This window comes from Bufo bufo, chromosome 9, assembly GCF_905171765.1.
Source record: "Bufo bufo chromosome 9, aBufBuf1.1, whole genome shotgun sequence".
NCBI classification, from domain to species: domain Eukaryota; kingdom Metazoa; phylum Chordata; class Amphibia; order Anura; family Bufonidae; genus Bufo; species Bufo bufo.
The window spans coordinates 33,796,637-33,858,869 of NC_053397.1; the positions used below are offsets into that span (position 1 = coordinate 33,796,637).

Here is a 62,233-nt window from a genome sequence, read left to right on the forward strand (position 1 = left end):
TGGCCATGCTGTAGCAAAAATATTTACCCTTAAGGTAGCCCCTCTAAGTTAAATCATGTTACGCTACCATGACCTGCGGAACTGCTTGTCATTTCTAGCCCAACATGAACAACTGTACACCTTGTAAGCCCCCCAGATCATGTCCACGTAAGCAACCAATGGAGGGGTGGCCTAATTCCAGGAAATGCTCACAGAGGGTGCTAGCAAAAATAGAGAAGCCTTGAGCCAATTCCCAAATGCATGTGGGATTAGCTTAGACTTGTCTACCTCCAAGTCACCTGGACGTTTAAATGAATTATCCACAGATTCTCTGTCCAGCAGGACTAAAGAATAAACATCTATATACTGTCAGGCCCAAATTTTTTCTTTTACTTCAGCAGCCAGCTGACAGGTCAGTGGCGACACTGAACAAGCGGGGGCCCCTGAAATAGCGGAAGACCGTCTCTCGCTGTCTGCCAACTGCTCTGGCACCTGGGTAGCAAAAGAGAAGTCGGAATTACCAGAAAGGGGAGGGAGGTGTGATACTGTACATTAGCTGTAGAGGCAGAAAACTTTTCTAAAATAAGTGTTTTTCTAATGTTCTGTGTACTATAGGTAACCCCCACTTCCACGCCGAGTCCCAGTTGCACTCACCTAGTGGATACTCTGGACTGTGACCTACTTTTGGCGAATACCAGCTAACTGGAGTCGCGATGTCTGTGATGCCCCTTGAGCCGCGGCAGCGAGATTCTGGGTAAGGCTCCCGGCGAATGAGCAGATAGCTGTCGTTAAGCGGAATGGTGAGCAAATGAAGCATTGCTGTGGAGGCTGGACACTGGTGAGTAAAGATGAGGGGATCTGGAGCGGTGCGGAGCAGAGGTGCAACAGCGGGAGCCATCTGCAGTTGAACCTCTTGCTGCGTGATACAGATGTAGGGATGGGGGTTCTGAAAGGTGTAACCGCAAAGCTGACAGACTCAGGGGACATACTGTAAACAGTGCTGAGAAGCACATGTGGTGGGCTAACATGGGGACAGTATACAGAGGGGGACTGGTGACATGCGTGGCAACTGTCAGCCCCACTTCTGTCCTTTGATGGGACTTACCTATAGAAGAGGCTCTGTAACGTGCTGCTGCCTCAGACCTATTGCTGGCAGCAGGGGCGTTGCTAGGTTAAAACATTTGGGGCATGGGACCCTGATATTTTATCCCAGGGCTTGAATATCCTGCCTGTCAGCTAGATACAACAGTTTTTCCGAACAATTGAATCTAATGTACTGGAAGAGCTGAAGGACCTGTGGTGACCAGTAAAACAGGCAGTGGTTGAGAAGGACCTGCGATGATGTCACCATCATGTGACCACTGCAGGAGAGGACGGCAGTGAAGAGGAGAAGTCCTGGGGGAAGAAGCTGTGGTGAGGTCTGTACATGAGGAGAGGTAAGTGAATGGAGAGGCAGAGCAATGCTGGGAGTTGTGGTTATTTAACTGGGACTGTATGTTAGGGATGAAGCGAGGGATGTTACTTAAATGGGACTGTATGTTGGAGGGGGCTGGGGGAGGAAGTGATGATATTTACATAGGACTGTATGTTGATGGAGGCTGTGGGAGGGAGTGATGCTATTTACATGGGACTGAATGTTGGAGGAGGCTGGGTGATGTTATTTACATGGGGCTGTATGTTGAAGGCAGCTATGGGAGGGGATTATGTTATTTACATGGGACTGTATGCTGAAGGCGGCTGTGGGAGGGAGTGATGTTATTTACATGGGACTGCATGTCAGAGAGGGCTGGGGGAGGCAGCGATGTTATTTACATGGGAATGTATGTTGATGGCGGCTGTGGAAGGGAGTGATGTTATTTACATGGTACTGAATGTTACAGTGGTCTGAAACAGGGAGTGATGTTATTTACATGGGACTGTATGTTGAAGGTGGCTGGTGGGGGGAATGATTTTATTTACATGGGACTGAATGTTGAGGGGGTGATGTTTACATGGGATTGCCTGTTGGAGGCGGCTGGGGAGGAGGTGATATTATTTACATGGGACTGTAATTTAGAGGGGGCTGTAGATAGAGAGGGATGTTATTTACATGGGGCTGTATTTTTGACTTATAGATCAGGCTTATTTATACTAAGAGTACTATGGAGGGGGCTTATTACTACTGAGGGGTCTGTAGATAGCTTTATTACAACTGGGGGAATAAGGGTCCTTATTTCTACTGGGGGCTCTGTGAGGGTATTATTAATACTGGAGGGCTCTTCTTGGGGAACGTTATCACGGTTGGGGGCACTGTAGGGGCAGTATTACTAATGAGGGCATTCTAGAGGGGAATTACTATTGGTGGGACTTGGAGGAGCACTATTACTATGGGGGCACTAATACTGTATTTCTTCAGGATAGTATTTGGGGGTATTGGGGAACACAGTGAGCAGCAGGATAACACTGGGGGATGATGATAGAAATGTGAGGAAGCTAAGAGAACGAGCTGCGGCTGAAAGAAGTTGCATGGACCAAATGGAGAAGATGATGACAGAGAAGATCTACATCAACGGAGACTTCACCTGGAGGCACTGGATGTGACAGGTATGTGCTGCTGTATAGCAAGTACAGCAAAATGCGGTGAGGGAGAGACCGCAAAGCAGGATTCAAGTACAGTACAGCGGACAAGGAGACTGAAGCAAAAGCCGGCTTTATTAAGGAGCAAAATGAAACTGCCGGAAAACCTGAGTAACAATACAGTACCACCGCACCAGAGACACAATGGGTCAAAGACAGGAATGGTATTAACAGGTGAACATAAATCAATAACAATGGCAGTGGAGTTTTGCATATACACAGAATGAGCTAAACAGTAAGCAGTCAGCTTGTAGGTAGGGGTGGGCGATATGGCCTAAAATCTATATTGCGATATAATTTTAAGCATGTGCGATATGCGATATATATTGCGATATATTGTTTTCTATATTTGGGGGGGGGGTGTTTAAACTTTTTTTTATTTTTTACTTTTTATTCAATAACTATTAGCCTCCTTAAGGGCTAGAACCCTTGTAATATTCACCCTAATAGAGCTCTATTAGGGTGAATAGGACTTTACACTCTCCCTGCTGCCCTGTGCTTTGTGCACACAACAGCAGGGAGGTGACCATGGCAGCCAGCCTCTCATGTGCACCCCAGCCTCTCATGTGCCCCCCCCAGCCTCTCATGTGCCCCCAGCCTCTCATGCGCCCCCCAGCCTCTGATCTGCCCCCCAGCCTCTGATATGCCCCCCAGCCTCTGATCTGCCCCCCCAGCCTCTGATCTGCCCCCCCAGCCTCTGATCTGCCCCCCCAGCCTCTGATCTGCTCCCTGAGCCTCTGATCTGCTCCCCCAGCCTCTGATCTGCCCGCCCAGCCTCTGATCTGCCCCCTCTGGTAACTCAAACCCACCTCCCTCCCTCCATCCCCAGTATTAATCATTGGTGGCAGTGGCCACAGGGTCCCCCTCCTCCCCCCCATCATTGGTGGCAGTGGGCAGTTCCGATCGGAGTCCCAGCAGTGTAATGCTGGGGCTCCGATCGGTTACCATGGCAGCCGGGACGCTACTGAAGTCCTGGCTGCGATGGTATGTTAGTGAGCAGCATTATACTCACGTGCGCCGTGGCCGCCAGTCGCTCCTTCTTCTCATAAGTCTGTGCGGCGCATTGCTAATGCTATAAGCATTAGCAATCTGCCGCACAGACTGAAGAAGGAGCGCCGGCGGCCACGGCGCACGTGAGTATAATGCTGCTCACTAACATACCATCGCAGCTAGGAATTCAGTAGCGTGACTCCTGGCTGCCATGGTAACTGATTGGAACCCCAGCATTACACTGCTGGGACTCCGATTGGAACTGCCCACTGCCACCAATGATGGGGGGAGGAGGGGGACCCTGTGGGATATGGCCGGCACATTCATTGGTGGCGCAGTGGCCACAGTCCCTCCCCTCCTCCTCCTACTCTGTCCTCATTGGTGTTCAGCGGCCACTGCGCACAGTGGGGGAGGGAGGGACTCCCTCCTTCTCCCTCCACTGTGGCGGCCGTCTCAGGAGAAAATGGTGCGCGCAGAGAGCGCGATCATATCGCGGTCCGGCGATATAGGCGATATGGCGAAAATCCATATCGTGGCCCAAATTTATATCGCATATCACCTATATCGCCTATACCGCCCACCCATACTTGCAGGCTACTCTCACTACCAATTTCCTATTTAGCATTGCTACCCAAGGGACGCTTCTACAGCGCACTGACTAAGTCCCTGACTCTATAACCTATCACAGGAAAGCACCGGTGCCACTCACAGTTCTGCAGATTCTCCTGGGTACAAAAAGATGCAGTCTGGATCCAGGTCTGGTCGCTTTCTTGGCTGTCTTTCTCTCTCTGGTCACAACAGATGCAGATCTCCACCTAGTTCCACCTCTGGCAGGAAGGATCCGGCTTGTACTAGTCTCTACACACGGTCCCACTTCTCTGGAACACACAGTGAAGTCCTCTGTGTGCAGCTCCACAGCTGTCAGGAAAAGCTCAGCTAATATAGCCTCCTGCTGCTCCAGTCTTTTATTGTTATCTCTCAGCAGTCCATCTCTCCCTGTTATCTCAGCAAGGCCCCCAGAAACTTCTAGAACAGCCCGGGAAAAACTTCTTAACTCTTTCTTAGTCTCTGGCCAGCACAACTCAGGTTCCTGTTTAGTCACAGTGGCCTCTGGTGACCGGAGGGAAACATGACAGTCTGCATAGATATAAGTGCTGGAAATGCTGCTGGTTGATTCAGGGCTGCCTCTTACATGCCTCCCCACTTAAAGATGGCCGTCCTCGGCCTCGCTATATAGTCCATGGAAAACAAAGGGGTTAATGGAACATTGTCCACAATACCTACAGGCAGACCAAATGAAATCATCAGCAGCGTACCTGTTTGGTGGAACCCCTGCAGTAGACCTACTGGATCTCCGGAGTTCTTGACTATCTGCTAGGACCTGACTTTCTCCACTGGGAGTTGTTAACCTGGGCTCTTCCATTACAGCAGGAGATCTGGTTGTGGTCGCGGGTTCCTCCTCACTGCGAGACGGTAGTAGTTCTGTAGCAGGAGCCTCATCACCTACGGCCTGGGGACCTTCCGCAGTGTCAGGAACGGTCCACCAGTCTTCACATTCGTTTCCATCTGAGATTACACATTCTGGGTATGGGGCAGGAGGAGAAGGTGTCCTCTGAATAGGTGCAGGATCTGCGGACCGGCATGGCCTTACCATATTCCTATGTAAAGTCTGTGAAGCAAACTCCTCATTTTCAACTTTAACTTCGTAAACCGGACCATTAGGGTACACTCTCTTGATCACTTTGTATGGCTGTACTTCCCAACGCTCACTCAATTTGCCTCTGGGGCGTTTCTCTCGTACCAGGACCCGGTCTCCAGGCTTCAGTGGCACCTCCTGGACTGGAGGACGGTCCGTATGAATTCTCTCCTGTAACCGCTGGCCTGCCAAACGGCGGATGGTCTGGAGTCGCTGACGGTGTTCTTTCACCCATGAGGTGGTTGATCGCTACATTAGGTCTTCTGGCTGTTCCAGGTTCAATTCAACGATTTCTCTACCAGCTCTCTCAAACAGTAACGTACAGTATACGGGATGTAACCGGTGGTGGTATGGACCCGATTATTGAAGGCCCAGACTAGTTCCGGCAGGTAATCAGGCCAGTGTACCCTTTTGTCTTCCTCTAGCGTTCTCAGCATTTGTAGCAGCGTCCGGTTGAAGCGCTCACAGGCCCCATTCCCTTGGGGATGATAGGGGGTCGTTCTGGATTTTTCAATACCGTACAGTCGGTGTAGCTCCTCCATTACTTTCCCTTGAAAGCACGCCCCTTGATCTGAGTGGTTCCACTTTGGACACCCGTAGACCGCGATGAAATCCTGACAGATAGCGCGTGCTGCGGACTAAGCCAATATGGGGGCCGATGTCAGAGCTTCTTTCAGGGCCTGGAAGGCCTCTTCCTGCTTCTGCCCCCAGGTAATATTTTGGCCCTTGGGTTGCCCAGCCGTTCCTCTCAACAACTCATTCAGAGGGCCCGCTATCTTAGCATAGTCTTTGATGAACCGCCGGTAGTACCCAGTCAGTCCAAGGAAAGCCTTCAACTCCCGCAGCATTCTGGGCACTAGCCATTGTCGTATTGCAGCGACTTTGTCTTGGGACGGCAACACTCCGTCTTGGGACACCCTATGGCCCAAGTACTCGATCTCCCTCTTGAAGAGATGACACTTCTTTGGCTTTACCTTCAGGCCATCGGATCGCAGTCGCTCGAGTACCTGCCCTAGCCGATTCAGGTGTTCTTGAAAAGTAGCAGAGTATATGATGATATCGTCCAGGTATATCAGAGTGGCTTCAAAATTCAGGTCTCCCAGGCATCTCTCCATCAGCCGCTGGAAGGTCCCCGGGGCATTAGTCAGCCCAAATGGCATCCTGTTGAATTCGAATATTCCCATGGGGAGTATGAACGCCGTCTTTGCCTTTTCTTGCTTGGCCACTGGTACCTGCCAGTACCCGCTCGCCAGTGTCGCGGCGGAGAGAGTGCGGGAAACCCCCCACCGTGCGGTGTCAAAGGGTAAAGGGGATCAGCCTGGCCAAAAGGACTAATAAGGGAGCAGGTCACCTCCTACCGCATTCCTAATCCTCTCCCTGACTCCTCACTGTATGAGCGGACCCCGATGGTAGGACGACTTATACTCAGGATTCCTGGAAACCCTAAGTCGCCCTGGTAATCCCTCACTTAGGAGCAGGGGAGAGACAACCTGTTCATCCCAGTCATGGAGGAACAGGAGTCTCTATCTGAGGCCAGGTTGCAAGGAGAGGGGAAAACATACAGCTATAGAGAGATGACAGGTAAGTGAAACCAGTAACACACTTACCTGCCACAGACACACTGACTGGAACCCGTGCACCAGTGCTGGTGTCCACACCAACATTAAAAGGACACAGCACACACCACAAACCACACAGGAACCCAGGACAGCCATAGCTGCAATAAACGTGAGACACCATAAGAACATCTAACATCTATGACCACAAGGGTGGCCCTCACTGGAAAGATGGAATATGAAGACCACCCACACACACATAAACCCAGTGTTAACAAAACACTAGGAAGGGAGTTAACCCTTCCAACACCAGACAAGGGAAGGAAGCCACTTAAAGGGGAAGTGCACACACAAGCATACCAATCCACATGTTACCACCGGCAACAGCATGCGTGGCAACCATGTACCGGCAATCACCCAGAAGGCCGAGACCCTGCCACCACATGCAAACACAGCAACACGTTGCCGCGGGCAACCGCAAGTGTAGCAACTGTGTTACAGCGCACCCCATAGGCCGTGACAGCCAGGTCCAAGGTAGAGAAGCATTTGGCTCGTCCTAGAGCAGTCAGAGACTCCTCGATACGTGGCAGAGGATATGAGTCTCGCGCGGTGCATGCAATCAACCGCCGGTAATCCACACAAAACCGAATAGTGCCATCCTTCTTCTTAACAAGCAACACTGGGGCCGCCCAAGAGCTCTGGCTACCCCGCACCACTCCGGAATCTATCATCTGTTTCAACAACGTTTTCACTTCCTGGTACAACTTGGGCGGAATCCGCCGATATCTTTCCCGAATTTGAGGAGTGTGCGCCGTCGGAATCTCATGTGTGATAGCATCCGTGCAGCCAAAGTCATCGGCGTGACGGGCGAATGCAGCCTGATTCTCCCCGTTGGTCTGAACTGAGAGCCTTCACATCTATTTCCATTTGATCCAAGATGGTTCTCCCATTCCATTCTGGGGTCGGCATCTCTTCTACACTGGCAGTAACTGCCAGGGTCCAAACAGCATCACCTACCGGAGCTAGAGTCACTTCTCTCCGACTCAATACTTCTCCCCGATGTAGGTACACACGAGCCAGTTCCACTCCTGGCGTCAAGGAAACTTCTAGATTTCCCATATTCACAGCTCTTATGGGTAGTCGTCCATTCTGGACCACTCCCAGTGTTCGGGCCACCAGGACATCCTGACCCAACTCTCCTAGGGCCGTCGGTTCGATGAACACCTCCATACCTTCAAGATTGCCAGCGGGGCTCAAGAGGCAGCTGCTGGAGGTGACAGAACCTCAATTTTGAGGCACACCCCGTGCACACGCCTATGGTGCCATTTATTAAGGAGCGGCACTTTACAACAGTCTTTTATACCCCTGAGCTGCTGGAGCAGCTTAAACCCTTTTGCTTTTCCACATCGCATGTCAATGTGACATCTTGCACAGTAATTCTTTCATTTCTTGATACAGCAGGGAATGTTATAGAATTGCTCTCGAACTGGAGCAGCATGCCCCATGCACATTGTACAGTCTGATTAAACTCGTCTGTGCAACATTACTCCTCATCATGTTGAGCGGACACGGTTGGATGCCAAGTTAACAACTGTCATACAGTCCGCTTGAGTTCTTGGCTGAATTCATGCTGTCCTAGGCCCAACTGTTCCCAAAGCCCTACCACCTCTGTTCAGTACATTGTCTTACTGGTAGATTGAAGAAAGCAGGAGCAATGTCCCCACTCTAGACTACACACACCTCTGCTAATAATAGCATCCAGGGAAGTATGGATAATTCCTGGCCATTCAAGTTCATCAGCTACAGTGCTGCCATCCTTTTTCAACTTTGGAAAACATACAATATGACCAATGGCCCATGCCGCCTGTTCTGTAGGAAGACCACAAAGCTTAAAGGGAGTCTGTCACCACATTTCAGCATATTAGACCGATCAAATAGCCTTGTATGATACACCCAGAACTTAAAAACGTTACCTTTGTTGTCGAAAACGGACCTTTCTTTTACCCGAAAATGAACTTATAACATTATGTTAATGAGCCTTCTCAAGTGCCCAGGGCGGTGTCTCAATCCTCGGAGCCCGAGGCAGCACCTCCTCAACGGCTCATAACCCCGCCCTCCGTGTCCCTCTGCCCGCCCGTTTACTCCCCTCCCCTGTCCTTTTCCACAGCGGCTGCGCGGTCAAAATCGTAGCGGGCGCATGCGCAATGCGATACCCGCTCCTGGCAGGGCATCGCAATACCTACTGCGCATGCGCCGGCTAAACGGCGCGAAATCGGCAGGAAGGAGGCGGCGCGCCAGACACAGTCAACACAGGAGAAGAAGAGGAGAGCCGAGCAGCCGAGCAGCCGTCTCAGCGATCTGCTGTCAGGAGGGTGCGCATTGTTGACAGGTAAGTTTCACAAGCTTCAGACCGGCAAACCTAACTCCCTGGGGGCTCCTTTCTTTGGCTACTTATGTTTTTGGATCTAACTCTGACTCTGTACTACAGGGTCTACATAAATGCCATGTTATTTTAGCAGCACTCTTGTTTTATTTGAGGGGGGGGGGGATCGGATAATGAAAACTAAGTCAGATATTTAGATCATTTTATCATGTGGGGGCACTCTTAATGGGTTTCTGGCTATTGGCTATAGAGAAGACAGATAGTTAGATCTATCATTGGGGGCTATTTTTTTTTATGTTTGTTCTTGGGGGGGGGGCTGCAGATGAAAAATAAGTGAGATATTTATATCTTTTGGGGCACTCTTTTATGGGGTTCCTGGCTATTGGCTATAGAGAAGACAGATATTTAGATCTATCTATCATTGGGGGCTATTTTTTTTATTTTGTTTGTTCATTGGTGGGGGCTGGAGATGAAAAATAAGTGAGATATTTATATCATTTGGGGCACTCTTTTATGGGGTTCCTGGCTATTGGCTATAGAGAAGACAGATATTTAGATCTAACTATCATTGTGGGCTATTCTTTTATTTTGTTTGTTCTTTGGGGGGGGGGGGGGGGGCTGGAGATGAAAAATAAGTGAGATATTTATATCTTTTATGGGGTTCCTGGCTATTGGCTATAGAGAAGACAGAGATAGATAGATCTATCTATCATTGGGGGCCGGTATTATTATTTTTTGTTTGGGGTTTTTATTGAAATGACAGAAATATATATATATATATATATATATATATACACCGTATTTTTCGCTTTATAAGACGCACCTGATGATAAGACGCACCTAGATTTTTGAGGAGGAAAATAAGAAAAAAATAATTTAACCAAAAGGTGTGCTTTTGCTGGGTTTTGAACTAATGGTGGTCTGTGGATGACGCACTGTTATGGAGGGACCTGTGGAGGACGCACTGTTATGGGGGACCTGTGGATGACACTGTTATGGGGGGACCTGTGGATGACACTGTTATGGGGGGACCTGTGGATGACACTGTTATGGGGGGACCTGTGGATGACACTGTTATGGGGGGGACCTGTGGATGACACTGTTATGGGGGGACCTGTGGATGACACTGTTATGGGGGGACTGTGGATGACACTGTTATGGGTGGACCTGTGGATGACACTGTTATGGGGGGGACCTGTGGATGACACTGTTATGGGGGGACCTGTGGATGACACTGTTATGGGGGGACCTGTGGATGACACTGTTATGGGGGGACCTGTGGATGACGCACTGTTATGGGGGGACCTGTGGATGACGCACTGTTATGAGGGGGATGTAGCATCATATATAGCATCTTATGTAATGGGGGTCACTATTCACACAGGGACAATATACTGTGATACATATGATACTGTGACCAGCATAAGATGATCTTATGCTGGTCTCAGTATCATATGTGTCACAATATATTGTCCCTGTGCGAATAGTGACCCCCATTACACAACAGGGCACATAGTAGATTTTATATGTAAAATCTTTTAATGGCTCTGCTTTCTTCTATACCAGTACTCACTATAAAAGCAGCAGTCCGGCCAGCACGTGACGTCACTCACTCAGTCAGTCACGCTCCTGCCAGCTTCATTAATGAAGTGGGAGGAGTATGACCGAGTGAGTGACGTCACGCGCCGGCTGGACCGCTGCTTTCATAATGAGTACTGTTATAGAAGAAAGCAGAGTGTAATTAAGCAGTTTTCATATGTAAAGTCTATTATCTTCAAGCAGTGTCTCTGCTTTTAACTAGGGCAATCCTCTGTAGTAGTACAACTCACTATGAAAGCGGCAGGCAGGGCGGCAGCGTAACCTCGCGATGCTCACTCATTCACGCTCCTCCCACTTCCTTCATGAATGAGTGAGCATCGCGAGGTTACGCTGCCGCCCTGCCTGCCGCTTTCATAGTGAGTTGTACTACTACAGAGGATTGCCCTAGTTAAAAGCAGAGACACTGCTTGAAGATAATTGACTTCACATGTGATAATTACCGTGAGCGGGGTCCGATGTATTACAGTACAGTGACTGCATCGGGCCCCGCCGCGAGTGTTGCCAGCCTCCGTCCCCTCCTCCCACCCCTCTGATACATCGCGGCTTGCGATGTATCAGCGTCAGCAAAGTAAACATGGCAGTGTTCGCTTTATAAGACGCACTGCCATTTTCCCCCCCAAAAGTGGGGGGAAAAAAGTGCGTCTTATAAAGCGAAAAATACGGTATATATATATAATTTTATTGGGGTGGTGAAATGAAAAGATATATAGATAGAAAGATCTATCATTGGGGGCCAATCTTTTTTTATTTTTATTCTTTTGGTGTGTGTGGGGGGTCATTTAAAAGACAGAGATATAGATATGTATAGATATGTGACCACTGTTAAAAGAAACCTTTCAACAGGATTTTGTGTATAGAGCTGAGGACATGGGTTGCTAGATGGCCGCTAGCACATCTGCAATACCCAGTCCCCATAGCTCTGTGTGCTTTTATTGTGTCATAAAAACGATTTGATACATATGTAAATTAAAAGAGATGAGTCCTGTCTCTGACTCATCTCACGTACAGGACTCCGTCTCAGGGTAATTTGCAAATATATCAATTTATTTTTTTTGACGCAATAAAAACACACAGAGCTATGGGGACTGGGTATTGCGGATGTGTTAGCGGCCATCTAGCACACCCATGTCCTCAGCTCTATACCCAAAATCCTGGTGACAGGTTCCCTTTAATGGGGTGGTGTGGTAATCTAAAAAAATTGTGATAGATAGATATTTATATATATTAATATATAGAAGGGGGCTGGGAGGGTTATTGAATAGAGACAGATATAATGAGACATATATATATATATATATATATATATATGGTGTCCACTCTGCTTTTATTGTGGGTGTGTTATTGAATAGACACAGATATAATGAGGTATATATCATCGCGGGCCACTCTTCTTTTATGGTGGAGGGTCTGGAGATTGAGTATATATATATATATATATATATATATATAAACTATAGACATCATATTTATCTGTGGGTGCAACTCTGTTGTCATAGGTGTTACTTGTTTGGGGCACATATATACTGTACTCGAACAATCTATGAGGACTTCTTTATTATAAGGGGTGGTGGAGGCACGGCAAGTAACCACACGGAAGCGCTCCCTAGTGCTTCCATGGTGTTCCGCTCCGTGTTAACTCACCGCATCTCCCGTATCAAGGATCCATTGAATAGAATCTTTCCTTGAAACGTGATCTGCCTGGCAAAAAGCCTCCGCCAGTGTATTGTGGCCCGTTGTCTGCGGGACGCAATACAACCACGTCAGGCACACATTTATGTGCAAGTGGCCTTATATAGTTTTAAAGAGTAATTTTGGAGACTTTCAGTTTATATTGAAGGGGGTTTCAGTATGTGAATTATGGGTCACACAGGCTTTGTACGGTTTGTCTTGCGTTAAATTACAGTTCAATTTTTCTAATTAAAAATTATTATCGTATATTTTTATACATTAATATTAATCTAGTTAAAAAAATTTTTATTGTAGTTTGACAATCATCAGCCTTCGACTTATAATCCAGTTTGTGATTTTTATAGGTGGGTGAACATACAATGAAAACTAGAATTCATAATATATTTTTGATATCACCTTATGTTTTTCTATAGCTCAGTGTTGATATTGATCAATTTTCGAAAGGCAGGCCTTGTGGGCCAGGTCGCTGTAGCTGCACATTATTAGGCTACGTTCACACGACGACATTATTTGCACCACAAATCGGGCACAACTTCTCTGAAACATTTGTTGCGTGACATTTTTTCGCACTATTGTCGCGCAACAATTTTTATAATGGCAGTCTATGGTGTCACATTGTGACATGCGTCGTCTGCGTAAGTTGCAGAAAACCCAGCTTAATGGATTTTTTGCGACTGTCTCAGTCGCAGCATGTTGCATGACAAGATGCAACACCATAGACTACAATTGTAAAAATTGTCGCGCTACAATAGTGCAAATAATGTCGTCGTGTGAACTTAGCCTTAGGCTAGGTCTACGCGACCACATTTGCCGCGCTACAATAATTTGCGTGACAGGGCACTACTACACTGCAACATTAGTTTTGCAACATTATGTTGCACCAATGATGCTCGACAATTGTTATAATGGCAGTTTATGGTTGCGCACTGCAACATGCGACATGCTGTGACTGCCACGCAACAGTCGCAGAAAAATACATCTCGAATGGATTTTCGGCGACTGTTGCGTCGCAGCATGTTGCAGTGCAACACCATAGACTGCCATTATAATAATTGTCACGCTACATTATTGAAACTAAATGTTGCGTGACAAATGTTGCAGTGTAGACCTAGCCTTGAAGTTAACAATGCCCATGAACTTCAGATATTTAGCAATGGCCCGAAAGTTTACTATAGAAGTTTGAGCTTTCACAAGGGCAATCCATAATTTCAAAAATTTAACTTTGCATAGTTTAGTTTTATGAAATTAGAAATATTTGTAAAATTGATAATCTATCACAAACCATAAGAGATTAATATCTTTAATCCAAAAAATGTGTTTTGATATATAATAAATTTATTTAATATTTTAATGCCGTAAAAAAAAGTTATCATGATTTATTCGATCTGAATTAACTTTTATTGTTATTTTTTTGTCCAAAATTTCTTAAGGTCAAAATCCCTCAATCAAACATGCCTTCGTGCATTGTTAACCAATGTCTCAGCAAGTCTGGCAGAAAGGGTCAAAGCGAGCATATAATTTTACATAGGTTCCCAAAAGACATAAATAAAATAAAAATTTGGTTACAGAATACCGGACAACAATTCAACGATATCGATTCTTTAGCAAATAAGATCATGGAAGGTGGGGAAAATAACAAATACAGACTTTGCTCTGCACACTTTAACTCGGATAGCTACAACATTGATCATAACGGAAAGTATTTGAAGAAGGATGCAGTTCCAACCATTTTCCCAATATTGCAGGAAGGAGAAAATATCATTGAGGAAACACTCAAGAAGGATCGAAGGCGATGTAGAAAAAGAGTATTTGAAACAACACAGCTATCATCCCCAAATGAAGGTGCTATTATGGTGGACGAATCAAGATATCACATGGAAGATGAGCCAACATCAACAATCCACAGTACAAATATAGTTGCTTACTGCAGTGTTGCAACGCAGACGGATTTTACACTAGAAAATTCAATTTTAATTCCCAAGACCGGAAGTGAAGATCAGTACACTGAATACAATGAAGATTTAACACCAGGTAAGTGTAATGAGTCAAGATGGATGTCTACACCCACCCACCAGATGCCAAGCAAACCACAGGAAAAGAAATCCAATTTATCATCACCGCAAAAGAAAAGAGCACACATTAGTATTGGTCTTTTTCAAGAAGAAACAGTAGATAACCTTGAAGGAATCCAACCTTTATCGCCAATATTTGAAGAAGCATCATTATCTCCAGATAATCCAAACATAACTATTGACGACGAAGTTGAGGAACCAGAAAATCAGTATGACAGTAGCTATGTTTTGGATAAGTCAAACCTAGACAGCACAGACAACTCAAACTTGAATTTACTTTTTACAGATTCTACAGAAATTAATCCGGCAACTGTAACATCATTGTCTGATAGAGAAATTGTAAAGGAAAGAAAATTATTGGTTTGGGAATCATGTTTCGATGTCTTACTCTACAAAGTCAAATGCCAGAAATATGCCAGCTGTAATTCCACCATCAAATCATTTTCTAAATTCTTCAAAGGATCATATTGTAAAGTTAAAGGTACATGCAACGCTGGACACAAGTATATTATTTTTGAGAGTCAACCAAAGGTTGGTAAGTATAGTTCAGGAAATGTACTCACAGCTGCGGCAATTTTGTTTAGTGGCCAAAATTTTCAAAAAGTTAAGGAACTATTTAACCTTCTTGGGATGGTAAGTATCTCTGAAAAAACATATTACAGATACCAAACCATGTTCCTTTTTCCAGCTATCGACATTGCTTGGAAAGCAGAGCAAATAAATATCAACGAGGACATCAAGACAAAGCCGCTATGGCCAATGTGACAGCCCCGGGCATAGTGCGAAGTACTGCATTTACTCTATGATGGATACAGTCACTACCAAAATTATTGATTTTGAAGTTGTTCAGCGCACTCAATGCACATCGTCGGTAGCCATGGAAAAACATGGCTTTACACTAGTAATGGATCGCCTGTTAAAAAAAGGACTAAACATAAAATTCTTTGCATCTGACCGGCATAGCAGTATCCGTAAAAAAGTACGTCTGGACTATTCACAAATTCAACACCAGTTTGATGTATGGCACTATGCCAAGTCATTGAAGAAAAAATTGACAAATGCTAGCCGTCTAAAATTGTGTAAGGAAATTACACCGTGGATCAATAAAATTATACTTAATTTCTGGTGGAGCATTCAAACATGCAATTCTAATTCTGAACAACTGCGTGAAAGATGGTTTTCCTTGCTCCACCATATCGCCAACAAACATCAATGGAATGGTAAACTGTATTGTAAATGCTCCCATGGACACATAGATGATAAAGAGAGCGAAATTTTTTGGCTAAATCCAGAAACACCACCATTCACCCAAATAGAAATAATTGTGACTGGAAAGGCGATCGAAAGGGATTTACCACATTTGACACGCAATTGTCATACGGGTCATCTTGAAAACTTTCACAGTCTTGCCTTAAAATATCGTACAAAACGAATACACTTTGGCATAGACGCAATGGAGGCCCGCACCAAACTGGCTGCACTAACTCATAATCATAATATCGGAAGAGAACAAGCAGTGGTTCGTAGTGCAAAGCGACACAGTGAATCAATTGGAACAAGAAGAACATGTTTGGTTGTTCCCAAGGGATCTTCACGCTGGATAGTTCGTGACGTTTTTGAGAAGGTATCTGTTGATTACCTAGAAGACATTTGTGTAGATGTACTCAAAATAGTAAAGGGAGAACTACAATCAGATTGGACCTCAAGAGCACCAACTCTTCCTCCAAACCTATTGAACCAAGAAAGGCCAAATAAAGAAGACATAAAACGACAACGTATTAGTCGTTTTAAAACACATTTCCCTTCAGAAACATTAATTTAAAAATTTAGTTCTTAATGATTTAGTATTGTTTTTTCTTCACAGATTTGCAGAATTCCTTATAATAATAATAAGTTGGTTTTCTTTTTTTTTGTATTTATTTTTGAATTTTAATTTTACAGAAAGTTTTATAAGAAATGTTGAAGACAAAAAACGAGAATTCAGTGACCTTTCGCATGTGCACCTTGCTACCGTGCTTGTTTTTGATCAAGGTAAATTTATATAAATTTAAATTTATTTAATGTAGATTAGTTATTTAAATATATTCAAATTTTTTATTTATTTTTTTCTAGGTAACTGGATGTGCTAGTGAACCTGTACTTTTTAATATTATGATTAATTTTATTTAATTGTGTTAATCTGGATACTGTTTAAGAAAAACGGTTTATTTAAATTTCAAAAAAATATAAAAAATTTATTATAGGTAGTAAAACATTAGTAGGACAGTTAAGTTGGAACTTACGTTAGAAAACTAGAAATCTCTTTATAAATCTAGATTTAATAGTAAATTGTCAAAAAAAAATTTAATACAAAAATATATAAAAAAAATTAAGTATATCACAAAAAAATACTTATATATGATTTGTTTGATAATATATAGGTAAACTACATTGTTCCCTACAGTTTAAAATAGCGATAAAATAATCTTTTAATTTTGATTACTACATTAGATTAATAATTAATAACTACAGTTTTATCAATTATGGTAGCGAGGGTACAAATAAAATGGTCTTCTGATATCAAATAAATATATTTTTAAAAAAATAACCGAAAAAATTAACGTCAAAATTGTCCATGTGGGAAATTTGTGTGATGCTAGTGGACTTATTGCATGTCTTCAAAAACCCCACTACCCCACTAACCAAATATCAACAAACACCTAACTTTCAATAAATTGTGCCTGAAAAAAACAACGCAATCATTGTTAGACAACCTTTGAACTCCAGCTGTGGTCAAACTTCGACTGCAAAGATGCCTCTCTTAGGCCACATGCACACGGCAGTGAAAAAAATCGTCCATTAAAAGCAGACACAGAGTTTTTCATGGTCATTTAGCATCAGTGTGTGCATCCATTTACCGTAAGTGTGTCTTCGTTCTTAATGTACATTTTGCATCCTTTTTAGATCATTTTTTCATGTCCGTGAAAAACGGACATGAAAAATGGATTAATTTGATTGCCATTTATTTCTAGACCCACCCATTTGACTCCGATGTTTTGTGGGCGAAACAGTAATGGTGGGATCTGTGGGCAACACTGTCATGGGGGGATCTGTGGGTGAAACATATCTAGCTTCTTATGCCATCTAAGTGTTACTCACAGATCCCCATAACAGGGTCCTCCACATATCCCTGATTAGTGTACTCAACAAATCCACCATTATGACATCCTCAGTGTCCACAAAGGTGTCGGGGAGAACTGCGGGTGCCGGTGGAGTGTGACCCTGCTGTCATACACTGTCCCCGCCGCCCCTAAAAATTATGTAGTTAAAAACTAGTAGCCCAAAATTACTTAGAGGACCTTTCACCAGAATAAAACATTGAAACTATACAGAGGCGCTCAGGGATCCCCCTGCACTTACTGTTATACCCGGGCGCTGCTCCGTTTGCCCAGTATAGCCTCCGGTATCTTCATAGTTAGGCTCCACCCAGTGGAACCTGGCGGCATCTCTTTCTCCTATGCTGTAGCGCAGGCCTTTCGCAGCGCTCATCTCATAGCCTGAGGTTTTTAGTTCTCTCAGGCTATGAGCTGAGCGCTGCAGCCTAGACGAAAGATACGCCGGCAGGTTCTCCTGGGTGGAACCTAACTATGAAGATACTGTAGGCTATACTGGGCGAACGGAGCGGCGCCCAGGTATAACAGCAAGTGCAGGGGGATCCCTGGGCGCCGCTCTACACGTCTGTATAGTTATTTTTGAGGTTTGATTCTGGTGAAAGGTCCTCTTTCAGTATTGAGCAACAGTCTCTATCAGAGCAAGTATTCAGTGCCTTCACGCACAAACCGCCCCACCTGCCTTGTTCATTAATAAAGTGGTTAGATCAGGCTGGCGGGAACTGAGGCGCTTGGAGGAACTGAGAGTGCACCTCAATTCCCGCCTGCCTGTTTGGCACACTTTATGAATGAACAAGGAACGCGAGTGTGTGGCGCATTAAGGCACCGAATACTTGTTCTGAGGGAGACTGTGCCGGGATATTGAAGTTTCGTGCTACTAGGTTCAACATATATACTCTATAGGGGCTGCGGGGCCGCCATTCATGGCCTGTCTACACGTTATTAACGTCTGTGAGACTGGTACCTTACTGTCATTCGGCCATTAAAAACCGTCCCATTGATTTCATTGGGTCTTCACGGCCGTGTAAACGGCCAGAAATAGGACAAGTCCTGTTTTTGGATGGACGCTAGACTTACATTGCTGCTAAAAATGGCATTTTGACGGCCGTTGCTGGGCCATCAGACGGCCATTTTTCACTGTCGTTTGCATAAGGCCATACTGGGCTTGCTGCAGAACTGTATTGACATGAATGGAGCATGCTTACAGTCAGAGTTTGAAAACAGCTGGAGTACTACTTTGTGGTCATGGATAGAATGGTATTTTGTCAATATCCTCCAATTGTAGTACATTATGTCCAATGGTCAACTATGTGAATAATTAATATAGTAGTTAGATTAGGCATAATTGTAGGGTCTTTGTTGCTTTAAGGGCCCATTCACACCACCGTATGTACGGATACGCACCCGTTCTGCAATTTTGTGTAACAGGTGCGGACCCATTCATTTCAATGGGGATGCAAAATATGCAGACATCACACCGAGTGCTGTCCGCAGCCGTAGTTCCGTGGCTCCACAAAAAATATTGAGCATGTCCTATTCTTGTCCGCAGTTGAGGACAAGAATAGGCATTTTCTATGATAGTTGCGGCCATATGCGTTCCTAAAATTGCGGAACGCACATGGGCCGGTATCAGTGTTTTGCGAATCTGCAATTTGCGGAACGTAAAACACATACGGTCGTCTGAATGAGGCCTAAGAAAGATAAAATTGCCCGCCCTCTGGGAAATGGATCACCCTCCGAAATAACTCTATGTAATAAATATAAATTTATGTGGTTTGAATGTGTATTAACGATAAAGGTAAAATAGTTAATAAATTTTCTAAAAATACAGTACTTTCTTGTCTTGTTTTCATTTTCTATAACTACTCATTACTATTATAATTGGTGTACAAAACAACGAGAGTCAACTTGATATTATTGAGGTTTATTCTATATAACCTTTTAAACAGTAACAAAATTGAACAGACATAGTTATTTTAATTATATTGCACTGGAAAGTACATAAAAGTAATATATGTCAACTTTTTTTTATCCGAAAAAGCACCTACAATAAAATAAAAATTCACACAAACTTTGTTCAAGTCATACCTCATTTGAAAGTGCTAGTGTTTTAAGGCCTCTTTCACACTTCTGTTGTCCGGATCAGTCGTGTACTCCATTTGCATGAAGTGCCCGCCGGATCCGTAACTATGCAAGTGAACTGAAAGCATTTGAAGACGGATCAGTCTTTAAAATGCGTTCAGTGTTACTATCGCAGCAAGAACGCTATTAAAGTCCTGGTTGCCATAGTAGTAGTGGGGAGCAGTATACCAACCGCCAGTGCTGCTCCAGAAATAAAATCAGAGCGCCACATGCGCATGGATGACGTGATCCATGCGATCACGTCATCCATGCGCGTGGGGCGCCTTGACGTCACTCTGAAGCGGCCAGTGAGCCGCACGGACCGTAAGTATACTGCTTTTCCACTACACTTTACCATGGCAAACAGGACTTTAGCGTCCTGGCATACATGGTAACCATTCATAAATAGCTAAATGTCGGATCCGGTAATGCGCTGAAACTACGTTTAGCTTAAGTGCGCTTAAGTGTTCAAGATTTTTTGCGGGAGGAAAAAGCGCAACATGCTGCAGTATTTTCTCCGTCCAAAAAAAGTTCCAGGCCTGAACTGAAGACATCCTGATGCATCGTGAACGGATTTCTCTCCATTCAGAATGCATTGGGATAATCAGACACTGGATTTTTCCTGCATAGAGCCCCTGACGACGGAACTGTATGCCGAAAAATAACAACGCAAATGTGAAATAGACCTAATACATACTTTACAAGTACCATAAAAAGGAACATAGAACTTGATCAAAGTCACAACAGATACTGTAAATCTTGTATGTTTCATCCACCACAATGTAAAGTAAACAGTTCAATGTTTAGTATAATCAACAATTGAATTACATTTATTTAATATAGGTTATTAATTTTTATTAAGAAATTCAACATAACTACATAAGTTTTTCGATAGAGAAATATTTAAAGCCACTTTCACATGAGCGTTTTCCTCTTAAGTCCCAGAGCTCCAGTGGCTGTGCTCTTGGACCGAAAAAAACTGATCCTGATTATCTCAATGCATTCTGAATGTATAGAAATCTGTTCAGGATGTCTTCAATCTAGTCCTGGCACTTTTGTTTGGACTGTGCAAAATCTGCAGCATGCTGCGGAATTTTCTCTGGTCCTAAATACTGAAGGCATGCCGGAAGGAGGGATCCCAAATTAATGCCCATTGAAGATCATTATTCTGGATCCGTATGAAAGCTAAATGTCGATTAGGCACATCGCCGGATACAACGTTTAGCTTTTGTGAATGGTTACCATGGCATCCAGGACGTTACTATACTGCAGTCTGCCATGGAAAAGCTGCGTGTAGTTGGGGAGACGCTACTTACCAAACCTGCGTCGGCGCTCCTCGATGACTTAAACAGGATTCCTGCATCTCAGAGCAATGGGCCATAGATCTGTACGGTGCATTGCTCCATGAGACATAGCTACCCGGTGACCTCATCGTGTAGCACCACCGCAGGGATGGTAAGTAGCTTCTCCCCGCAGCTTTTCCATAGCAGTCGGGACTATAGGATCGTCCTTTGATGCCTTGGTAACATTGAAATCATATTGAAGACTTATCAGTCTTCATATGCTTTTAGGTCAGATGCGTTGTGACGGATCAGGCGGGCATGTCCGGCAACGAACGTGCACAACGCAGATGTGAAAGGGCACTAACTTGATTAGTAAATCAGATTTGAATAACAAAGAAAACATAACTACTCGAATGCCATACATTCTGCTGGTCTGTCTTGGGCAAACTTAAAACCCATATACTCTAGATCAGGGTCTGGAAAGGCACTTCGAACTTTAGAAACTACACAGGCAGGTATTGGTCTTCTATTTCCTACACCTAGGTAACCGTGTACCCATGCAGTAAACGTTCGATACGCTGTTTTGCGGCGTTGTCTGTGAAAAAAAAAAAAATAATAATTGCAGTGGTACGAGAGAACAGTTGTGGATCAAGCTATACCTGTACACAAAATTGCTGATAGTGGAGGATTATTTATTAGTACTATATACCTGTTCATGTCCTTTTGTGCAGGTGGTAATCTTACTTGACCTATGGTTCTCAAAACTACATTTACGGTATCCTCACGTTGACAGAAAATATTGAAAAACTCATGCCCAATGATGCAATTAGAATCCATTATGAATTCCTGGGCATTGTCAACCTCGTGACAGCAAATACACTCTATGTTTGTTTGCATTTCTGGACAATTAGTACAGGTGCACCAATTCCGATTTCCAATTAGATTTTCCTGTTCTTCATCCCTAGGAAAAACAATATACTGTGTGTTTTCTGAAAGTAGTGGATTACTCATAAAGCTTTCAGTGTCTTGCAACTGTCCACAATATTTAATCCTTAACTCAGCCATCAGAATGTCCATCTGTCATGGATTTAGAAAAAAAAAAAAAAGAAAATTAGAATTTCTGCGTACTACATCAACATATCTGGACAACAAAGATTTTTTTGGGGTTAAGGTTAGGAGATGAAAATTTATTATTTAACGTATGCCGACTGTTGGCAATTGATTAGTCTTGAATGCGTCTGCTCAGGACAAGAAATCAAAAGTACCGCAATGCGCAAGTCATGGCCAAGAAAGGCAAATAGCAGTGGTTTGATGTCAGACACAGGAGGAGGAATTAATTCAACACAAGATAATGGCATGCATGGGCAAAGTCAAGGAACTATGCGAAAAAAGGGATTCAGTCAGCAATGTCCCTGTATGCAGGTGCACGTAGCCGTGTCAAATTATACATAAAATCTAAAAAAAATTGCCACAGCACTATGCAACCAGCACTCTAACAAGAAGTTAAAAGAGGCATCTATTTACGTTTTGATCAAAAAGTAATTAAGCCAATTGCCGCGCCAAGGCCGCCTCTATGAGTGGTCCTAACACTAAATTATACCTGTTATGGGCCATGATAGCCACATAAAATCAAGGGAGTGCAGGCCAAGCATACATGTCGGTTCCACCGTGCTTACTAATATTTTTTGGTGCCATAACGCCACCCAAAAGTGTTATATTAATAATTTATTATGCTATTTATAAAGATGGCGTCAAAGTCAAGGTATAAAAGAATTCAGTGAAAAGACAGTATTATTGTCTATACTTTATTGGTATTGGGTCCTATTTTGAAAATCCATCCAATAAATTTAATTTAGAAAGGAATATATAGAAAAACTTGTGTTTATTATATAATTGCAGTGCAGTTTTTAGACTGCAAAATTACACAGTTAACTTACCATTTCAATTTTTATGAGTGTCTCGTAAAATTATAGTTGAACGTGTGGCGATTTAAATATTAAGTTCATGCCTGTAAAATATAAAAAGAAAAGGTTGGATAATGGTGCAATAATATTTAAAACATAATTAGAGAATTAAATAAAATAAAATAATAATAATTAAGATGCAAAATAACTATAAGTGCGATTTTGTATGTAATTGAGCCTGCCGGCAAACCCCTCAAGAAAGAGCTGGCGTGCCCACACACGCACTTATGACAGAGTTACAACCACAGAATATATATATATATATATATATATATATACACATACATATATACACTCACTCAATCTCAACACCCCCAACCAACCTAAAAAAGAAGAGTGGCCCGCGATGATATATAGCTCATTATATCTGTCTCTATTCAATAACCCCCCCAGCCCCCTTCTATATATTAATATATATAAATATCTATCTATCACAATTTTGGTAAATTACCCCACCACCCCATTAAAGGGAACCTGTCACCAGGATTTGGGGTATAGAGCTGAGGACATGGGTGTGCTAGATGGCCGCTAGCACATCCGCAATAGCCAGTCCCCATAGCTCTGTGTGCTTTTATTGCGTCAAAAAACAAAAATTGATATATTTGCAAATTACCCTGAGACGGAGTCAAGTACGTGAGATGAGTCAGGGACAGGACTCATCTCTTTTAATTTACATATGTATCAAATCGTTTTTATGACACAATAGATAGATCTATCTATCTCTGTCTTCTCTATAGCCAATAGCAAGGAACCCCATAAAAGATATAAATATCTCACTTATTTTTCATCTCCAGCCCCCCCCCCCCCAGGAACCAAAAAAAAAAAAAATAGCTCCCAATGATAGATAGATCTGTCTATCTCTGTCTTCTCTATAGCCAATAGCCAGGAGACCCCATAAAAGCGTGCCCCAAATGATATAAATATCTCACTTATTTTTCATCTCCAGCCCCCCCCCCCAAAGAACAAACAAAATAAAAAAATAGCCCACAATGATAGTTAGATCTAAATATCTGTCTTCTCTATAGCCAATAGCCAGGAACCCCATAAAAGAGTGCCCCAAAAGATATAAATATCTCACTTATTTTTCATCTCCAGCCCCCCACCAATGAACAAACAAAATAAAAAAATAGCCCCCAATGATAGATAGATCTAAATATCTGTCTTCTCTATAGCCAATAGCCAGGAACTCCATAAAAGAGTGCCCCAAAAGATATAAATATCTCACTTATTTTTCATCTGCAGCCCCCCCCAAGAACAAACAAAAAAAAAATAGCCCCCAATGATAGATAGATCTAACTATCTGTCTTCTCTATAGCCAATAGCCAGGAACCCATTAAGAGTGCCCCCACATGATAAAATGATCTAAATATCTGACTTAGTTTTCATTATCCGATTCCCCCCCCCCTCAAATAAAACAAGAGTGCTGCTAAAATAACATGGCATTTATGTAGACCCTGTAGTACAGAGTCAGAGTTGGATCCAAAAACATAAGTAGCCAAAGAAAGGAGCCCCCAGGGAGTTAGGTTTGCCGGTCTGAAGCTTGTGAAACTTACCTGTCAACAATGCGCACCCTCCTGACAGCAGATCGCTGAGACGGCTGCTCGGCTCTCCTCTTCTTCTCCTGTGTTGACTGTGTCTGGCGCGCCGCCTCCTTCCTGCCGATTTCACGCCGTTTAGCCGGCGCATGCGCAGTAGGTATTGCGTTGCCCTGCCAGGAGCGGGTATCGCATTGCGCATGCGCCCGCTACGATTTTGACCGCGCAGCCGCTGTGGAAAAGGACAGGGGAGGGGAGTAAACGGGCGGGCAGAGGGACACGGAGGGCGGGGTTATGAGCCGTTGAGGAGGTGCTGCCTGGGGCTCCGAGGATTGAGACACCGCCCTGGGCACTTGAGAAGGCTCATTAACATAATGTTATAAGTTCATTTTCGGGTAAAAGAAAGGTCAGTTTTCGACAACAAAGGTAACGTTTTTAAGTTCTGGGTGTATCATACAAGGCTATTTGATCGGTCTAATATGCTGAAATGTGGTGACAGACTCCCTTTAACATATGCAGTGACCCCCTACAACCTATTGTGCATGTTGACCTAATTGGCGTGAGGAGTGTTATAGGCCTGGCAATGCTCCTCTGGAATTCTGGTAAGAGGGTATGCAAATAAGCTCTTAGCAACCCATTCACCGTAGTCTGCTGCCACTTTTCTCATGAGTAGTCTATTTCGTTTCTGTAGAACATTTCTTCCAACAATTATATGGAAACCAGCTTTGGCATAGTCTCTGACCACCACCATGTCCATGTGCCAGAATTATGTATTTTTTTTCTAAAAGCTCCATGTCCTTACAGATGACTGCCACCATGGACATGGGGAGACTTTTGGCAGCCATAAGGGTAAGCCACGGAGGCTTCAGCCCCTAAGAGTTCAGGAAGCATGCCTGATATAGCTTACTGGTCATCTTTGTGACCTTGAAGCCCATGTCAATCAATCAAGCAACTTGTAGTCAATTCATCTGTTATTTTACCATTGGAGCATCATCTGACAATTGCCCCTGAGGTGGGCTCGGTCCTAAGTCACAGGTCCTCTTAGTTTAAAGGCTGCTGTTCAGTGGAATGGGGCCATGCAGAGGGCCACTTCCTGGCTAAGGGACCTAGCTCACCACACCACCAACACCAACACCTCTGTACTGCAACCCTTCTGGGCTGGACATTCCATCTTATCTGACTTGCAGGTAGACTATGATTCCATAAAAGTGTGATTTCTGCCTTCACCTCGGAAATTGACTCACAAAGATACCTGGTAAATTTTTTCATTTCTCTTCCAGTTTTATCTTCCACCATCACATGGAAAGCTTATATAGATTTGACTCCTTAAGCAGCTACAACCACACATTCTTCTTCATATCTCACCAACTATATGGCTTCTCACACTATGTCCTGCAGGGAGGCATCTTCCTCTTGTCTGATATATTGTCTTAATGTGGTATACATGGTGGAACTCTATAGCTCGACCATGAATTTGTGACAGATCAATGGATTTGTATCAGGCACTGCCACTCCCAACTTTAGATCATTTTTCAGAAGCCAACACTACAGGGTTTGGTAGCTATAGAAAGCCACTCAACCACCCATCCATTTCTCTGTATTCAGGTGTAGAATTTCTTTCTCATATTAATGATGGTCGTTGCATCACCATAAAGAGTTTCAGTGTTTATAGAGTCAAATAGTTCAATGATGGCATTCATAGTTTTCCTTCACTCATGGGGCAATACTGGTGGCCTCCAGGGGTGCAACTAGCCTTTCTGCTGCCTGAGGCGAAAAATGTGATGGTGAAACATTACATACATCTCTACAAAACATACAGGGTAATACAGCGCCACATACCTCTTACATCCAGTGACATCTCTGATGTAGACGTTGTCTTTCTTTATCTTCTCCGTTCAGACCAGGACGCCATGATGATTTCTTTCAGCCATCTATTGTCTCTGTAGAGTTTGACAACTACTTTTCCATCCTCCTCCCCACCTTCTGAAGACCCCATCCTGCCACCTCTAATACTTTGCCCACTGTGCTTCCCAATTCTTCACTACAGAAACAGATAATAACCCTGAAAATACTCATACCACATAGATAGTTTCCCTTCAATAATTATTGGCACACAGTGCCATAAAAAATAACTGTGCCTAGCAAATAGTGTCCCGTTAACATAGTGTCCTCCAAAAATAATTGTGCTAAGCTAATACTTTGACAGGGTGCCTCCCCATGTAACAGTCTTCCCAAAAGTCCCACCAATAGTAATAATTCTCTGCCAGAGTGCACTATGTGGTAACAGTCCACTGAATAGTAATAAAGTCCCTCATTTTGCCCTCAGAAGTAACAATGCCCACATAGTGCCCCAGTAGTAATAATTCCCCCTATAATGTGTGCAAGTCCAAAAATTACCCCTAATGTTTGCCAGTAAAATAATTCCTCCCTGCAATCTGTGCCAGTACAAAAATGCTCCCTTATAATGTGTGGCAGTACAAAATACCCCCTTATGTGCGTCAATACAAAAAATGCTCCCTTATAATGCGCGTTAAGTACAATAAATGCCCCCTAATGTGCCAGTACAAAAATGCTCCCTTATAAAGTGTGTCAGTACAGAAAACTCCCCCCTTTTAGTGCCCCGAGTAGAACAGATGTCCCCATAGTGGCCCCTCTATAATTTGGGCCAGTACAAAAATTCTCCTTTTTACAACCGCAATGTCCCCATAGTGCTTTCTCTAGTTACAAAATAATGACCCCCCACATCCCATTGTAGCTGCCAAATAAAAATAATAAACTCAAATATGGTGGTTATTTCACTTTAAAACACTGCAACTCCTAGTCAATGTCATTAGTGATCCAATACCATTGATCTTAAATTAGAGTTCTGAAGGCGAACCCCACTGGTCTTAACTCCCCTCAGCTACCCACAAGGCTTCAGGGAAAACCAGTTCTGCACTGCTGACCAACTTCTTTGTTGCTTCCCACTTACTGGATCTCACTGTGCAAGCGGCAATGCAGACTCCATTACTAGAGCTCACTTCTCCGCAATTATAGCTATCTTCTGGTGAAAGACATGCTATTTTATAGGCTCTACTAACATCTCCATCCAAATATCACAATTGCCTAGAGAGGAACCAAAATCCTGTTCACAAATAGACATAACAAATGATGCACCATGTACACCCTCCTTAACCCCAGGCAGTCTGTCCTGAAAACGGAGCAAAGAACATACAGTCATGGCCAAAAGTTTTGAGAATTACATAAATATTGGAAATTGGAAAAGTTGCTGCTTAAGTTTTTATAATAGCAATTTGCATATACTCCAGAATGTTATGAAGAGTGATCAGATGAATTGCATAGTCCTTCTTTGCCATGAAAATTAACTTAATCCCCAAAAAAACTTTCCCTGCATTTCATTGCTGTCATTAAAGGACCTGCTGAGATCATTTCAGTAATCGTCTTGTTAACTCAGGTGAGAATGTTGACGAGCACAAGGCTGGAGATCATTATGTCAGGCTGATTGGGTTAAAATGGCAGACTTGACATGTTAAAAAGGAGGGTGATGCTAAAAATCATTGTTCTTCCATTGTTAACCATGGTGACCTGCAAAGAAATGCGTGCAGCCATCATTGCGTTGCATAAAAATGGCTTCACAGGCAAGGATATTGTGGCTACTAAGATTGCACCTCAATCAACAATTTATAGGATCATCAAGAACTTCAAGGAAAGAGATTCAATTCTTGTTAAGAAGGCTTCAGGGCATCCAAGAAAGTCCAGCAAGCACCAGGATCGTCTCCTAAAGAGGATTCAGCTGCGGGATCGGAGTGCCACCAGTGCAGGAATGGCAGCAGGCAGGAGTGAGCGCATCTGCACGCACAGTGAGGCGAAGACTTTTGGAAGATTGCCTGGTGTCAAGAAGGGCAGCAAAGAAGCCACTTCTCTAAAAAAAAAACACATCAGGGACAGATTGATCTTCTGCAGAAAGTATGGTGAATGGACTGCTGAGGACTGGGGCAAAGTCATATTCTCCGATGAAGCCTCTTTCCGATTGTTTGGGGCATCTGGAAAAAGGCTTGTCCGCAGAAGAAAAGGTGAGCGCTACCATCAGTCCTGTGTCATGCCAACAGTAAAGCATCCTGAGACCATTCATGTGTGGGGTTGCTTCTCATCCAAGGCAGTGGGCTCACTCACAATTTTGCCCCAAAACACAGCCATGAATAAAGAATGGTACCAAAACACCCTCCAACAGCAACTTCATCCAACAATCCAACAACAGTTTGGTGAAGAACAATGCATTTTCCAGCACGATGGTGCCATAAGTCAAAAGTGATAACTAAGTGGCTCGGGGACCAAAACATTGACATTTTGGGTCCATGGCCTGGAAACTCCCCAGATCTTAATCCCATTGAGAACTTGTGGTCAATCCTCAAGAGGCGGGTGGACAAACAAAAACCCACTAATTCTGACAAACTCCAAGAAGTGATTATGAAAGAATGGGTTTCTATCAGTCAGGAATTGGCCCAGAAGTTGATTGAGAGCATGCCCAGTCGAATTGCAGAGGTCCTGAAAAAGAAGGCCAACACTGCAAATACTGACTCTTTGCATAAATGTCATGTAATTGTCGATAAAAGCCTTTGAAACGTATGAAGTGCGTGTAATTATATTTCACTACATCACAGAAACAACTGAAACAAAGATCTAAAAGCAGTTTAGCAGCAAACTTTGTGAAAACTAATATTTGTGTCATTCTCAAAACTTTTGGCCACGACTGTACACAACAGTTACATCAGTAAATCATGAAACTGTATAGTTGTGTGACGAATTGTTTTTTGTGGGACAAGCTGTAGTTATAAGGCCACGTTCACACTTCCGGTTTTCAAATGACATGTCCGCATTTTCCACTGACAGCACACTTACCCATTTATATGTGTGTGCACATGTCACTATTTTTTTAATGACCGTGGGTCAGTTTAAAAATCATGGGGACATGCACTACTTTGGTCTGTGATGCGGGCCAGATACGCCCATTGAAGTCTATTGGTCCGTGAAAATCATGTTGCGTCCGTTTTTCACTGAACACTGATGGGAGATGCTCTGGAAATGAATTTTCAGCTGAGAAGTGTCCATGGAATACGGATGACCTGTAGGGTATATAATGGACACATGGACCAAACACGGATCCTACTGCAGGAGCCCAGATATGTGCAGCGGCCATGTTCCTGCTGCCGATGCTGCAGTTACAGTAGCAGTTAGTGTTGAGCGAATCGGAGTTCATGCACTAGACTTGGATCTGAATTTCAACAAAAATATGATTTGCAGCGAAGCCAAATTTCCTTGTGCTCCGTGGTAATGAATCGATTTTCCCTCAAATGGCGGTAAAATAAATAAAATCATACTTACCTCATCCATTTGAGCACAAAGAGGCTACTGCGGCCATCTTGCTTAAAATCTTGTGCAGGGTGACGTATGACATCACTACGCCGGCTGACGTGATGACGTCATCACACACTGTACGAGATTTTGTGCTTGATCCTCAAGCAAGGTGGCGGCGGCGGCCCCTTTGCGATTAAATGGATACAGTAAGTACAATTTCAGCTTTATTTTTAAATTAGCAAACACTAAAATGATTTAATATCAACGATGAACGCGGCATCTGAGTGGTTCAATTATGGGGGCGGCGCAATCGTCATTCCCTGTCATTGCACACTCTATTTACAAAGAAATGCGCTTCATGACGAAACTGAACTTTAGAGGACTTCGCTCAGTACCCACAAGATCAGTATAACATACTGTATATATCTGTCATAGAGCGCAAGCTGACCCTTACTCATAATGGAGTTTTAAAAAGTATACATAGCGCCCATACAGCTGGTTTATAGAAGACATTAACATCTTCACTTATCCCTTGGAATTGAATTTTGAAAGGTACAATGTTGGCAAAAAAACAAGGAAGAAAAAGGAAATAAAAAAAGAAAATAAATGAGCGGTGGTGAGAATGGAAAGTCATTTGAGGCTGATTTGTGTATTGCATCTGACTGATTGATATGTGTTATATTAATTTTATTTAATTCATGTGAACCCAAGAAACCGGAAAATTTTGTAACATCATAAATATCTGGTCTTGTGAATGCTAGATTATTAAAATTACCGTACATTGCAAATGTCTTGGACAAATAAGGAAAAAACAGAACAGGATTGAGACACACCAGATACTCCACAGATATTTACTTTAGGGATTATTACTATGTTCTGCCAGATAAGAGTTTAAATTGTGCAACATTCACATAAAGAGGCACATCGGACAGGATAGAAGCACAAATAAAAACATAAGCCTTAAGAAAGCTGAAGTTCAGATCGCGAGTGTGGTCAGTATGTGGACTTCTATGGTGGTGAGAATGGAAAATCATTTCAGGTTTATTTGTGTACTGCATCTGACTGATTGATATGTGTTATATTCATTTTATTTAATTCATGTGAACCCAAGAAACTGGAAAATTTTGTAACATCATAAATATCTGGTCTTGTGAATGCTAGACTATTAAAATTACCGTACATTGCAAATGTCTTGAACAAATAAGGAAAAAACAGAACAGGATTGAGACACACCACATACTCCACAGATATTTACTTTAGGGATTATTACTATGTTCTGCCAGATAAGAGTTTAAATTGTGCAACATTCACATACAGGGGCACATTGGACAGGATATAAGTACAAATAAAAACACAAATAAAAACATAAGCCTTAAGGAAGCTGAAGTTCAGATCGCGAGTGTAGCCAGTATGTGGACTTCTATGGTCACTGTTCTCTGCCTGGCAACCTGTATTAGTAATGCTGAAGACTCATGTCCAGGTGAGTAATCTCTAATTACGGGAAAAATAATCTGCAAATTTTTGCCAGCTAAAAACTTCCAAACCAATTCTTCTTCCAGTATAAGTAATATTATTAGTAGTAATACAGGACATCACTGAACTCTTCAGGACAAAATTACATTCTGCCTTTGAATCCAGAGGAAACAAAGAAGGCTGGTTTGAGATCTGCATTTATACAAGCAGGCAAATAACGCTAGTTTGTGAGCGTTCGCGTGTTTTGATGTTCAAGTGTGTGTTTGCATTAAGTGTGTGTTTGTATTAAGTGTGTGTTTGTATTAAGTGTGTGACTTTAGATTAAGTGACTTCAGATTCAGGGACTTTTGCACTATATTGTATTTTTTTTTTTCTTGCGTAATCCCCATTTAGTATGTGTTCCATTATTGACAGTGCCGTTCACTGCACATCTTGTCTTATGTATGCAGTCCTGGAACAGCCGTTTGAGGGTGCATATCTTTGTTCAAAATGTGAGCAAATTACCTGTTTGGAATCGCACATCGAGTATCTAATCGGGCGAGTTTCAACACTGAGAAGCATTGACAATTTGGAACAGAGTTTGCTGATCACTGAGGTAGGTAGATGTGGGGGAGGGTGGTAGCGAGGAGGCTCAGGAGAGTGAGGTAGCTATCTGGGTAAAAGTTCGAAAGCGGGGTAGAGGGAAGAGTGCCAGGGAGGCTAGCCCTGATCTAAAACACCCAAACAAGTTTTCACGTTTGGCAGATGAGGGGGGTGTCAGTTCAGAGAGAGCACTGCTGCAGGCGGACCCTTCCTTTGCCAGTCAGGGGAATGTCAGCTCCAGTAAGCAGGGAACCAGGAGAGCAGGGCAGGCCAGACAGGTGCTGGTAGTGGGAGACAATCTGTCATAGGGCAATCTGTCACAAAGACCGGGATCGTCGAACGGTGTGTTATCTTTCTGGCGCTCGAGTTCGACACATCGCGGATTGGATTGACAGATTACTGGGAGGGGCTGGAGAAGATCCAGCGGTCATGGTCCATATCGGAACCCAAGACAAAGTTAGAGGTAGGTGGAGCGTCCTTAAAAAAGATTTTAGGGATTTAGGTTAAAAACTTAGGGCAAGTACCTCAAAGGTAGTATTTTCCGAAATACTACCGGTACCACGAGCCACACAAGAAAGACAGCAGGAGATTAGGGAGGTTAACAAGTGACTCAAGAACTGGTGTAGGAAGGAGGGGGTTGGGTTCCTAGAGAACTGGGCCGACTTCTCTATCGGCTACAGGCTCTATCGTAGGGATGGGCTGCACCTCAATGGGGAAGGGGCAGCTGTGCTGGGGGAGAAGATGGCTAGAAGGTTGGAGGAGTGTTCAAACTAGGGACTGGGGGGGAGGGGAACTACATTATAGGATGGGAAGATAGTGCAGATAGAGACCAGTGACGAGGTAATGGGACTGGGGGAGGAATGGAAGGAGGGACTAGAACAGTTCAGAAGGAAAGATGTAGGATAAAAAATATACATAAACCTCTTAATTGTATGTATACTAATGCCAGAAGCCTGACTAATAAAACTGGTGAACTGGAATTAGTGAGGAGGACTATGACATAGTGGGAATTACTGAGACATGGCTAGATGATAGCTACGACTGGGCAGTTAATGTACAGGGTTACAGTCTGTTTAGAAAGGATCGTCAAAAACCGGAGAGGGGGAGGGGTCTGCCTTTATGTAAAGTCCTGTCTAAAGCCCAAAGTCCGAGAAGATATAAGTGAGGGACATGAACATGTGGAGTCACTGTGGGTAGAAATACATTGAGGCAAAAACAATAATAAATTACTAATAGGAGTTTACTATAAACTACCTAATATACCAGAGTCCACAGAAAATCTACTACTAAACGAGATAGATGAGGCGGCAGATCATAATGAGGTGGTTATTATGGGGGACTTCAACTACCCAGATATAGACTGGGAAACTGAAACTTGTATATCTCATAAAGGATACAGGTTCTTGGCAATAACCAAAGACAATTACCTTTCCCAACTGGTTCAGGACCCGACTAGAGGGAAAGCCATACTGGACTTAGTATTAACCAATAGACCTGACAGAACAACAGATGTGCAGGTTGGTGGACACCTGGGAAATAGTGACCATAAAGTAATAACCTTCTAATTATCATTCAAAACAGTGTTTCCTCATGGAGGAACAAAAATATCAAACTTCAAAAAAACTAAATTTTGCCAACTAAGAGAGGCCATAGGCCAAAGTCCTAACTGGGACATAGTCCTCAAAAATAAAAATACAGCCAGAAAATGGGATATTTTTAAAAGCATCCTTAAATCTAATTATGAGAAGTACATACCTTATGGCAATAAAAGGTTAAGGAACAAAAAGAAGCCAATGTGGATAAATAGAACTGTAAAGGAAGCAATAAATGACAAAAAAAAAACATTTAAATCACTAAAACAGGAGGGCAGCGAGGAAGCACTGAAAAACTATAAGGAAAAAAATAGAATATGTAAAAAAAAAAAAAAAATTGCCAAACTAGAGACCGAGAGACTAATTGCCAAAAAGAGCAAAACTAACCCTAACATTATATAAATTGTAAAAAGTATAAATGTGAAGGTGCCGGCCCTCTACAGAGTAATGAGGGGGGAGTGGCAGAGAGCGATGAGGAGAAAGCAAAGCTATTAAATATTTTTTTCTCCACTATATTCACTGAAGAAAATAAACTGTTAGATTAAATACAGAATGTAAAAGTTAATTCCCCATTAACTCAGGAAGAAGTACACCGGTGTCTTAAAAAGATTAAAATAGACAAATCACCAGGACCAGATGGCATACACCCCCATATCCTAAGAGAATTAAGTAATGTCATAGCCAGAGGGGCGAACATCATAAGCAGCACAATGCTTTTGGGATGGAACTACTGGACTTTGTTCTGAGTCACAATGTGTTCCTCTTTGACCGCCAAGTTGGGAAAGAGAGGTTATCTTTAATGAAGATATGGATCAGTACACGTCATCGATAATAATCTGGATTAGATATATCGATGACGTGTTTTTGCTATGGAAAGGGACCAAAGATCGCTTCATCCAATTTGTAGCTGAGCTTAATATCAACCAGCTAGGTCTGTTCTTCACGTCAGATATCAATGAACGAAAAAATCACGTTCTTGGATCTGACCATCTCTGTGGGGACAGATAAAAAGATCACCACAAATCTGTTCCGCAAGCAGACTTCCACGAATAGCCTGCTACAGTGGGACAGTGGCCATCAACTAGCCCTCAGGAGCGGCATTCCCAAAGGCCAGTACCTGAGGGCTAGGAGGAACTGCTCGGAAATGACGGACTTCAAGGTGGTCGCAAATGATCTGAGGACCCGGTTCACAAATAGAGGTTATCCTCAACATACGGATAAAGGAGGGGCGCTCAATTATTTGAGAACTCTGGGCAGCAGATATAATGGTATTTATTAATAGAACGCCTCATATGCATAAAATCGCATCAAGAAAACTAACGCAGAAATAAAATCAATCAATTAAAATCACATCAAATAAAAACAACTAGATAAATGATGAAAGGTAGTAGGGAAGGACTAAGTTCCAGAGCTCTGATATAAGCCAAAGGATAGCACTCCTCGTGACCATAGGCCTAGTGTAGCAAATAAGAGTGGTGCAATAGAGAGGATATGAGCCTCGTTAATGTCCCAGTAGAAATAGACTGTGTTGCAGATGGTCCCTTTGATAGACAGTCACTCTCTGTTGAAATATGTCAGTCTCATATAATAGATATACTCCACGACAAACATTAGACTGGTGGCAGAGAAATACTGTAGATGGCATACAAATTAGTTTGGTACGTTACCACCACGCTCTAGGATGTCAGCTGCTTCTTTCTCCTGCCGGCAAAAAGACGTGTTGGGGTTGTTTTGAGGCGCCATACTGGGTCTGTATTACTTGTGTGTGCAGTTTTGTATATCAATTTGGATGTATGTCCTGCTTTACTTGATTATATCTTTCTGTTATTATTGTGTCATTTTTTGACCACATATTTGGTGCCTCATCTGTGATGTGTGTCAATACCTTATATTTGTGTTTTAATTGTGCATCATAATAAAGTATCTTAAATTTTACAATTATATATGTAGAGTGCATACTTTATCGGTGTCGCTAGTTTGATATATGCATCTACATGGTTTCCAATGGGCCCTATGTTTATGGGTATGCAGTTTTGGAAGCCAAAACCAGAAATATAAGTTATATCTGCCCTTTATACTTTCTCTCCTTTTATGATCCATTTCTGATTTTGGCTTTCAAAGCTGCATCAGGAAACCTGACCGTGTGGCCGTACCCTAAATGTCTACATTTTACATCATCCATTATCTTGAAACATCTTGCTTACAGAAGTAAAATATGTGGCAATTGGAGAAACCGAGAAGTTGACTATTCTCCGAGGATGTCCTGGTCTGCCTGGACCTCCTGGACAAAAAGGAGAAGCCGGTCCATCAGCAGAGAAAGGTGAATATTTATGAGCAATAAAACTATCGGGCTAGGATAACTGGAACCAGGGCATTTGTGTGGCTGATATACCGCAGATCAATATGAGACAGACAGATAGATAGATAGATAGGATAAAAACTAATAATTGCTGTTTTTGTTTCAGGACCCAAAGGAGACCCCGGGAAGGTTGGACCTGCAGGGCCGCCAGGTTTGCATTCAGATAACAGGGGTTTACACTTTCACATCTGCGTTGTTAATTCGGATTTAAACGGATTTGTGCGATTTAATACATCCAGATGCATCGGTTTCAGCAGGATCCTGTTGTTTTAAAGGCAGTCTGTCATCAGCATTTCACGTTTTTAACCCTTCCCATAGCTTTCTAGCATGCTTACAGTTAATAAAAACGTTACCTTTAGCATCAATCCTGGACTTATAAAACCGTCAAAAAACATCTTTGTAACATATGCAAATTAGGGCTCGCAAGTGCCCAGGGGCGGCTTTACCCTAGTAGGTGCCCTGCTAGCTCAGCCTTTTCTTCGCTTCCTCCTGCCCCTTCCTTCCCTCCGCCCGCCGATTCTTTCTCTCTGACCGCCTATCTACTAACTTGTTGTTTCGCCGAGATCCCGCGCCTGCGCACTCAATCCGTCGGCTGGCGCATGCGCATTAATTACTGTGATGCCGTACAAGGAATGGGCATCGCAGTGCGCATGTGCCGGCCGACGGACTGAGTGCGCAGGCGCGGGGTCTCGGCGAAACAACAAGTTAGTAGATAGGCGGTCAGAGGGAAAGGATGGGCAGGCGGAGGGAAGGAAGGGGCAGGGGGAAGCGAAGAAAAGGCTGAGCTAGCAGGGCACCTACGAGAGTAACGCCGCCCCTGGGCACTTGCGAGCCCTCATTTGCATATGTTACAAAGATGTTTTTTGACGGTTTTATAAGTCCAGGATTGATGCTAAAGGTAACGTTCTTATTAACTGTAAGCATGCTAGAAAGCTATGGGAAGGGTTAAAAACGTGAAATGCTGATGACAGACTCCCTTTAAATGGAAACTGAACATTTTAACTTAATGGGCCCCGGATCTATTTTTTTTCTGCCGGATCTCAAAAGCGGGATTGAAAACGCAGATGGGAAAATAGCCGAGAGTGTTTGTTGGCCGGTACCTCTAAATTATATCTACAATATTTTACATGCACTGTCCTCCATCTGTAAAGAGATTACATTACAGTTGTAGCAAACTTTATATTTAGAATTAATACAAGTCATTGGAAAGGTCAATTTATATTAGGGGGTTGCTCTTTATTGCTCTTCTAACCGTAATGAATCCACAAGTGTGAGTGAGCCTGTGATATCCTCTGCGGCTCCAGGGGAATTTCATATTGCCTATTGCCCCGCATGAGCGGTCAGTAGAATACGGGCGCTATTTACACCCTCCTGTATAATATTATAATGCATGGCTTGGCTTGCACAGATTAAAGGGGTTATCCGAAACTATAAACTGCCTCCCCCTCACACGGAATATACTTACCCCGCTCCCTGCGCAGCTGCTTCTCCCAGTGCGCCGATAAAAACATCCGGGTGACACTTGGGAGGCTCGTCCCCCCCCCCCCACCTGCCATTGCCTGCGCCCCCCCCCCCCCCCAACACCAGATGTTTTCATCGGCGCACTGGGAGAAGCAGCGGCGGCGGTGTGGGGACCAGGAGCGGCGCAGGGAGCGGGTGTCCATCCACATCTAACAGTTGTCAGTATCAGCACTTTCTTTCGCATTAATTCCAGACACAGCAGCAGTATACGTCTCCATGTCCCATGTACTATAGAGACCATTAAAAGAAAATGAAATATATGTTTCCTATAAGAACATCAATATACGGTAACACATCCTACACAGGGATATGGACCAGTATTCACTGCTGTATTATTTATTACAGGATCTGCAGGTTCTCCTGGATTAAAGGGACAAAAAGGTGAGTGAATTGACATAACACAAAGAAAAAATATTTCGTCTAGAGATTGAGGGAGATCTATCAGAACTAGTGCAAAGGAAAAGTGGTGCAGATGCAAATAACCAGTCAGGTTGCAAATTGTATTGAAAAAGAGCGCTGGAATCTGATTGGTTGTTATGGTAACTGCTCCACTTGTCATCAGTTTTATTAATGAAAGGATCAGAACCGATAAAAAAACTAACTCATTCATCATCAATTTTCTCATCAAAGGTAATAACGGTTTAAGGGGTCGCCCCTTGAAAAATATTCTACATTTTTCAAGCCAGCACCAGGATCTGAATACTTTTGTGATTGCATGTAATTCAAAATTTAGTATATCCAGTGAGCTATTCACTGAAATCTATCTGTATAGCGCCACCTGCTGTTTGTTCTTTTTCTAATTTCTCTGTCCTGCTCACTGAGATGGCCGCACATGCTCAGTTTCATCCTTCAACTGCCACCAGCTGCATTCGAAAGAACGCATCCTTGAGAGATCCCCCATGAGCTGTCAGCTGGATATAAATCTAGCAGAGCAATGAATGGGGAGATCTCTGGATCCATGTGAGGTGCTGAGCTGGTTCCAAGTTTCATATAAAGAGATTGTCGTGTACTATACGATGTCTGGTTTTGTTTTGCATTAATCATGGGATAACCTGTTTAAAGTAAAAACAATTTTTAAATCTGTGTCCTTTTTCCAGGAGAGAAGGGGGAACCTGGCTCCTCAGCTCCAGCATATGGTGAGTCTTGAAAGTCTTGGGTAATAGAAAGTTTTGTTCTGTACATTTATTCAGTTAACCCTTTGGGGGTTGCTTATACATATACATTCTGAAAATATCACAGCTATACTGCTGGTGTCCATAGGTTGCAGTCACCATTTATTTCAAGGCAAAACACAATTTTCCTTTGGTAATATTTCACTTTATATTTAATGTCCACCTTCTAAAATCAGGTCAATTTCAGATCAACATGCTCATTCAATTTTGTCAATAGACATGTATATTGTCCCGCTGGCCACAAGGACATGCTGCCAGTGCCCCTTCTCCTTAAATAGGTTCTCCAGGTTCTGGGCTGAACCCTGATATAAGCTATTCTTCATTCTTTTGCTATATATGAGTGGAGCATCGGAGCATTTCCTTGCTCAGATGCCCCCCTTTTGCCTTGCGCTGCATTGCGCAGGACAAGGTCTGTTTGCTTACTGCTGGTGAAGTATCGGGCTTCTCCTCACTATGCTAGGCGGAGACTTCCACCTAGCAGTGAACCTGGTGACATCACCGACACAAATGGGTGGCCTATAGCGCTGCCCTAGGCTGTTTTGGAGGTGGGTACTATGCAAATTAGCATAATACCCACCTACAAAACAGCCTCTGGCAACACTAGAGAACACCCATTTGTGCCGGTGATGTCACCAGCTTTCTGCTAGGCGGAAGTGCTCCACTCATATGTAGTAAAAGAATAAAGAATAGCTTATATCCGGGTTCAGCCCTGAACCCAGAGAACCCCTTTAACCATTGAGCAGAGAACTTCATTAGGTCATAAAGAGAACTATGCAGCCGTACAGTAGCTGCACAGTCCTCCCTATCCCCCGTGCACTCAGCTATATGATCAGTGCAAGAAGGAAACAAACTTGGCGTACATGCCTTGTACCACATTTGTTAATAGTTTTAGGCATTTTTAGACACTTTTTCCACTTAATACGACAAGAGGTGTGGTTTTAAACGGTTGTCCGAGATAATGAAAGATCTTGGACAAACCCCGCAAATGCCTAAAAAAAAAAATCCCCAATAATCACCCCATGCTTGGTATCAGGAAACACTGTGGCCCTTAAAAAGAAATCAGCACAGCATTTTGGATACAGCTAAAAGAAGGACAGGAGGCAACGCCTATATGTAGCCTATGCTGATTTTCCCGATCAGCGTGCGGGGTGCCTGCGCTGCTGCCTAGGTTCCAGCCCGTGCTATGAGAGCATTCGTCAGGGAGAGATATCGGTACAGGAGAAGAAAGAAACGGAACCTTTGAGATGGCGCTGTCAACAGGAGTCGGAAGCAGATAAGTATTGGTAACACAATACTTTTTATTTACAGTCGACGCGTTTCAGGGGCGGAGAGCCCCCTTCATCAGGACAATATACAATCAGTATAAAACGCGTTGACTGTAAATAAAAAGTATTGTGTTACCAATACTTACCTGCTTCCGACTCCTGTTGACAGCGCCATCTCAAAGGTTCCGTTTCTTTCTTCTCCTGTACCATTTTGGATATAGAGTATTCAGATTGCAAAATCAAAATGGTATTCGGTGGTGGGACCTTTTTTAAAGTGTCGAACCCAACGTCACCTTTAGATCCAGGTGAAAATTTATATACAACATATTGCAGTAAATCTTCAATTAAACTACGGATGTAGTAGAGTTAGCACACATGATTTATGAGACGTGTTATCTAAACTAAATGCGTTAAGCAAACACCTTCAATTGCTTTTCAATGGCTTTTGTTTCAAGATAACGCGATGAGTTAAGAAATTTGAGTTAAGAGTTTGTGTGTTAACCCTGCTACATCTGTATATATCACTGAGCTCAGCGGCTCAGTCTTTATTCTTTTGAATTGCAGTTTTAGGATAAGACAGCATTCTTCATGAATACATTGTGACTACATTATCAATAATACATTTGCAGTGGTCTAATAAACCAGAGGACACAGCATATCAGCTGTTATGTGAATGCAATTTGGTGATTACATTACATACAATAGGTATATACAGAATATTAGATGACATTGCTGACTGTATAATTAATATATTGGTCCCTTTCTTTTGCTATACAAATGTTTTAAGACCCCTATATTAAATGAATTGTTGCATCGTAGGATAGGTGATAAGTGTCTGACCGCTGAGGATTTAATTACTGGAACCCCCCCCCCCCATCACACATGGTCATGTGTCCTCCCAAATGGAGTGGTGGTCGAGCATGTGCACTCTATGGAACTGCTGGACATAGCCAAGCGCTGTTCTCTGAATCTCTTCAGCAGTCCCATAAACTTTGGATGGAGTATTGGTATGCGTACTTGACCGTCACTCCATATACACAGGGGACACGGCACCCCTGTTCTTGTAATCGGTTGGATCCTCAGTGATCAGGATTGTTATCACTTATTCTTTGGATAGCCGATAAGTTGGTATTGTGGGACAATACAATATTCATTGTATCTCTTTGGACAAGACCACAAAAAATACTATCTCTTCCAGCTCATCGAAATTGCAAGGAACTGCGAGACCAAGGGACTTTCCTCAGTGGTTGGTACAAAATATACCCAGATGGCGAGAATCCGCTTACAGTCTTGTGTGACATGGATACAGATGGAGGAGGATGGATTGTAAGTGATAAGGATGGATTGTAAGTTTTTTTTCTTATAGCAAATATAAAGCGGCTCCCGCACCCCCAAAGTTAGAGTGGTGCTTGAAAGTTTGTCAACGCTTCAGCATTTTCTCTATTTCTGCATAAATGTGACCTAAAACTAGATCAGAGTTTCACACAAGTCTTAAAAATAGATTGAGATAAGCAAATCAAAGAAAAGAGTCAAGAATATAAGACTTGGTCATTTATATATTGAGGGAAATTATCCAATATTACATGTGTGTAAGCGACAAAAGTATACGAACCTTTGCTTTCAGTATCTGGTTTGACCCCCTCATGCACAAAAACTTTAGCTAAACATTTTCGTTAATTTCATTAATGCTGCACATCAACTTGGAGGAATTTTAGTCCATTCATCATTACAAAGCAACTTCACTTCGGTTATGTTAGGTGGTTTCCTTCCATGAACTGCTCGCTTCAGGACCCTTCACAACATTTCTATTGCATTAAGGTCAGGACTTTGACTTGGCCGTTCCAAAATGTTATCTTTATTCTTCTTTAAAGGGATTCTGTCACCTCTCATAACCCAAATTCCGATTTTAAACCAGTCATGCTCCACAGCTTACCTTGAATCGGCTGTGCTGTTCTATATTGTAATCCGTCCAGTAGTTTTGCAGAAAAATGACTTTTATAATTATGCAAATTAACCCTGAAGGTGCCCAGAGGGGCGTTATGTTCCCCTTTGTGTGCCCAGTAACGCCCCTCTCACAGTGCCCAAAACGCCTTCCTCCAGAATCCCTAACCGCCCACAGCGTCTCATCCCTCTCCTCCCCCTCCCTGACGGCCGAGCGAAGTCTCGCGCAGACGCAGTACCCACTAAGGGCTGCGCCAGTGCGATTTGCTGGAGACTGAGGGAAGAGCGAGCATCGGACCTCACTGGGCTCGGCGCATGCCCAGTGACGACGATGAAGCTCCTGCCCTCAGTCTCCAGCAAATGCTCAGTGACGACGATGAAGCTCCTGCCCTCAGTCTCCAGCAAATCGCACTGGCGCAGCCCTCAGTGGGTACTGCGTCTGCGCGAGTGTGTTTTTAGATCTCTCGATGCACTTTGTACCTTCTGATCAGTATCTGTATCATTATGGTTGAATATAAAGTTCATCCCTTTGTTTTGTATGTCTGTCCGTTCGGTAGTCTACCATCAGGCTAGGACTCCAACCGCCGTCATTTTTTGAGGGTCAGGTAGGGGTTTCTAGCCAAGGTTCGAGGACAGGGAGTCCCCACCATCAGGGGTCGTCCCTGGGCTAAGGTGTAGATTAGGGTGTGAATTTAGGGTTATCCCCTTCCCCCTCCTTCCCCCCTCCTCCCCTTTTATCAGGGGCTAGTCTTAGTCGGTGGTAGTTCTACCATAGTGATCGATGTTTGTCCGTCATTTATGTAAAATTATCAATAAATGTAATATAATTCTCCTTAAGGGTTAATATTTCTGCTGGAATTAGTACCTCTTTTGTCTTCTTGACCCATTATAATCTTATATCTCCACCCGCTGGAATTAGTTTTGTTATCTGGGGCTTCATGCGCTGCTATAATTAATGATGCTAGATTTATGTCTTTGCCTTCGAGGATATCCTGACGAATATTTGCTGGGATAAAATGAGAAGGTGCAATAGATGGAGTAGAACCAGACCCACCATAAACATTGGACTGCGTACTGGTAGATGTGGCTGGTCTCTGAGATGCCAAGCCAGATACTGCTAAACTGGCTTCAACTGTCTCCAGCCTAGCCTGGAAACCTGCCATGGAAGATGCCATGGTATTAATGGCCACATGTAGCTGGGTGATTGATGTCTGGATCGTATCCAAACCAGAGGAGATGGAAAAGTTCCGCTTTCCTAGCCAAAGCTGGAAACGGAATCCCTCTCCGCCATAGTTCGGCCATTATCTTGGGAACAGTCCATGATCTCAGTGACGGGATAGAACCTCTGTTGGATTGCAAATCCATGCTTCCGCGGGATGAGGATTGGTCCTCGGCGAACTCCCGAGACATACCTACTAAGAGAATTACAATTATAATTATAATAGTTGGGTGCAGATCATGGTTACATGCTGCCCAACACCAGTATAGCACCCAAGTGTTACTGCAATCCAACTGTGGTGCGTGATGAACCAACTACTGACCCACCACCAGCACACATGTTGCACATGACATGTGGCGGTGAGATACTACCGAGGCCTGACATAGTGGGCAACCCCCCCTTCCTTCTCTGGCTAAACTGGTCTGCCGGAACAGTTAGTATGAGCCTGATTTCCTGACAGGACTTTAATCGTATCTGTAGTCGTGACAGATTGGAGCACCCATGCCTGTAGACGTGACAGGACTTAAATGAATCTGTAGTCGTGACAAATTTGGCGTGTAGATGTGACAGGACTTATATCGGACTGTAGACGTGACAGTCATTATTATGCAACCTGTAGTCGTGACAGGATTTAAATTCGTGACAGACATGGAAATGCTTCAGAATATACCATGAGTTGATTCACTCTGCTATAATGTACAATTACCCTAAATAGAACGTAGTTAATATGAATACGTATATCGAAATTTGATCCTGTAATTCGTGACACGATGGTAGGGTATTGGTAACTGATTAAGTTGATCCAATTCTAACCCAATAGACCCAAAGTGAAAGTCAGTAACTAACCAAGATACAACTATACCTGCCCTCAGATTCTAACGTAGGCGAGCTTCCGTAATACCGAGGTGAACCCTATATGAGGATCCCACGTTCTTGCCCTATTGGAGTGTGAATGCTGACGTATAATGTTTACAGGATACAGTATCGCTATGGGAACACCTTGCGTGACTACCCTGTAATAAACAAACCGAATACTGTAGCCATGGAATAGGTAACTAGCACTGCGCAGACCATGCGCAACAAACACCATCTAATATTCAAAATGTATTTTTTTTATTATCTCTTTTTTATTTATTTTTTCTTCTTTGAAGTGTCCACTCTCTTAAAATTATTTTATCTTTTTTTTTTATATTAAGCCCTCGCAACATCCACATTTATGTATATATATTTTCCCATGTTGCCCCGCTAATAACCTTCAGTAATTATTTTTATAATGGCCCCTGAAGTACACCCCCCCTCCCCCCTGCATTATACATGCCAGAACCTATTGATTCATACATTTCCAGCTGCAATACCACAGGCCTACCTAACAACAGCCTTAAGACTAATACACCAGGCAGAAGAAGGAAACGGAGTTACCAGCAGAGCGCCAGTGCACCGATCTAACAGGTAAGTGCATGACACTGAACTTATGAAGCGGACAGGGCAGAGCCACCCCCGGGTTAAACAATAATATATGTGCCGACCTCGGTACCTAACCAGACATAGCGTATAAAGCCGGACAGGTCCGACACTGGACCCACAGGAAAAGCCTCGATCTTACTGAAGTGCCGCTGCTCTGGCTGCACTCAAATCTACTGCAATCCCCAGTGCCGTGGATGAATCGGAAATGACGTGAGACGCCCAGTCATCGTTCTGATGAGGACCCTGCAGGTATTTTATGCAGGTAACCCCGCCTCCCCTCGCACAAATCCGGCTAATTAGTGGGGTACCTCAGGGGTCAGTATTGGGCCCTATTCTCTTCAATATATTTATTAATGATCTTGTAGAAGGCTTGCATAGTAAAGTATCAATTTTCGCAGATGACACTAAACTGTGTAAAGTAATTTACACTGAAGAGGACAGTATACTACTACAGAGGGATCTGGATAGATTGGAGGCTTGGGCAGATAAGTGGCAGATGAGGTTTAACACTGATAAATGTAAGGTTATGCACATGGGAAGGAAAAATGCAAGTCACCCGTACATACTAAATGGTAAAACACTCGGTAACACTGACATGGAAAAGGATCTAGGAATTTTAATAAACAGCAAACTAAACAGCAAAAACCAGTGTCAGGCAGCTGCTGCCAAGGCCAACAAGATAATGGGTTGCATCAAAAGGGGCATAGATTCCCGTGATATGAACATAGTCCTACCACTTTACAAATCGCTAGTCAGACCACACATGGAGTACTGTGTACAGTTCTGGGCTCCTGTAAACAAGGCAGACATAGCAGAGCTAGAGAGGGTTCAGAGGAGGGCAACTAAAGTAATAACTGGAATGGGGCAACTACAGTACCCTGAAAGATTATCAAAATTAGGGTTATTCACTTTAGAAAAAAGACGACTGAGGGGAGATCTAATTAATATGTATAAATATATCAGGGGTCAGTACAGAGATCTATCCCATCAGCTATTTATCCCCAGGACTGTGACTGTGACGAGGGGACATCCTCTGCGTCTGGAGGAAAGAAGGTTTGTACACAAACATAGAAGAGGATTCTTTACGGTAAGAGCAGTGAGACTATGGAACTCTCTGCCTGAGGAGGTGGTGATGGTGAGTACAATAAAGGAATTCAAGAGGGGCCTGGATGTGTTTCTAGAGCGTAATAATATTACAGGCTATAGCTACTAGAGAGGGGTCGTTGATCCAGGGAGTTATTCTGATTGGAGTCGGGAAGAAATTTTTTATTCCCCTAAAGTGGAGAAAATTGGCTTCTACCTCACAGGGTTTTTTGCCTTCCTCTGGATCAACTTGCAGGATAACAGGCCGAACTGGATGGACAAATGTCTTTTTTCGGCCTTATGTACTATGTTACTATGTTAATTAATTAATTAGCCTATAACTTGTCTAGTCACTCACATATTTTAACACTATTAATAAAAGCTTCCAGCAGGACTGTTAATCCAGAGAAATAAATTTGCTGATCTATCCATTTCTGGTGATTACATGCCTGCTAAGCATATTAGGGAGCTTAGAATGCGTACATTAGTGATTTTTTTTCCTTTAACAAGTATCTGTCAGCAGGGCCAACCCTATGCAACCAGTCATGATGCATGGAGGTGTTAATCTTGCTGGGTCAACTGACACCTTTCTTATGTTTCTCTGAAGCGCCATTACTGATTAATACTTGTTTTAATTTTCATGCACATGAGCCTTTTCGAGCACCAAGGGGCAGACCGAGACCCTCAGAACACCAGATCATCAACGACCTGCTCCTCCTGCCACTCCCGCCTTTCCCATTAGTTGAAAGGTCCACGTATTTCCATGATTGCCGAATTGGCACGTGCACAGAGCATATGCTTTTTCTGCCCAAGCAGCACAGATACATACATGCGGCGATGACGTCCAGATCTGTGGGGAGATTTATGACATGGGATATACTGACATCACAATCCTTGCGCACCTTAAGACTTCATCATCAATGCAAAGTAGGCATCTGAGCTGCTTAGGCAGCAGAAGCACATGCTCTGTGCATGCGCTGATCCCGGGGGCAACATGACAGTTACTAGATTTACAGGACCAGGTGAGATGCCTGGCTATTTCAATCAATATGAAAGGGGAGTGGCAGGAAGAGCAGGGAGGTCAAGATCTAGTGCTCGAGGGTCTTGTCCCACCACTTGGTGCTCCAATAAGCTCATTTGTATGAAAATAAAAACAAGTATTACACAGTAATGGCGCTTCAGAAGAACATAATAATGGTGTTATTTTAGTTAGCCAGATCAACCTCAACAGGCATCATGCCTGGTTTAATAGGGTTGGCTCATGGCAACTACTACTCAGGACCTGCAACCAGGTTGTAGGAGCAGCTTTCAAGAAGACCCTCATAAATGTTTGGATCAGCACAGACAAAATAAGACTATAGTGGTGCTTGAAAGTTTGTGAAACCTTCAGAATTTTGTATAAATTTGATGTAAAACTTCATCAGTTTTTCACATACTGTAAGTCCTCTGTAGACTCCACCAATCCACATTCAGACAGACTGTGTACAAATGGAGGAAATCCAAGACTAATATTACCCTCCCCAGGAGTGGTTGACCAACCAAGATCATGCAAAGATCCAGGTGTGTAATACTCTGCAAGGTCACAAAGGAACCATCAGGAGGACACTGAACAACAATAGAGTGCATGGCAGGATTGCAAGGAGAAATTTGCTCTCCAAAAAGAACATTGCTGCCAGTCTGCAGTTTGCTAAAGATCACCTGGACAAACCAGAAGGCTACTGGAACAATGTTTTGTGAATGCAAAGCCCAAATCAGAATTTTTTTTCTTAAAGGGAATCTGTTAACACATACCTTGAATTTAAACCTTCCCAATGTGCAAATGTTTGCTTGACAGATTATCCTGCCGGCCGTATATCCAGGCCGGCGGGATATACTAAGCAGTGGACCAGAGGATGAGACATTATGGAGGACCGTTACCAACTGTGACCTGAAGTGGGGACTAGTCCATTTGATTGTTGAGCATCTAACAGTCCATCCTGAGCCGTAGGTATCAACTCTCTGATCCGACCCGGCGTTTGAATTGCTGGGCAATGTGACTGTACCCTACTGTGCTACTCTACACCTTGTGTCAAATCGGTTCATCATTTTTAATTCAGATGGATGACTGGCACTCCGCTTACAGAAGGTTCCCCTGTTCTCATGACCATATGTAAGTAAATATCTTCTTAGTCTTGGGTCGCAGGACTGGACGGCCTCTCTCCTCCTTTCACTATTATCCGTGGGTCCAACTATTTAATATCATACATTGCATTACACCGGTGTATCAAAATCGGTGTTATACACCCATTTCACGGAGCTCGCATTATATTATGGTTCTCCGCTATCCTTAATACTGTTTTGATTATTTGTCTTCATTCACCCCCTGATGATCCCACACCGTGGGGGAAACGCGTTGGGGTATTTTTTCTTGCTATAATTAGTGTATTTATCACACTTTCGCAATAGGGTGTGTTTTTAGATCTCTCGATGTACCTTCTGATCAGTATCTGTATCATTAGGGTTGTATATAAAGTTCATCCCTTTGTTTTGTATGTCTGTCCGTTCGGTAGTCTACCATCAGGCTAGGACTCCAACCGCCGTCATTTTTGGAGGGTCAGGTAGGAGTTTCTAGCCGAGGTTCGAGGACAGGGAGTCCCCACCATCAGGGGCCGTCCCTGGGCTAAGGTGTAGATTAGGGTGTGAATTTAGGGTTAGCCCCTTCCCCCTCCTCCCCCCCCTCCCCTTTTATCAGGGGCTAGTCTTAGTCGGTGGTAGTTCTACCGTAGTGATCGATGTTTGTCCGTCATTTATGTAAAATTATCAATAAATTTAATATAATTCTCTTTAAGGGTTAATATTTCTGCTGGAATTAGTACCCAGATAACAAAACCATTACATGTGGGGAGGTATCAGTGGTCCTTAAGTCTGAAGATGTAAGACTTAATAGGAAATTCAGCATAGCAGAATTCGTCCTGGCAGTTAGCCTTTATCGCAACGTCATTTGCACTGTGAGCCCGCATAAAAGGGAAGAACTGGACCTCTATTTGTATTAGGTGGTAGAGTTAGGTCATAAGTATGGTGGAACAGCTTTCTATGACTACCACCATTCATTTTCAGCCAAAGCTGCAGCCGCGCTTGCGCAATTCAGCAGAATTCATCCTGGCAGTTAGCCTTTATCGCGACGTCATTTGCACTGTGAGCCCGCATAAAAGGGAAGAACTGGACCTCTATTTGTATAAGGTGGTAGAGTTAGGTCATAAGTATGGTGGAACAGCTTTCTTTGACTACCACCATTCATCTTCAGCCAAAGCTGCAGCCGCGCTTGCGCAATTTCAACATACAATTGATTGGTCGAACCTCGATACCAAACTGTTCTGTCGACATTTTGCAGGTCTTAAAGCACCGTCATGTACAATGTGTAATTCATATTCTCATACGGCAGAATGGTGTTCCAATATTACTAACCCTACGGAAACAAACCAACCCAGGAGTGCCCCCGCCCCTTCAACTAGCAGAATCATGTCGGGTTTAGACAAGCTGGGTCGGCCAATCAAATATTTAGGCAAAGCACAAATTTGCAGTAATTTCAATTATAGCCAATGCAGATTGTTACATTTGTGTGCAATATGTTTCAGGGCCCATCCTCGTATTACATGCCCACAAAAAGGTAACAACCCCGCATGACTAAGCGTAGTCAACATAGATCTCTTGAGCATATTATTGGACGGCCACCCGGAGCCTGCCCGCATCCAATATGTACTCAACGGTCTAGCTGAAGGTTTTCACACAGGTTTGCTGGCCCTCCCTCAGTCGAATTATGAGTGCAAAAATGTATTATCAGCAGTCAAAGATCCCGAGGCAATTTCTCAGCTGGTACAGTCAGAATTAGACCGAGGCTACCTGATTGGACCATTCTCGCAACCTCCATATGACAATTGGAGCGTGAGCCCTGTAGGAGTTGTAACCGGCAAATTAAATTAAAAAAAGATTAATCTACGATTTGTCAGCCCCACATTCATTACAAATCCCAAGTTTAAATTCACTTATTCCATCTACAGAATTTACCATGAAATATACATCTATCGACGAAGCCATAGAGGTCATGCTTAGTCTCGGGCAAGGGACTTGGTTGTCAAAGGCGAACATAACAGACGCTTTCAAACTACTCCCAATTCAACCTGAATTGTGGCGGTGGCATAGCATTAAGTGGCAGGGGCACTATTATTTTGCAAACAAACTCACATTTGGTTCAAAGTCCAGCCCTTGGATCTTTGACCAATTCACCAGCATTCTTCATTGGGTTCTGGGAAATACCTTTCGTGTCAACCATGTAATCCACTACCTAGATGACTTCCTACTAATAGAACCCCCGACAGTAGTTCCCCAGGATTTACAAGTATTACAGACAGTTTTTGAAGATCTTGGTGTGCCTGTAGCTCCTCATAAGTTGAGGGTCCTGGTACTTCGATCACCTTTCTCGGGATCTGTCTTGAACCTGGTAATCTGCAAGCCAGTCTTCCAATGGATAAACTCCACAGGATTAGGGAGGTGGTGCATAGGTTCACTCAGATTAGAGTTACAACCAAGGCAGAGCTTTAATCTCTATTGGGTATGTTGAATTTTGCAATACGCATTATTCCCCAGGGGAGATTTCATTTCCAGACTTCTCAATCTGCTTCCCCAAGCTCAGGAGCAGGGTAGTATGGTGCTTCAAGACCCAGAGGTTTTGGCCGATCTGCACATGTGGGATAGATTCCTGTCTCAATGGAATGGAGTCTCCTTTTTCGTTCCGGTTGTGACTAATCGATCCCCCATAGTCCACACTGACGCCTCATCCTCGGTTGGGTTCGCAGCCATCAATGGTAGCCATTGATTTGCAGGTGCCTGGCAAAAGGAGGTCAGGGAAGCACCATGGTTCACTCAGTGTTCATTGCTGTTTGAGATTTACCCTATAGAGGAGGCTGCACAAGTATGGGGAGAACAGTGGAGGGATCAGACAGTGTTATTCCTGACCGATAATTTAGCTGTGTCCGAAATTTTGATTAAGGGGAGGTCAAGTTCCAGACACATTATATCATAACAGGAGGCAAACTGAAGCGCCCTGCAATCCTCGGTGGTGGAAGGACATGCGCCAAACTGCTATCCGCCTCAGGCCCAGCCGCCACTGCATTTACCCAGTGTGCTGTTATGGAGATATAACGTCCTTGACTGTGCTTACTGGTCCACGTATCCGTAGTGAGGTGCACCTTGCCACAGATGGCGTTGCACAGTGCACACCTTATTTTGTTCCCCACTTGGTTGTGCAGGAAAGGGATGGCTCGCCAGCAATAGTGGCGGCTGGGCACGACGTACTGTGGGACAGCCACCGCCATAAGGCCTTTAAAACTCTTTGTCTCCACCACACGGAATGAGAGCATTTCAAAGGCCATTAATTTAGAAATGCTGGCATTCAGGGCCAGGGATCGCGGGTGGGTAGGGGGTACTTCCTCTTCCGCCTCAGTGTTTGGGAGATGGAGAGCTGAACGCTTCCGTGGGACATTGTGGAGATGCTTGGTGACCCAGGTGGTGGTGTTGCTGGCAGATCCTCTGTTTGCGGGGTGGCAGGTGGCACTGTCACTCCAGAGGTGGATGAAGATGCCGAGACTGCAGCAGAAGAGGAAGCAAGAGGAGCCAGAGACCTTTCTTGGTTTTTGAGGTGTCTACTCCACTGCAGCTCGTGCTTTGAACTTAGATGCCTGGTCATGCAGGTTGTGCTCAGGTTGAGAATGTTTATGCCTCGCTTCAGGCTCTGATCGCACAGCGTGCAAACCACTCGTGTCTTGTCATCAGCAGATTGTCTGAAGAACTGCCATGCCAGGGAACTCCTTGGAGCTGGCTTTGGTGTGCTCGCTCCCTTGCTGCAGTGGGCAGTAGCAGGCATACTGTCTAGGGGACGGCCGCTCCGCTTTTGCACCCTGCTCCCTCTTCTGCTGTGCTGGTGGCTCTGTGCGACCACCGCCTCTTCCTCCGAACTACAGAGGTCACTCGCATAACCTTGATTCCATGTGGGGTCGAGGACCTCATCGTCCTCCACATCATCTTCCACCCAGTCTTCACCCCTGCCCTCCTTTTCAGTCTGCACACTTTCGAAAGCCCTAGCAGTTGGCAACTGTGTTTAGTCATCACCCGAGACGTGCTGCGATGGTCCTCCCCTGTACTCATCTTGAAACATAAGTGGTTGGGCATCGGTGCACTCAATCTCTTCCACTTATGGGGCAGGGATAGGTGGATGGCCCTAGGAAACCCTGCCAGCAGAGTCATCAAAAAGCAGAAGAGTCTGTTGCATGACTTAGGGCTCAGACTGCTTAGCTGATTTGCAAGAGGGTGAGGTGAAAGACTGATGGACATCGGCTGCAGGTGCCAACTCTGATCTTTCAGCAGGAGACTGGGTGGGACACAATGTGAAGGAACTGGAGGAACTGTCAGCAACCCAATCTACTATCGCCTGTACTTGTTCTGGCCTCACCATTCGTAGAGCCGCATTAGGCCCGACCAAATACCGCTGCAGGTTCTGTCGCCTACTCGCACCTGAGAAAGGTGTTTCACTTGTGAGTGTAGTTGGCATAGACCACCTCGACCACCTCCTCTCCCTGCAACAGGAGCTCCACCAGCAGCACCACGACCTGGGCCACGTCCTTATTTGACGCTCTCCTCATATTTCTCAAATTTAGGATCTTGCCCTAAATGGGTGTTTAATTAATAGCAGATTAGAACGACAGTACGTAAAGATTGTATCTCACACGTACAGATGCAGACTAGGCCACATTTGAAATTTTTGCCCAAAATTGTTGTTTTTCAAATAACAGAATAGAACCACAGTATGTAAAGTGTGTATCTCACACGTACAGATCCAGACTAAGCTACAATTTCGTTTTTTTTGCCCAAAACTTTTGTTTTTCAAATAACAGAATAGAACCACAGTATGTAAAGTGTGTATCTCACACGTACAGATCCAGACTAAGCTACAATTTAGTTTTTTTGCCCAAAATTGTTGTTTTTCAAATAACAGAATAGAACCACAGTATGTAAAGTGTGTATCTAACGCGTACAGATCCAGACTAGGCAGCAATTTAAGTTTTTTTCCCAAAATGGGTGTTTGTTTAATAACAGGATATGACAGCAGTATATAACCCTTGAATTTCACACGTGCAGATGCAGCAAGGGCTGTAAAATGGTGTATTTTGCCCAAAATGGCTGTTTTTTGCCCAAAATTGCTGTTTTTCAAATAACAGAATAGAACCACAGTATGTAAAGTGTGTATCTCACACGTACAGATCCAGACTAAGCTACAATTTAGTTTTTTTGCCCAAAATTGTTGTTTTTCAAATAACAGAATAGAACCACAGTATCTAAAGTGTGTATCTCACACGTACAGATGCAGACTAGGCCGTAATTAAAGATTTTTGCCCAAATTGGTTGTTTTATTAATAGCAGAATAGAACCACAGTATGTAAAGGGTGTATCTCACACGTACAGATCCAGACTAGGCCGCAATTAAAGATTTTTGCCAAAATGGGTGTTTTATTAATAACAGAATAGAACCACAGTATCTAAAGGGTGTATCTCACAATGACATATGCAGCAAAGGCTGCAAAATTATGTTTTTTGTCCAAAATGGGTGGTTTTTTTATAACAGAATATGACAGCAGTATATAATGCTTGAATTTCGCACGTGCAGATGCAGCAAGGGCTGTAAAATTGTGTTGTTTTGTTATGTTTTTAAAAACCCAGAAAATTATAGCTATATTTCTAGCTTAAATTGCACACTGACTAATCCTGCAAAGGCACCAGATGTTTGATATTGCAAAAAAGGGTGTTTTTTAAAAACCAGATTATTATTGCAGTATTTCAAGCTTGGATTTGAATGTCACAAAAGCACATATGCAGTGCTGGTGCACTGACCTTGCATAAAATGGTCGCCGCCACCGCCCACCTAACTGACGGATAAAAGTTCTTTTTTTCTGTCACTGGGCTCAGGGCAGGGTAAAAAGATTGTGCACTGCACCCACACAACTACATCTATGTAAATCGCTGAGTTCAATTGGAGTTCTAATAACAGATTCTGTCCTATTCTCTCCCTCACAGCAGCAGCATCCTATCCCTACACTAAGCACAGCAGAGTGACGGGCGGCGCTACGTGACTCCAGCTTATATAGAGGCTGGGTCACATGCTGCACTGGCTAATCACAGCCATGCCATTAGTAGGCATGGCTGTGATAGCTCTGCAGCCTTTCAAAAAGCTCTAAGAAATCGCCAAACACCGAACCCAAACCTTTACTGAAATGTTCGGGTCCGGGGTCCAAAAATCCTAAAGTTCGGTACAAACCCAAACTTTACAGTTGGGGTTCGCTCAACCCTAGTCATAATGGACAAATATCCACCTTGAAAGGGCGACCCAGCACTGCAGACCTAACCCTCTATTTTCCTTATACTTTCCTACCTACGGGTTTCATGCTAGGATTCATCCGGGGGCCAGAAAAATATTTCAGAGAAGTTTCATTTAAGGTCAGAAAAACTGAGGTTTAGCAATATGTCATACAGACTGACAGTTCAGTCCAAGAGCCTTTGTAAGCATGAAACCATGGCTGGCCAAAATCATTCCAGTGCACCAGTGGAAGGAAGTATCTGCAAATGTTTGGTATGTAATGTTATTTAATGTTTGCACTGTACAGCTAGTATGTCTAAACATGAGCCAGGCATGGCCAGGATTAACCACCTGGCTCAGCCCTCTCTGGAGTTTAGGGTGTGGGCTGGCCCCCCCTCCTAGTTCCATTGTTTTCCAGTTAGTCTAATGTAGAGAGGAAGGAAGTAGGGAGCAATCTCCATGTGCTCCTCTACTCCAGAATCCAGCTTCAAGCCCAGGGGCCTTCGGTACCTTCACAAGCTCCAGAGGATGAAAGAAGGGAAGATCAGAAGGAGGATTTGCATGGCTACAGTGTGCGAGTCAGCAAGCTAACCCAGCATAAAGCATTCCAGACCCTGCTGCAGAGAGGGGTAACTTGTTAACACACCCTCTACACTTCAGATTAGTGGACACTACAGCCACGATTGCCAGATTGTAGTCGCTAGCCAAAGATCCCAGTAACAGAGACTATAGCAAAAGAAAGAGTAATCTGAGGGCCTTTACTGTTAACTACTTCTTTAGCTCATGTTTGGACATATGGGAAGGATTTACACTGTGTACAGATTATTGCTGGATGTACTACAACTTCTATTTTGTACACAGTAAAGAGAGAGACTTTCACTTTGGTTAATCTGGCCTGGTTACTGACACCAAACATTGGCAAGCCCTGTCTTGCACCCACATAGACATTTAACATCAGGGGCACCCCCAAACTACCATCAGGCAGGGTAACTTATGGCTACAGGGAGGGTCCCAAGGGAATATAGAGTGCCCCTCCTTCACTGTACCGACCCCAGCGAGCAACGGCCTGAAGGAGTAGACTGTGACACATCCTCCTCAGGGACTCGCTGCACATGTCTCCACAGATAGTGCTGAGTCACGTAATATGTGGTTCAAGGTAAAAGTGACTTACCCTACCTATTGCATTGAAATGTTTGATCCTTTCCATCTTTCAACTCTTTAGGTTTTCCAGAGACGTTATGATGGCAGTGTGAATTTTTTTAGAGAGTGGAAAGACTACAAGCAAGGGTTTGGTAACCAACTAAGTGAATTCTGGCTGGGAAATGATAATATTCATCGCCTTACCTCTACAGGTAATGACTTCTTCACCTTCAGAGCTTTGTCATTATGGTTCACAAATCTGCTGATGCCTATCATGACACGCTAGTTACTAGAGAACTGCAAATCTCTGCACACCCTACCCTTAAAAGACACCCAGCTGAGTATGTATGATCTGCTAGGACTTCTTCCTCCATGCACTGACTTTGCACGTGTTTGACCTTTCAGGAACTCATCAGCTTCGAGTTGATCTGACAGATTTTGAAAATGATTCCACTTTCGTCACATATGCTTCGTTTGCCCTATCAGGAGAAGATGACAATTATAAGCTGAACATTGGCGCTTTCACTGGAGGCAGTACAGGTAGAGTCTTTTCTGTCCACAGAGATACCCATGAAATGATCTTTTATGGGACCCAAAATCTAAAAACTTTGTCAAGGCTTTTTTTTCTAGGATGAATAGTGAAGCTGGGCCTTGTACAGCATACTACATTTATTTGAATGCTCTTAATTTAATGAAGCACTTCCCCTGCAGAGGCCGGTAGGGGGGGAATCAGCCAATGTGGAGCCCCCACGACAGGAAAAAGCCGCTCTGACACAGTGGGGTACCTATCATAGAGGCAGACCATGCGATTGCTTTGGAGGGTGGCTGCCGATGAGCTGCTTCTCCACCACTAGTGGAAGCCCAGTGCATAGAGATTGTACAGCTTTCATTGATTTCAGTAGTAACTGTATATATTCCAATGCACGGAGCTCCCCCTTGTGGTGGCTGCAGGCAGCCAGTTTTATAATACCCTGTGTGAAGGGCTGCAGGAGAGAAAGTTATGGTAGTGTTCTGGTGCAAACTACATTGAGCAATGTGGTATTCAGAACAAGTGCCATGTTTATGAAGAGCTGTTCAATTGTGTCCATCATAGTAGTCAGATTAAGTGGGTGAGGCAAGGGTGATTCTTTTTTATTACTTTTTTTTTATAAAAAATGTCCTCCTCTTAATTAAAAAAGAAAAAAAAAAGGTCAGAGGTCTGGGGAGTCGGCTTTACATGACGTGTTACCTGGGCGAGTTTGATGCACATGTACTGGGGGGAAGGGCTGCCCATACTCAGTTTTGCAATGAAGCCCCATCAGATCTGTGTACGTCCCTGCTCTGGCATTAAGTTTTACCCCAAGTCATACACTTGTTCATGATTGCACTTTTTTTTCGTAAAACAGTTTTTTTTACACATAAAAAAAAAAAAAAAAAAACGATTTCCAGTAAAACCGCAAGGTTGGTTTGCAGCTGTGCTCTTGCTGCAATGTGTCGTCTAAGAGGGAAATTCTAATTATTGATCCTTTTTCTTTTCCCTGCAGGCGACTCTCTCTCTTATCACAACAATCGTCCTTTCACAACCAAAGACAGAGACAATGATGAATATCCACAAAACTGTGCGGTATCGTTTAAAGGTGCTTGGTGGTACGGAAGCTGCCATAACTCCAATCTGAACGGGCAGTATCTGAGAGGAAAACATGCCAGCTACGCGGACGGAGTTAATTGGAAAAGCGGACAAGGGCAGAATTACTCCTATAAAATCACAGAAATGAAGTTCAGGCCAGTTTAATACATACTGTATAATGTGAACAGAGACCTTATGAATCACGTCATTGAAAGATTAAATTACTGTATCTGACGTATAATAGACCCAGATCATAAGGGTCAAGTCTGTGATCTCGGACCTCCACTAATATTTAGCCTACAAATAAAATAGTACATTTTTTGCTGTAAAGGTGTTTGTCTATGTGTATGATGCACCCAGAATTCATAAAACAATCTTTTATATGGCTGATCTGTATATGCAACCTCATATATAATACATAACTTCCTACAATAAATGTTTTCTACTACTATACGTCGTCCTCCGTTTTCTAACACCAAAACCATGACCTCAATCTTTTATACATAAACCAGCTTGTCGCCATATTGAGCTCCTCGGCCTAAATGAGAAGAAATCCTGTCTAAAGTCATTACATTATAGGGAGGGAGTACAAACTCCGCAGGTAGACCATGCGGCTGCAGTGGGGCCACTGGGGAGGGGGCCCGGCACTTGTTGGCCCCATCCTCATTCATACATTACATAGCACAGAAGAGTTATTATCCTTATAGACCCCATGCAGAATCTGTGTATTGTAGAGGTATACATCTAGGGAACAGGTCTATGGTTCTGTACTGTGACGCTGCTGTGTGCATGGGTCCTAAAAACAACATAGATCCTTATGGACTAAGCAGAATTGCTAATTTTGGACAGTGGAACAGCCAGATCAGGGGGGCACCACCAATGAGGCCAGGTGAGGCGATCACCTCAGGCAGCACCAGGTAGAGGGGGGCAGCGGAAGAGCCATGGGCATTGAGCCCTTTCATTGTGGAAAAAGGGGTTAGGTTAAGAAATTGGCATGGAGCAGGGCGCCGTTTTAGTTTTCGCCTCCGGCAGCAGAAAGGCTTAGGTGAACCCCTGAGCCAAATATAAGCCTTCATGCACACAACTGTATTTTTCATGTGCTACTGTATCTGCATTTTTTGTGGATAACCCTCTGCCCCATTTATTTCTGCATTTTTGTTGATCCGTGTGGCCATTGCACAAATTATAGAAAATACGTATTATACACTAATGAAATGGCTCAGACTATGGGAAAAAAGAGGGTGCTCTATCTAAAGGCTCACCTAAGCCCATAATGAAGGATAAAATAAATATATGAAAAATGATAGGCACACCCCTTAATGAAACTGCCACCTATGATATTTCACAGAATTTGTTAAGTAAAAAATTATAATACAAATATGTAGCTAAAAATAAAACGAATGATGAAATGAATAAAAAAAACTCCTAGGTATATACCATTAATTCATAACAGTTCATAATAATTCGGTATTTCATCTATCTAAAAAAGACTTGATTTCATTCATATTATTTGACCTCCTGATTTATGACATTTTAGAATATGTTGACATGAGCATCGGAGCAGTTCATCCTCCGATGCTCTCCTTTGCCCTGCGCTAAATTGCGCAGGGCAAAGGCATTTTTAGGAGATCCGGTGACGTACCGGGGCTCTCCATGGGGCTGACAGGAACCCCGGTGACATCACCGGCACTGATGGGCGGGCTTTAGCTCTGCCCTAGCCAGTAAAACGGCTAGGGCAGAGCTAAAGCCCGCCCCTCAGAGCCGGTGACGTCACCGAACACACTGCTGGGCGGAAGTTACCGCCCGGCAGTGTGTTATTGAAAACAAAAGAGCCCGTGCCCTGCGTGATTTAGCGCAGGGCACGGGATCGCATCGGAGCATGAGATGCTCCGATGCTAGCCTCAGGGGGCTGTCTGGTAAAGTAGCTGGATTAGTTGCTAGTTAGCAGCTGTTCCTGACTGTTATATGTAAGGACCAGGGCCGTCTTTACCGCAGGGCAAAAGGGGCAGCTGCCCCGGGCCCAGTTGCTCCTGGGGGGCCCAAGCAGCATTTTACTTGGATTTTACTTGGGCCCCCCTATATTTTGTTGCCGCCGCCGCCCGCCAGCCATGTAACATCACAAAGTCACAGTCCGGACAGTCGGACTATAGAAATAGACTGAGTGAGGAGGGGGCGGGGCCCGTGGCTGCTCTGCGCTCCGCTCTGCTGCCTGGCCTCCTGTCTCTTTAACAGAGCAGACCAGTGGCTGCTGGAGCGTGATGCAGCTGAGCTGCCGCACAGGCAGAGAGAGAGGAAGGAGGCGGAGCCCCAGCCAGCAGCCACAACACACAGCCTGAGCCAAGCAACTAACAGAACTTACAGGTATTTGGTAGCTCTGGGGGGTGGGGGTGGGGCGTCCCTGTGTGTGTGTCTTTCCCTTTGTGTGTGTGTGTCTGTCCCTTTGTGTGTGTGTCTGTCCCTTTGTGTGTGTGTGTCTGTCCCTTTGTGTGTGTGTCTGTCCCTTTGTGTGTGTGTGTCTGTCCCTTTGTGTGTGTGTGTGTCTGTCTGTCCCTTTGTGTGTGTGTCTGTCCCTTTGTGTGTGTGTCTGTCCCTTTGTGTGTGTGTGTCTGTCCCTTTGTGTGTGTGTGTCTGTCCCTTTGTGTGTGTGTGTCTGTCCCTTTGTGTGTGTGTCTGTCCCTTTGTGTGTGTGTGTCTGTCCCTTTGTGTGTGTGTCTGTCCCTTTGTGTGTGTGTGTCTGTTCCTTTGTGTGTGTGTGTCTGTCCCTTTGTGTGTGTGTGTCTGTCTGTCCCTTTGTGTGTGTGTGTGTGTCTGTCCCTTTGTGTGTGTGTCTGTCCCTTTGTGTGTGTGTCTGTCCCTTTGTGTGTGTGTGTGTGTCTGTCCCTTTGTGTGTGTGTGTGTGTGTGTGTGTCTGTCCCTTTGTGTGTGTGTGTGTGTGTCTGTCCCTTTGTGTGTGTGTGTCTGTCCCTTTGTGTGTGTGTGTGTGTGTGTGTGTGTCTGTCCCTTTGTGTGTGTGTGTGTGTGTGTCTGTCCCTTTGTATGTGTGTGTGTCCGTCCCTGTGTGTGCGCGTCTGTCCCTTTGTGTGTGTGTGTGTGTCTGTCCCTGTGTGTGTGTGTGTGTGTGTGTCCGTCCCTGTTCCTATGTCTTGACGCAGCTGCTTCAGAACGTTCTGTGCGGGACAAGAGGAAGAAGATGGAAGAGGAGGCAGCGCCAGCATGGAGTCTGTGCGATAGACACAGGGAGGCACACTAAGGACGAAGGTAACACTTCCACATGATCTACACTAGTGTTATCTGTGGTTTTACATAGGACTGCAGGTAACACTACTACATTATTCAGCACTAGTGTTATCTGTGGTTTTACATAGGACTGCAGGTAACACTACTACATTGTTTAGCACTAGTGTTATCTGTGGTTTTACATAGGACTGCAGGTAACACTACCACAAGGTTAGCTCACACAGGGCGCCTGAACACCTAAGGCCGGCCCTGGCTGCGCACCCCAGCGCCAAGGGATGACGTCACTGATGTAATATGCCTCTTATATGTGGAGAGCGGTGATGTCACTGATGTAATATATTACTTATAAGTGATCTATTACATCAGTGACATCACCACTCTCCACACATAAGTAATATATTACATCAGTGACATCACTGCTGTCCACATATACCGGTAAGTAATATATTACATCAGTGACATCACCGCCCATCACATATATGTGGACAGCGGTGATGTCACTGATGTAAAATATCACTTATATGTGGAGAGCGGTGATGTCACTGATGTAAAATATCACTTATATGTGGAGAGTGTTCATGTCACTGATGCAATACAGCGTTCCAGATGGCGACCAAAATGGTCGCCAATGCGCCTTAAAATTTGCAGATGGTGACAAGACTTGTCATAGGCTACAGGCCTGAGGTCTATTTGGTAGTGAAATCCCAGCGCAGGCAAGCGTGATGATGTCATCACGCCCGCCTGTGCCAGGACGCAGTGAGGTGTGCGTGTCTGCATTGCACCATCCCTCGCCGTACCAGCAGCTAGTGAGCGCCAGTGAAAGGAAACAGGTGAGTATAAGATTTTGGCTTTTTTTTAAGGTGTGGGAAGGCGGGATCCAGGGGGCCCAAGTAAATTCTTGCCCAGGGTCCAATCAATATTAAAGACGGCCCTGGTAAGGACTAGTTTTATCTGTCTTAGTTATCTGCTTATTTTTCTTAAATCTTCTTTTTCTCTTATCTTGGATGACATTTTGAGGCTTTGGAACCAATTACTCAAGTTACAGTGGTTTAAACATACAATGGTCGTCCTGGAACCAATTAATATTGCAACTTCAGGGACTATTGTATAATGTGGAATACAGTTCAACTTAAGAAATAAGACTACCAGGGCCGGCGCCACCAGTAAGGCGACTTAGGCAGTCGCCTAGGGCGCCTTTTAGCAGGGGGCGCCCGTTGCAGTGTAAAAAAAAAAAAAGTTGGTTATATAATTTCGGGCGGCGGCGCCCCTCATGCTGCGCTTCTTGAGCGGCTGAGCGCTTGCCGCTCTAATTTGAATCTCCGGCCGCCGGCTCATTGCTGCGCAGCCTGCCTGAGCCTGCTGTGTCTGCTCTGTGCTTTTGTTAATGTAGCGTGGCCAAGCTCTGTTCGGTCCGCGGTACAGGAGCTTTTGTTTCCAGTACCCGGCCGGACTGACAGGAAGTGCTCACTTAGTGTGCACTTCCTGTCAGTCCGGCCGGGTACAGGAAACAAAAGCTCCTGTACCGCGGACCGAACAGAGCTCGGCCACGCTACATTAGAGGTGGGGGGGGGGGGAATAATGAGATTGACAAGGGTGGGGGGAGGGGGGGGGGTAATGAGATTGACGAGGGGGGGGAATAATGAGAGTGACAAGGGGGGGGGGATAATGAGATTGACAAGGGAGGGGGGGGGGATAATGAGATTGACAAGGGAGGGGGGTGCCGGGGTGGAATAATGAGTGACAAGGGAGGGAGTGGGGGAGAAGAGAGTGACAAGGGAGGGAGGGTGGAGGGGGGGGGGGAGAGTGACAAGGGAGTCCCCAGAGCCAGACCAAGAGCCAGACTGCAGCCAGAGACCAGATCATCTTATTGTCCTGGTGGTAAGTAGACAATGCAATATGTTTATTATTTAATTGTTTAGTTATTAATACTACATTGGAAACTAATTTACCTCACATTTAGGGTCCATTCACACATCCGTGTGTGTTTTGCGGATCTACAGATCTGCAAAACACGGACAGCGGCAATGTGCGTTCCGCATTTTGCGGACCGCACATTGCAGGAACTAACAGAATATGCCTGTAGGACATGTTCTATTTTTTTCAGGATCGGAATTGCGGATCCGGGTCCGCAATTCCGGATCGGGGCCGCACGTCGTGCGACCCCATAGAAATGTATGGGTCCGCAATTCCGTTCCGCAAAAAAAGACAG

General features: G+C 44.0%; 1 protein-coding gene across 1 annotated transcript; it reads left to right on the forward strand.

Moving 5' to 3' along the window:
• Positions 1-31,352: 31,352 nt before the first annotated feature.
• LOC120978979 (ficolin-1-B-like) lies at positions 31,353-57,235 on the forward strand. The gene is made up of 9 exons (XM_040407456.1): positions 31,353-31,467; positions 35,841-35,954; positions 36,100-36,144; positions 37,860-37,895; positions 38,612-38,650; positions 41,150-41,277; positions 55,264-55,393; positions 55,587-55,721; positions 56,705-57,235. The coding sequence occupies exons 1-9, from the start codon at positions 31,398-31,400 to the stop codon at positions 56,950-56,952; spliced, it is 945 nt and encodes a 314-aa protein (XP_040263390.1). The 5' UTR covers positions 31,353-31,397; the 3' UTR covers positions 56,953-57,235.
• Positions 57,236-62,233: the final 4,998 nt, after the last annotated feature.

Coding starts and splice junctions, on each gene's coding strand:
- LOC120978979 (XM_040407456.1), top strand. CDS start 31,398: ATGTGGACTTCTATGGTCACTGTTCTCTGCCTGGCAACCTGTATTAGT. Junction 31,468..35,840: donor TGCTGAAGACTCATGTCCAG/GTGAGTAATCTC, acceptor TCTTGCTTACAG/AAGTAAAATATGTGGCAATT. Junction 38,651..41,149: donor CTCCTCAGCTCCAGCATATG/GTGAGTCTTGAA, acceptor TATCTCTTCCAG/CTCATCGAAATTGCAAGGAA.